Genomic DNA, 60,948 nt, shown 5'->3' with positions numbered 1-60,948 from the left:
AACCCTAGTAAGAGCCTAAAATTAAGATAAAAGGATAATATTGACTGCTTGAGTCATCATGGTCTTGAGGTTGTTAGTAGTGCCTGAAGTTAAAGAGTCATATGATCTTCACCTTCATTCTTGATGTTACCTCTTCTTGCCTCCTAGCACTTGGCCTTGGGGATAGTTCAATGACCTATATAAAGGAGGTAGGATATTTGCTGGAGGTAGGGCTTTGTGAAGCAGCCAAGCTGTGCCAAGACTCCTCAGAGATGCCACTGTCATTCTCTCAACCATGCTCCTGTAAGTAATTCTTTCCTCATTTTCTTATAAGTGAGCTTAAATGTTGCTTTCATTTACAATATCTTTTGGGCAATTTACATTTTGGGTGTTCTTTTTGCCCTATATGAAGTGATCAGACATTTATTCATGCCTGATCAGGACAAAAAGCTGAGAAGTACTTTCTAGTCATTGCTGTAGAAATAACTACACCATACATTCTTGGATCAGAGGTTCTTAAAAGGAGTCCTCATGCCAGAAGACATGTAGAAATGTCTAGAGACATTTTGCATTTTCTTAATTTACCTTGACAGAAAGAAGTTCATTAGTATCTAGTGGTAAGAGCAAGCATTTACACAGCGGCAGATGATCAGAACATGAAATAATAAATCTCAAAATGTCAAATTGTAGAAATTAGGAATGGAATAAAATAAGAAGAGATTGAGCATTAACTTTGTAATAACTGTAGAAGGAAGGATGCAATTTGTGCTATTTTCTCAATTTCTGCTACGAGATGTTTGAATTGAATGAACTTAATCATAGTTTCCAATGTGGGATTTACAAGGCTAGCATATAAGTAGCTATACAACTTTAAATTTTTCATTCAAGTAAAATACATTTAAAAAATTAAATGATGGTAATATTGACTTCTCTTCATGACAAAATATCTAAATAAATGATTGGTAACAAATATGAATTGGACTCTGTAAGATAAAAGGCACTATCATTCTCACCTTGCATCCTTTAAGTTGATATTAATCAACTTAACCTGTGACTACCTTTTATATGATATACATGTACAAAGCAAATATACATGTATTTACAGTGTATATATATATATATATATACAGTTCATAATATAAATTAGCAAAAGCATCTTGATTTTAAGTAATAATTTTATTCCTTCTCAAGTCTCTGATAGAGTTGAAGACAAGATAGTTATAGTTAGGCTTAAGTTGTTAAGGATTTAAGAAAGTGTTTTAAGGTCTAGAAAGATGTTTTTTAAGTTGGTAAATACAAGATATGACAGAGAATGATTTAGGTACAAAGCTTCAGACTCACCTCCATAGGATAGACAGTATTTTCTTCAAGGTTGCCAATTATAGATCAGCTATACATTTTGAATGTAACTTTTACATATGGTTTTCCCGATTGCTTCATGAAAAAAGAAAAAAAAAAGAAAATTTATTTGTACAAGAAGAAAATGTTTTTTCCCAGGGGAGAATGTACTTATAATTTATCCAATACCGTATGCTCACTAGTAAAACATACTGATTATACTGACTATAACGCATTCTACTGACTAAGCCCATTGTATACATACATATATATGTATGTATACATATACATACACATATCCATACATTTGTATGTATATGTGTGTATATTTAGCAAGATTTACATATATGCATGTAAAGTAACAACTAAAGAAAAAGTCATGAATTTAACATGTGAGGGGTTTTGAGTAAAGAGAGAAAAGGGCATAATGTAATTATCATAATCTCAAAAAATAAAATAATGCTTTAAAATGGATTTATATGAATTGTTTTTATATTCTTATAAACAGGTGATAGTTATATTCTTTGAAGATTTTTATCTATTTAATGAATCTTATAGTACCTTAATTTTAACTTAAACATTTTCAATTGCATTTAGAAAAGAGGCACTTTCAGATTTGTTCACTAAAAATAGCAAATAGACTTTTAATTTTGATAGTTACATGTTGGCTCATCTTCTTAAAATCATTAAATATCAATACATTAGGATTCTTTTTCATCTTACTACAAAATGTAATTTGATGATGACACTAACACTGTTTATTGTCAAGAAGACTCATCTCAGAGTTTTTGTGATTGAGCAAGACAAATGAATAAAATAAAGAGTTCTAAGACTTCTGTGGTTAAATTTTCAAAGGTAACGCTTGACGCCTACAAGTAACATTTCCTAACACTGAGCCCCAAGATTATGGATTTGTTTTAAGAAACCCAGTTAGAACTGATACAACCTGAGTATGTAAAATCACAATGCATAATGCAAAGTCCATAGTGTTGATAATCTTCCCTACATCAGCTGATAATAGGACAGAGGGGGAAAAGAACAATTAATTCTAACAGCCTTCTCTTTGCACAATACAGTTGATGACATTATGCAGAATAAATCTACCCAGAGTGTTCATCTTTATAGAACAATCAGTGTGACACTTTTTGTAATTTGGCAAATGCATAGAAATATTACTGTAAGACAATAAAGACAGCCCAGAGCTGCTTTGTTTTCAAAATGGGACTCTTGAATCTCAGTGTTACACCACAGGTGCTCATGTGTTTATTCTGTTCAGGCATAAAGATAAAATGAAAGGTGCCATGCTATCCTTGCAAAAATGCACATATTTCACACTGAATTTAGAAAACTAATGTTTCTCCTCCCTGTCTTCTGTAATGATCTTTGCACCTTAACAACTACTACTACTTCTTCTTCTTCTTCTTCCTCTTCTTCTTCCTCTTCTTCTTCTTCTTCTTCTTCTTCTTCTTCTTCCTCTTCCTCTTCCTCTTCTTCTTCTTCCTCTTCTTCTTCCTCTTCTTCTTCCTCTTCTTCTTCTTCTTCTTCTTCTTCTTCTTCTTCTTCTTCTTCTTCTTCTTCCTCTTCCTCTTCCTCTTCCTCTTCCTCTTCCTCTTCTTCTTCTTCTTCTTCTTCTTCTTCTTCTTCTTCTTCTCCTTTTATTTTTAATGAAGAAGACAAGGGAGTTTGCTCTGAGACTGTGTCTCCTAGGAGTATCAGAAGCTACACCTATGAAGTCTCACCAACATAATTGCTTAAACAAGAGCTGAATAAAGACAAAATAATAGACATGCTAACATGGATGCAGTAAATTCTAGGAGGCCTCAACTCTACATAAATAACTACAGGCAACTTAAGCATGATAAGAGTGGGAGAAACAATTTTCCTCTGGGGAAAGCACACCAACAGGTTACCTAATACCACGTGGTCCTCCCTGAAAATCTTACATACAAGTAACATTACACAGGTTGTGTGCATATATATATGAATACACATAGACATATATGTATGTATACATTTGTATGCATATATGTACATAGAAACAATCAATGAGAAAGAGGACAAATTTAAAATTAAACAAGAGCAAGGAGAGGTATATGGGAGTGTTTGGGAGGAGGAAAGTGGGTAAATATTGTGATCACGTTATACTCTCAGAAATTAAAGAAAAAAATGATATCTTGGTTGGTGCGTCAGTCTCTGGAAGACCACCTGAGCTCATATGTTTTTGGGCTTTGTTGGTCTCCTTTTGGAGCTCCCGTCCCCTCCTTGTCCTTCTCTCTCTCCTCTTTTTTCCATAAGACTTACCTGTGTTCTGCCCAAAGTTTGGCTGTGAGTCTCATCATCTGCTTTGATCCCCTGTTGGGTGGAGTTTCTATAGTAGGCTTCCATCCTATTACTTCTCTTCCATTGCTTCTGCTTTCCATCTTGTTTGCCATTCTGAATGAGATTTAAGCATCCTCCCTAGGGTCCTCTTTGTTGTTTACTTTCTTTAGGTCCATACATTTTAGTATGGTTTTCCTATATTATACAGTTAATACCCGTTTTTAAGTAAGTACAAGGACCATGCATGGAGAGGACCTAGACTCTCTGCTCAGATGCAACCCATAGGCAGCTCTGTCTCCATGTGAGATCCCAAGTAAGGGTATCAGGTGCTGTCTCTGTCATGAACTCAGTTGCCTGCTGTTTGATCACTTCCCCCTGGCAATGGATCTGAACGGCCCTTGTTTGTGTTAGCAGGGGCACTTCTGCTGCTGGTGGTGTCAAACTTCCTTTTATGGGAGAATGTGGCCTCTATGGCATTGGGCAGCAGTAATACTGAGGATGATCAACAATCACTCAAGGATCAGTTTCACAATACTTTGGCACTCTCTCAGAATATCAATGACCAGAACATGAAATTGCGCAAGATATTTGTAAGTACTTCACGTACATCTGTTTGTTTGTTTTTTCATACAGCAACCTCCTTGTCTAAGGTTGTCTTGTAGCACATCATTTATAGCTATTGTTAGCCAAATTTGTAATAATTTGCCTGTATAATAATAAATTAAAGCAGCAGTGATTGAAAAATGAAGTAAGGCAAATGGGATAAGCTTCATAAAAATCTCAACAATTTTTGAAGAGTTCTATTAGTTTGGGAATTCTTTTTGCACCTATTTTTAAATTTTCTTAAATTTCAATTTGTGGCCTAAAAATCTAATAGCCGCAGTAGAGGAAGAGATCTGACTTCTTTACCCCAGATGTTAAGTAAAGCGTCTTTACTTAACAGACAGCACCACAGCCACAGAGGAGAAATGTATTGCAGTCAGTCACACGGAGTGAATGAAACTGGTTTAAATTGTGGTGATATGGCAAGAGCAAAAGCCAAAAAAAAAAAAAAAAAAAAAAGAAAAAGAAAAAGAAAAAAGAAACAAACCAAAACAAATAAAAACAAATATATCCACCAGCTTCTCAAATGTTTAAACGCTGAAAGTTTTTGTTCAAAGAGCTACAAAAGAGGTACAATGTGTAAGTTTATTCACTTGGAATGCTGGATTTAGAAGTGAAAAGGGTACTCTGTTTCTGAAAGCTTCATGTTTTCTGCTTAAGGAAACTGCAGACCAGGTATCTATACAGATAAGGGGATCCAGAGTATGTCTGTTTTTTGGGAATAAATATGTATTTCTGTCACCATTTAACTCACTAGTTTTTGTTTGTTTGTTTGTATCATCATCCTGTATCAGACCATCAGTGAGTTATCTGCAAAAATTTTTGATAACTTTGTAAGTACCTCACTTACTTCCATCTTCTTTCTATCCCAAAACCTTCATGTTAATGACTTTGTTTGAACTTATCATGGGAAAGAATTAAATCCCAGTTTCAAATAATATATTTCCATTGATAAAAGAAAGTACCAGCCAGACAAAAGCAGAAAAAGAGTAGGAAAACTTCAGGAAATCTCAGGCATTTATGGAATCCAATGATTTTTGAGGTCCTTCTCCCCCTTTTAATTGTTGTTGCTTCATTTAAAAAGTATCTTTGCACTTGCAAAATAATGTTTTAATAGTTGAGTCCAGTGAATAATTCTGATTCCATGATTCTGCTTCTACGCCAGTCCCTGTTGGCATCTTTTGTTAGCACACTGGAGATATCCAATAAAGAAGAAGTATATTGCAGTAAGTCAAAGAGCATAAATAGAATGAATCTAAAAGAAGATCATTTAAGTAGGGGAAAGAGTGAGCAGAAACAACGTGTTAGCTTTTCATTGTATCCTAAATGCTGGAATCATTTAAATCGTATTTAAAGGTGTCTGATGTAGAAGTTTGTTCACCAGAATGGCTGATTTAGAAAAGAAACAGGTTCTGTGTTCCTGAGGACTGCATGTGATCTGTTCAAGGACAGTTAGTGTCAAGGAGGAGACATAAGACATGATTTTAGTACCAAGTGTGCACCCAGAGAATGTCTCCTTTTGCAATAAATATGCATTTATGTTGTCTGTTTACTCACTTTTTAAATCTTTCCCTCCATCCTGATACAGCTAAATTCATCACTAGTCTCATTTGACCAATTTGTAAGTACCTCATTTATTTTTATTTTTTTCTTCCCAAATGCCTTCATGCTAATAACATCACTTGAACAAAAGAGAGAACATCAAAGACCAAGTGTCAAGTAACACATCCTCAGGTGTATTATGATATTTCATTATTGTACTATCATACGAGACAGCCTCTGGCATAAAAAGAAAAATGAGAATCTTGAAGCTTGCCAAATTTGGCTTGGTTAATTTTCTATAAATTTATTTATTTTCTAATTAAAAATTGTAACTGTGAATTAAAAGTATACGTGCTGTTGTAGCTAGGGAAGAACTCTGATATCTGAATTTAGCTTTTAAGAAGCAAGAAAATATTAGCATTTTTCACTAACTTCACTGCAGATACCCAACAATTTGAACTGCACTGTAGTCAGTTAGGTATAGAAAACCGCAGCCATCCAAACGGAAACCACTTCAAGAAGGAAGAAACACACTAGTTTATTTTCATGAACCCCCAATGCTAGGATTCCTGTTGGAGCATTACAGTGCTGGAGTTCATTCGGTAGGGGGCTGATTGACAAGTGAAAAATAGGCTCCCTCCTCTGTTATCTATTCAAGGCCAGTCAACATAAAGGAGGAAAAAAAAGCATAAGGCTTCAAGGAAACAATGGACATAAAAACAAATGCGTCTTTGCATTTGGCATAGATATGTAATTAGGGTCTTTTTACATATAATTTCTCATTTCTTATTCTTTACTCACCCTCTTTGAAATTCTTTACATTCCTAGTAATACATTAAACATTTACACAGTAGATGATTATCAATTTTAAATAAGTTATTAATAGTGTATTTGAAGTATAATATTTAAAATATATCAATCAATACATAAACATTAATTAATATTTTGTTGAGTTTTATTTCATTGCTTATTATTCCCTTTTAAAAAAGTCTTTGTTATGTCTATTTTTGTCAAACTTGACACAATTCCAGTCAGAATTTATGATTAACATTGCATGGAAAAGGTTTATATATTCACTTTTAATAGGAAGAAAAGATATACTTAATAAAAGCGAGATAAAAGATCCACATCAAGTTGCATATACAGGAAGCAAGATATTAATGAATATAGGTACAATATACCATGACACTTGGCCCAGATTGTAAAGAGAGATGATCTTTAAGACACTTTGTAATATCTAGTTCTGTTGTTTTCAAGGCTTCACTTCAATATAGAAAAATATTGTGAAAATTAATAAAAATTAATAAAAGAGTAAATATGGAAAAAGGTTGGGTATTTGACATTTAGATAAAAAAGTAAACGAGATTACAAACCCAATTAAGAAGAAAATAATCAATGTATTCTTATTAAGTTCTCAATCTTACTTAGATTTTATATAGATTTCATTTGTAAAACACACATATCTATTGAGCACATTACTATTAAGGTTGTGGGTTCAGTGGCTTATTTTCCAGAGTTCGATTAACTGAATATTCATTTTGATATATGCAGATGTTTACATTTCTTGGGGAACAGAAATTACTGGCTAAGAATCTTACTTCCTGCCACAATTATTCCATCCAAACTCCAGAAACCATGGATGACGCTCAAAGTACCTCTGTGAGTCTTCAGTTGGTTTTTCACTTAAGCAGTTAAAGTAGTAGACTGTATTTGCTTTGTCATGATGCAGGTTTCTGTTAAGTACTACAACAGATGTGAAGATCACACCTACAGGAAAATGGAGTGAGAAAAAACAACAGAAAAGTCATATTAAAGACTTGATAAAAATAAGCAAATGTTCAGTAATATTTTAACAGGTCCTTAAACTACCCATTAAGAGGGTTTTAGTTTAATGATATCTCACTACTAGACTTAAATGCAAACACAACTGTGTTCCTTGTATGTTACCAGTGAATGGCAAATATCACATTGTTGATCATCATTCTCAGTCTCCTTGATTCTCAAGACTCTTCTGATTTTACTGCTATTTCTTACTTGCCTGTTCATTTCTTCATGACTTTTGTGTTTTCTTCTACTTTAACTGAAATCATCTGAATAAGGGCTTGCCATAAATACCATAATGCTCCTCGGAATGAGCCATGCTTTTGGTTGTAATGAGAAGGTCTATAAATCACTGCAGCTGTAATTCTAACTATTATGATATATCCTTAAGATTCCTTTCCGTAACTTATTCTCAAATGAACTGATTTAAGCATCTTGTGAAAGCAATAAGAGAAAAAAAAAAGAATAAAAATATTTCTAGAAATTTATTCCATGGCTAGGCACTTTCCAAAGTGCTTTACTGACATTGCTCCAATTACTACTCACAAAAACTAGCAGTGGTAAGGAGACTGAGGTATTGGAAGGTTTTATGAGACTTGTACCTTCAGCCTTCTCCATCAGAATTAGTATCTGGGCCCAATTCAACTCAAGTCCTCACTCTTGTTCATATGCAGCAATGAGTCAAGGAGGTCATATTGCCAACATGGTTGTATCTTGTTCTTTCCATCATTCATTTTCCCTATTTCTACAGCAATGTCTACTGGATTCCTCTCTAGGCTTTTCATTGTCTCTATAATAGATAAAGATATCAGCACATGAAGCATTTTAAATTAGGAATGCTGGAACACACACTAGAAATTTAAAATTCCGTTATTATTTCTATTCATTCTGTTATTAAAGATAATGGTATATTATTGTTCCATTTTTTGTCAATCATATGTTCCAACAAATGTGCTGCTCTGCTAGAGGAAAAAGAGAAGTACTCTAGACTGAGGAAACCACACTTAATAATGTCAGTTTATCTTCACAGAATATTGTTTTTACTGTCCTTAAAAAACTAAAAATAAGTATTAATGTGAACAATCTACTTTATTAGTGTTATGAGTCTGAGTTAAATATCTTGCCATTGGGGACATTGGATACATCTATTTTTCCTGAATAAGAACACCTACTAGTTCCCAGAAAAATCTTGGGTTCTCATGGTGAAGTAAAATAATGAAGTATGAAAGAGCTTACAGGAAAAGTATATGGTATAATTTAATATGAAAAAGATGATAAATAAAATAAATAGGATATTACAAATAATAGCTAACAACATACTTTATTTCATAATGATAAATTACTGATTGTTTATGTTTTATTAGTCTATATTATTTCACTTTCTCAAAAACTTCTACCTTCTCATAAAAGTAACAAATGTATATTTAATGCAGCCAGTCTCAGAGACAACCAAACTAACTAATCCTTCTTTATATTACTTATTTTAATATAATTGCTGAAACATGGTTGCTTAGCTTGAAGAATTTCCAATACTGATACTCAGCAGAGTGCTGGCATGGAAAGACACTCTTAAAAATCTACTGACAGTACTCGGAAGTATGCCAGGAACTGATGATGATGTAATATCTTTAGTCAAAGACATTGAGAGGAAAAATGCAAAGCTTCTTAAAGACACCAAGAGTATACTCAGCTCGGTGAGTATAGTTCTTACCTTTCACATTTCTTATTCATGAATGAGATGACTTTGCAATGGATATTACATTTTGAAAGACTCACTTTGCAAGAACAAAATTTGGCACTTAATCTTGTAGGCTTTAAAGTATCAGTTTTTCATAGAAATTTGAGAAGTTTCTATTTTTCTGGACAGAGTGAAATATTCCTGCCTACTTCATCAGGGACTCTTATCACAATTACACCAGCCAATTAGTATTCACTTTAAAGGACAGACACAGGCCTATGCTCAAGTACTAAATTCTGGTCCTCCATCTTCAGAGTCATAAAAAGACAAATTTTATCTGAAGTCAATTAAATATGGCTAAATAGTTAGGGGATAGGAGATTGTATTCACTTTCCCTTCCCAGTGCTGCGATTTTTGTCTGGGTTGAACCTGTGCAGCTCTTGTGTATGCTGTCAAGTCTCTGTTGGTTTATGTGTATATCAGTCTTATTATATCTTGAAGATGCTGTTTCCTTGGAGTCACCTACCACTTCTGCCTCTTATTTTTTTAACCCCCTCCTTCATATAGATACTAAATCCTTGATAAGATGAATTTAATAAAAGCATCCTATTTAGGTTGAGTGGTCCAGAGTTTCTTAGTCTCTGCATATTGCTTAATTGTATATCTCTTTGTTAATTACTATCTACTGTAAGAAGAAAGTCTCTGATGAAGCTTGAGAGATACTCTTACCTATGTGTATCACAGTATTTTATTGCAATGCTCATTTAGAAGAAGAGTAGTGGTAGGATTTGCCCTTAGATCCGTGTCCTCTCTAGTCTTAGGTTCTAGGCTTCATATGCAGGGGCAAGTACAGGTCCTATCTCATGAAGTGATTCTTAGATCCAATCAAAGTGTGGATGATAAAATCCCATAAAATTTTTGGAACTGTTTGATCAGTATATCTTGCAGCTCATCTTAAACCAGATACCTCTGATAAATAAGGTTTGTGGTTTTATCATTTCTTTAAGTGTTATTGAACATCTAGAAAGCAGAGAAAAAAGAAAATACAAGCTGTAAAGAATAACCAGTTATCATTTTGGTCCTTAGGTTTATGGAACTACAGAAAATGTGGATTATCCCCTCTGGTCTGGTTTTGAAGACTTTCAATCATCTGATGAATTATCTCAATTTATTGCTCTTTGTAAATTATCCTACTGCTTGCATGTTGATATACAAACAGTTGACCTTTATCTCAAGCTCTTGAGTTGTTTGGTAGTTGGTGATAGTGATATCTGCTCATCCTTAAGCAGAACCAAAGCTCCATGATGCTGTTTCATTTTAAATAGTCTTATTTTTATACATTGAAAAGGAATGCATGAATATAATGTGTGTCTTTTAAAAGAAAAATAAACATTGTATAAATAACAAAGTTAAAAAAATGTTGCTAACTTTTATTCATTTAATATTTAATGTATTAGTATCTTTAAGAAATTTGACTGGCAAATGGGGTAATCCACAACTCACCATATTGCTGTTGATATAAATTATCAGAACCAGAGAATAAACTCACAGTTGAAAATATTTACATGCCATTAAGTACAGGTGACTATTGGTATGCCTCCAGAAATTAATTCAGTTTGCAATTCAGATCCTATCCTGTTAACATATGGCCTAGTCACCCACTAGGTCCTGCCAAGCAGGCACACCATGAGCTCTGCTTTAGCTTTGTTATGTATTCTTTTATCCCTAAGTTACCTGCACTCACCACAGTCCCCAAAGAGAACCCCCATTTCATCACTCTTGGTGGTCCAATCTAGTCTTAGGAGCCTTACACAAGCCTTCCCAGGCTTCAGGTTTGGGTCAAGATTCCCGTCATGTGTGCATATCCAGCCTCTTCTGTCCTTGAAGTCTTTTCCTGTCACCCCTGCCAATATATTCTCTCCAGGTACAGCCAGGCTGGCACACAGTGTGCTCTGACCTAGCCTGGTGAATGTATACTCTTGTCCCTAAGCTTCCTCAGCTAATACAAATCTACCACTTTAATAGACCAGAATAGCTCCTCACTGCATCGTAAAACATAGCCATATACTCCCTGGGCTCTCTCCCCTTGTCAAAGAAACTGCCCAATCTCAAATTTGTCTCTACTCATAGATTACTGCAGCTCTCAAGCCTTATTAAAGCATTTTCTTTGTGCAGTGCATGGTGACAAGGGAAAGCATTCTCAAATAATAAAAGTCCAAAGAACAAGAATTACTGGGATGCCTTACCCACCAAGGGGAAATCTATATCACCCCAAACTCAGGTATGACTTTGGAAGAACAGGGCAGAAAAATTTTGATGAGGTAGAGGCTGAGCAGTACCAGAGCAAAATACTGACTTTTTGATATTGATATAGCCCATTAATTCAAGGCATATGTGCTTGTTTATACTAGAACTACACAACAGTATTAATAATAGTAGTGGTAGTAGTAGTAATTAATAATGTAAAATATCTTCTTTTGTTATAGTCAAATATCCCTAAGTTACCTGCACTCACTATTTTCCTAAAAAAAGGAATCCATTTTACCCTACTCAGTGGTCAGTCTAGTCTTAGGCACCTTACTCATGCCTTCCCAGCCTTCAGGTGTTGGACAGGATTCATGTCATGTGTGCATGATCAGCCCGTTCTGTCCATCAAAGCTTTTCCTGTCACACCATGCCATTTTCTTCTCTCCAGGTACAGCCATGCTTTCTTATAGATAGGTTAGGTCCTAAAGGTCTCCTGGCAATACCAGCCTTCTCTAGGATACATTCTTGAATAATTCATACCTCAGGAACCTCAGTGTCAAGGAACCACTCATATTAGTCCTGAAATCAAGTTCAGTCCTCACCAAGACTGACATTTTTGTTCCATATGTCATGTAGACAACAGATTTAATTAAAAAGTAGAAAAAGGCAGTGGTTCATTCCAGAATTATATAAATGAATATATATAGAGATACATCTACCCTCTTTTTGCTTCTCCATGTGACTTTTACTGAAATAAAACACTTAATCTTGTCACAACGCATGCAGAAAATATATCCAAGCATATCTCTTGTAGAACTGCAGTAGCTAACACGTTTAAATTACCTTGGCCCAGACAAATGGGAATCCACACCTCTGTCTGAAATCCTAACTTCCTCCCAAATATTCATTCAACATTCTAAATAAAAGATGACCAGAAAATACAAACAATTAATGAGTGATGGTCCTTTTGGTGGTTAGGTTCATGCCAGGTTTCAATAAAATAAGGAGGGTCCTGTTTTGAAGGGGCTGGTGTTTTTGCAATAGTCCAATGAGTCACATAATGAGTGAAGAATATGATATATTGGTAATAGAAATCCCTATTCTAGAATGTTAATTTAAAAGTATATAGAATAATCTGGTCTACGTATATAAATACATACATCATTGTTTATCAGGGAATTTACATATAATATAATTTAAGCAATATTGATGTTATAAGCACACAATTATATTTAAGTTTCATTATGTACATGCATAAACTTTGAAATAACAATGACTAATAAACAATATTCCTTATATTTCTTAATCAAAAATTCATACACTGATAAATTATAATAAAATCTCACAATAGGGCTCTTTTGGGAAAAGTATGAATCTCAAAATAATCTGAAAACAATCTGATGACTGAAATGTTGAACTAAACTTATTGTGGTTTTTCACTGTGCGACTCCTTTTGTGTACAAAATTGGTGAAGAGGTTAAAATTACCCAAATTTGGAGGAAACAATTATATTTGGTTAGGGTAAATATATGTTCAGGGGTATTTTCTCAGTATCCACAGAACAAGCATGGTCCTTGAGTGATCCCTTCCTTCAGCCTCCACAATGTCATTTTCCTTCGTATGCACATATTCATTTATTTGGAACACACTCTGTTCCTTGAGCCTATGTGGAAAAGTTAGAGCTGTTTGGTCTTCCTGTTAACCAAAAAAGATGCAAACAGGAATTAACAGATGGGATCACTGAAAAGAAAGTAAACTTTTCATCTAAAGCAGAATAACAACACCAACATGCCTAAAAGATGCCTAGGCGAAAGCCTAACAAAACAAACAAACAACCCTAAAATATCCTTATAATGAAAAATTTAAAACACCAGCAACAAAATTTTAAGTACTACATAATTGATGAACAGATTTTATATTCGGAAATGTCTGCAGTACCAAAATCAGCTTGTAGCTTCATTACCTACAATGTGATTACCTTCAAAATCCAATTACATTTTCAAGAAGTAATGAATAAGTGGAACTGAATAATCAAATGAAGAAGAGTCCAAAGTGAGAGAGGTAAGACAGGAATGTTTAGTGGATAAATGAATAGCAAATACTATTGTATAATAATAACTGTATATTTAAATGTTGTGGTAAAGAATATTATTAAATTGGATCATTTAAGTTGATTAACAGCTATTGCTGAAGGCACCATCTACTTGATTCATGTAACAGTAAAAAATTAAGCTTGTGCTGACCCTGAAGCTCATCTTCACTGTCTAGTTTTCATGGTGGTAGAAGGTACTATACACAGTACCAGAGGAGAAAGTAAACATCAGTGTTATTCAGCTGTGATTCATCGGTGCTACAGTAATGACTTTCCTGGCAAGACATTTCGTCTGGTGCAATTGTGGCCTGTACATCAATTTGAATTACCAACCACATTTACATTGGATTTAAATCTCAGTCTACAAATTGAAACACAAAATTGTTAACATTATTGGACCAAGACTCAATGGCTAGAGTCTTCATTACCCTGAGGGAGAAAGCAAACTATTGTCCCTCTAAATAATCGTAGTAATATACCAACTCTCAATGATTTTTCATTATGCTCATAGATAATCTCTCAAACCTCATCTGAGATACTTTTCTTTTCTGTAGATGACCAGGAAACAATGACTAAAACACTGTAGAATGCTCAGCACTATAAACCTCTTCCTCACAGTGCTCAAGGATCATAGGGAATTAGGTGAAAATGGAATGTTAGGATAATGGGAGATAAAGGATATGAAAAAAAATCTTCTTCAATAAGGCAGTTTCATTTATGAACTCATCATTGTTATGACAACATGCTTAAGAATGGTGAAAAATACCAACAGTGGAATATTAGGCAGGAAGTAAATAGCAATAAACTATTAGAAACTGTTAACTAATGGGAGATGTAGAGTTTGTTTACTGTAAGAGTACAAATGCTGGGAAGTTGAACATCCTGTAGTGGGAGGTCATACAAAAATATTTTGGCAGCTCAAATTAATCTTGATAGGTTTAACAACAGCAGCAACAACAACAACAACAGACACAAAATAATGTCTCTAGGTTTGGTGGGTTGACAAAAAATAAGACTTTGACAAAAATGAGCCTTTGACAAAGGTTCATGGTGAGAGGTACTGTTAGAAACTATGGCCTTATTGGAGTAGGTATGGTGTTTGGGGTGGGCTTTGAAGTCTCAGATGTTCAAGCTAGGCACAGGATGGTGATGGTGTTTTTTTTTGCTACCTAAGGATTCAAGAGTAGAATGCTTAACTCCCTTTTTCAGCATCATCTCTACATGCATGCCACCATGCTTCCTGCAATGACAAAATTGGACTAAACCTCTGAAACTGTATGCCAGCCCCAATTCATGTTTTTCTTTAAAAGCATTGCTGTGGTCACGGTCTCTCTTCAAGGAATAGAAACCCTAAGGAAGACAGTAGTGAAGAGGGTGGATCTGGGAAATGTTGGGGAGATGAGTGAATATGAATAAAGATATGCTATAAAAAATTCACAAAGGGCCATTAAAATATTTTGGGAAGGTATGGATGAAAGTCACAGTTATAGTTCTTCTAAATAAATTAAAAATGAAAACTTAAAAGTAGAAGGGAGTATAGTTATAAGTGGCCTAAATATATACTAAATCAAAGCTATACTGTAAAAGCAGAGTGCTTAGGACTTCAGACACAGAAATAAAAAGCACCTAATATGGTACAACATGCCCTGAGAGTGGACTAAGATCCCCTCATAAGAGAATATACTGGTATTAACCTGTTCTGAATATATATGCTGCAGGACGATATGCAGCAAGGTATCTGTTGACATTAATATTTTCAGTGTTTTTTCTTAAGCATGAGAGCAGTTAGGAAATTTTTGCTACCCTGGAAATTAGTTGTAAGGAAGAAATTACCTCCCTAGCCCCAAGCCTTTTCAGAAAGCACTCACTGCAGACAAATAACTTCTGGAGACAGGCCAGACAAAGGGCCCTTTGTAGAGATTTGCTTGCTACATGGGTTACTGCACCCTATGTTTCTTAGTTCCTGGGAAATCTACTTATCCACTTGACCTAAGTATACCAAGCCAGGTTGGTGAAGCCGTGGCTGAGCCTCAGTTACAGCAAATTCAACAGCTCATGAAGAATAATTGTGGGGTTACAGAAAAATAAAACAAGTAGGGCCTGCAAAGCATCCTACTATACCTAAGTGTGATCTCTATGAAAAGCAACTGATATGTGAGTGAATGAGACATGTTCATGTGTAACTAAACCCTCATGAAATTTATTTTTACCATCTATATAGATGAAAAAATTCAGAAGCCATTTCACAATTTCATGAGATAGAACATACAAGGACATCAGGGAGCCTGTAGACCCTCTTCAGAGTTATCATGTAAAATAAAAATCACCATTTTTTTCATTTAATAAGGCAATAGGTAAGAATTACTTGTGAAATATTATATACATGGGTGAGGACAAGTACTCTTGAAAGCAAGGTTATGGACTGAAATGCTACTGTTTGGCATTATCATTTAGTGAATAGCAACGTATCACAATTTCTCTATCTATTCCTCAGTTGAGGGGCATCTGAGTTATTTCCAGGCTCTGGCTGTTATTAATAAAGCTACTATGAACGTGGTTGAACAAATGCCCTTGTGTACTTGAGCATCTTTTGGATATATGCCTAGGAGTGGTATAGTGGGATCTTGAGGAGGCACTATTCCTAATTGTCTGAGAAAGTGCCAGATTGATTTCCAAAGTGGCAGTACAAGATTACATTCCCACCAGCAATGAAGGATGGTTCTCCTTTCTCCACATCCTCTCCAGCATGTATTATCACTTGAGTTTTTCATTTTAGCCATTCTGATGGGTGTAAGGTGAAATCACAGAGTCATTTTGATTTTCATTTTCCTGATGACTAAAGATGTCAAGCATTTCTTGAAGTGTTTTTCTGCCATTCAATATTCCTCTATTGAGAATTCTCTGTTTGGCTCTGTACCCCATTTTTTAATTGGATTACTCCTTTTAATTGGATTACACTGTTTAACTCCTTGAATTTTTTTTTATATATTCTGGATATTAGTCCTCTGTCAGATATAGGGTTGGTGAAGATCCTTTCCCAGTCAGTAGGCTGTAGTCTTGTTCTGATGACAGTGTCTTTTGCTTTACAGAAGCTTTTCAATTTAATGAGATCCCATTTATTGATTGTTGATTGTTGCAAGCAGTTATTAATATTTACTATTCATTTATTTTCTAGTAATGCTGCTGTTAATCCTCAGCAGCTATAAAACCAAATCACCACACAGAGACTGGGTTTTTAGTTAACCTAGAACAGAATGCTGGGCAATATTTACTCCCTCCTAAACCTCTAAGCCCTCAGTTTCCTAACATTTAGATTTCCCACATTATACTTGCTTTTTTGTGAAATCTTAGGTCTGGTTCATGCTCCACGTCCTCCAGGCTCTTTCCTCCAGCTCTGCTCTCCTCTCTGCTCTCTTGCTCTCCTCCAGCCCCTTCCTGTTCTCTAGCTCCTCCCCTCTTTCCTGTCCTCTGGCTCCTCCCATTGCACAACATTGTATCTAGTTGCTTTATTTTTGTCCTGTTTACACAAGAGTTGAGACAGGATGCTTATAATGAGTATCACAATGCAATATCCGGATTGAAACCAGAGAGTTGGAGGTGGGAAAATCAGCATTTGAATTAACAAGGGTAAGGCGTATACATTTTAAAAGAACATTATACTAACAGTTGCTCTTAGAGCCTGTGCTGTTGGTATTCTGTTCAGGAAGTTGTCTCCTTTGCCAATGAGTTCTAGGTTCTTCCCCAATTTTTTTTTCTAATAGATTTAGTGTGTATGGTTTTATGTTGAGGTCTTTGATCCGTGTGGACTTTAGTTTTGTTCAGGGGGTTAAATATGGATCTATTTATATATTTTTTACATGTAGACATGCAGTTAGACCTGCACTGTTTGTTGCAGATGCTATCTTTTTTCCATTGTATGGTTTTGGCATCTTTGTCAAAGATCAGCTGTCCATTAGTGTGTAGATTTATTTTTGGGTGTTTTCTTTGGTTCCATTGATTCACCATTTTGTTTCTATACCAGTACTATGCAGTTTTTATTACTATTGCTCTGTAGTACAGCTTGAGGTCAGGGATGGAGATTCCTTCAGATGATCTGTTGTTGTACTGGATTGTTTTGGCAGTTCTGTTTTTTTTTTTTTTGTTTTTCCATATGAAGTTGAGAATTGTTCTTTCCTGGTCTATAAAGAATTATGTTGGTATTTTGATGGGAATTACATTGAAGTTGCTTAGCAATGGTCTCTATGACGCTTTATAGCATTCAAGACTGTTGAGGCTACTGTTGTATACATGCCAGGACAAACAGATTGGGTTTGATTGCTAAATATACTTCATTATCTTGTTTCATGGAATTGAAAAATAATGTTATGGAACTAGAGAAAGAAATGGAATCTTCCTCCATGCTGATTGGCTTCCACAGTTCTAAAGACACTAAGAAATCTGCTTTAAAAAAACTGAACACTCATTTACGTACTAATGCCAGGAACAAGTACAGCAAAGGAATGTCTACAGATGTAATTCTGGTACAACAGTTCTTAAAACCAATAATTTTCTGTTTTATTTAGACCCACCCTAGATGAGGTAACATATATTTGGAATGATAATCCAAGCAAAAGCATATGTCTTATGAGATTCCAGACAACATAAATATATTATTGTTTTTTCCTTATTGAATTAGTGAGATTTGCCTGTCTGATGCCATGTCAAATTCTGTTTATGCCTAGTTTGTGGATAGACACTCTTTACAAACAGAGGAATGTCCAGTTAAACTTTTGAGAGTAATTGACTAATATTACAACATGGTGTGCAATGTTCAGAACAAAGTCACACACATATCCTAACCTCTCCAAGAGACAGGAAGGTACAAAAGGTTACAGACAAAAATACAAAACTCGGGGAAAGCAAGAATGTGGTAAATAATAGCAATTTTCACTTGACCTGACATATCTTCAAGGACCATGGGGTCAACTTTGTTTTATAGATATTTGAAATAACCTGGACGTGTTCTGGAAGTAGCAGAAACATGTAAATGCACAGGTCAGAGTGATGATGCTGTTAACATTACCTGAAGGAGGAGAGTCACTGGAAAAATACCTACGGTTGGTTTTATAACTTATTTCCTTCCTGTTACAGCAATGAGTCGCCTTGCAGCATTCTGCTAGAGCATGGAGGAGGTAAAAAGTCAGGACCCCAGTGCAGCAGCATTCTCCTTTGGCCCACATAGTGTAGTGGAATTTTTCTGAGAAGAAACTGTCTCTGAGTCAACCACACTTCTGAAAGTAACCCTCGATCATACTCTTCTGAGTAAATTTGAGACACGAATTGTATTTCACTCTCACTAGATGGGAGTTTTTGTTTTTGATTTTTCATTAGAGTTATGTCTTATGCATCTGGTATTACCAGACATTTTTACTTTTTCATGTAGTCTAACACAGGCTTAGGAGAAATCTGAAACAAATCTGCACAGCACATAACAGATATTTCACAGTGATTCTCAGTCATTGGAACCCTAACCTTGAGACCAGTTGCGAGAACTAAAATTGTTAATTATCTTCTTTAAATTTTTTTCTTATATATTATAACTCTTTCTTCCTTTCTTCCCAGTCTCTTCCTCTCATTTCCTTTCTCCCCAGATCCTCTTTTGTTTCCCTTCAGGAGAGGACAGGCTTCCAAGGAATATCAACCAAACATGGCATCTCAAGTTGCAAAGAGGAATTTTATTTCAGCAGCATGTCTCCTCTGGCAAGAGATTATAACTAAAACCTTCTAGCTCTGGCTGGAATGCAGATAGGCACTGGACTACAGTGTGTTCCGGCTGAAATACAGACATACCCTTATTACACACCTTCAATACCGAACAATGAAAGTAAGATTAGTTTATAAAAAGAAGCAAAGATGTATAAAAGTAACATGTAATTGAGGGTCAGACCAAGTAATGAATCTGAGAAAGAATGAGTTCTAGAGGGGATACTGCCAACTCTAAGGAGAACAGTACAGAAAAGAGAGGTTACTTAAGAGCAGTGCAGAGAGAAAACAGAGGTGCAGAAGTATGAGTAGTGTGTGGCAGTTTTACTGAAACGGTTTTATAGAGACAGGTTGCAGAGAGAATGAGCCAGATAATGAGAATGAGCCAGAATATTAGAATGTATTGCCCGAGTTATCTTCAGGCCAAGCAGAGCAATTCAGTCAGAAGCTGGGGGAAGCCTGGTTGAATCAATAAGCTTGGTGAGGAACTTGGGCGAGAATATCTGAGTTGAGCCAGCCAGCAAGAGTGAATTTATTCAGCACTAAGTTTTAGAGGCTGATACATTCTAGGCATCGGTTAGCAGATCAAAGCTGGAAGCAGAAACCTTCAAGGTTTAGCTTTACAGAATATTAGATTGTACAGATGCTAGATACTTTTGGGCCTATGCCTAGGTTAGCAAGAACAGAGTAAGACCATTCCAGGCTCAGCCCAAGCAGCATATTTGCACAGTTTGGGTTCAGCTCTCATCTTATCTCCCTTTTGGATGAAAAGGGGGAAAAATAAGCCTAACATATACAAAGTTGCAGTAAGACCTGGCACCTCGTCTCATATTAAGGCTGAAAGAGGAAACCCAGTGGGAGAAGATGTATCCTGAAAGCAGGCAAAAAACTCAGAGAATTCCCCCGATTCCACTGATCGAAGTATCTAATTTTAAGTAAGGAACAATGAAAGCTAATGTAGTGGCTTAGGCTTGAAATCTGCTTGCTTGCTAGAAAGGTGGGTTCTGGAGCCTGGCTGAACATCTAGTGTAATTTATTTAGCAAATTTCAGGCCAAGAAGAGATTCTTTATTTAAGAAAGAAGAGAGAGAGAGAGAGAGAGAGAGAGAGAGAGAGAGAGAGAGAGAGACAGAGAGAGAGACAGAGACAGAGACAGAGAAAAAGAAAGAAAGAAAGAAAGAAAGAAAGAAAGAAAGAAAGAAAGAAAGAACTTAAAATGCAGGAAATTACCCACTTCTCAAACTATGTGTCTTTGCAACTTTATAAGTAATCATTTTTCATTGTAAAATACAGTTGTTTACTATCACAAAAGTGCAGGGGTAAATCGTACAATGGAGGACATTGGGCAGAGATTACTGGTATTGATAACCTCGGATGAATGGATCTCTGCATCAGGGACACTGCTGATATTGTTGGCGTCAAACCTTCTTCTTCTTGGGCGAATGTGGCCTTTGCACCCATGTATGCCATTGGAGCTGGTTTTGGTGAGGTGGTCCACAAGGACCTTTTGATGATGCCATCGTACTGTCTCAGAACCCCAGTGGCCTCCCTATAGAAATGCACAGTATATTTGTAATGCCTCAGTTGCCTCTGGCATCTTTTCACAAGTTCCATCCCTGCCTGTGTTCGTTGTCCATTGCAGTTTAACAGGAAAGAACATGAACCAAATTTTATGTACCATGCATAGAACAAGACATCATCCCCTGGGCAGCAGAACAAGGCATATGGGTTATTTCCACTTGTTCTTGAAGATTTACCAACGGATAATATCATTGAAAGAAATAATACTTTTCCTAAAGGTACAATTTTTTCATAGCAGAGATGGAAGATTTCCTGATACTGCTTTCCAAAGGTCATTGTTTGCTAGCATCTTCACTAAGGCTTTGGGGTTTTTAATTAGAGAAGTCACAGTCAAATTGGGTAAATGGAACATAACTAAATTAAACTGTAGTAGATTCAAGATAGGAAAAGTGTCATAGATTTTTCAGAACCCCTCAAGTATGTGGAAACTTGGTTAAACGTTCCCAGCAATTGTTTGTAGATAATGTTTGAACTACAGGAGGGCTGAACAAAGAAGTTCTCTCTTCCTGATAATTATGTAATATGGTCAAGATCAACCAAGATCACAAAGGGGAAAAGAGATAAAGCATGAGCCAACTGTATGCATTCCATGTGATGTGTCTTTGCATTTGCATTAAATATGCATTCATGTTGATTTTTGCTCATGAGGTTTTTGTTTTTATCGTTGTTCCTTGTTTCTTATTTCAGCTATTCAATGCCTTCTAATCAGACAGAGTTATTAAGTTTATAAGTATCACCCTTACTTCCAGCACCTTCAAAGAAGGCCTGTGTGCCAAGGATTGCACTGCACTGCAACTCAGATGAGAAAGTACCACGAACCTAATTTCCAATAGGACATCTTCATAGGTAAAGGAAAAACCAGCTAAGAATCATGCAACCCAGTGAGTCAGTTCATGGAATCTCAGCTTTGTAATGCACTAAAAGACGAGTATTTAAGTCCACAGATGGAATAAGGCTAATCTAAACTGACACTGTGTCAGATATTGGGAACACAATATTGTAGCTTATCATATATCCCCAAATGGTAGCAGCCTTTACTTAAGATTTTTACTAGACCTTATTCAGCAGGGCTTGATTTAGAAGTGAAGATATGTTTTCTTTTAATGCTATCTGTCCTAGATCAGCAGATGTCAGAGAAAATAGAGAAGACCTCAGTCCAACAAAGAACAATAGGAAAATGTGTCTCTGCATTTTCAACAAGTTTGTATTCCTTTTTTTGTTCACGCTTTTCATTTATTTTTTTCATGATCCAACTTTTTTATTTTTAAAATATAGATCATATTAAGAAACATATTTAAAAAAGAAAAAATTCTGGAGGAGGAGGAAGGGAAGGATTGGGGAGGGGGAGGGAGGGAACTAAAGGGCGAATACAAAGTAAAAAAGGTGTGATTAATAAAAAAAAATTAAAAAAAAGAAAACATATTGACTAAAAGTCTTCAAATACCATAGAAATAATAGTTCTATTAAATTCAAAGTAAGCTCTCCCAAAATGGCCAATTTTTGTTATTAGTCCACTTAAAAATATTTTGTTATTTGTTTTCTATATTTTAAAAAATAAAATGATCATTAATGAAACAATACTCAAAGCAAATTATTTCATCATGTTCTATTCTAGATCAGTAATTTTTAACTTCCTAAACTTCCTAGTAATTCATTAAAACTTTCAAAATTATTTGATTATTAATTTTAAATAAGGGATATTTTAAATAATACAGTTATCCCCATCTTGCCCCTCACTGCCTGTGGCAGGTGGGAGGGCTGGTCCTGAGCTCCTGATAGAGCTGGTCCTTTGTACTACTACTGTAGCACTCAGAAGAGCAGGCCCTGAAACTTTCCTGAGCAGCACTGTAGAGTTGACTCTGGTGGCAAAGACAAGGGTGAGCTGGGCTGAGGACATGAGCACAAGAGAGCTGACCCTACGCCTTGCTTGCTGTGGCATTGGGTGAGCTAGCCAGAGCAGCGCCAAGAGAGAGTTTGCTCTTGTGATGTAGGAACAGGAAACCCTCTGGGCTGAGAAACTCAGTTACCTCCCAGGCCCAGATCCAGGGTTTTCAACTCGCCCATCTCAGCATCTATCCAATCGATGCACAGAGCTAATCCTGCATATCCAAAGCTGCAGGATCTCCATGATGCAGGGCAACAACAGGATATCTGAGAAGAGTCCCCACAAGGATCCAGCATAAATAGTGTAACAGAAGCTAGAGCCCTCAAAACAGACCAATGACACATTCACAAGAAAAAATGTGTAGAGAAAAGGGTATACTGTTTGACGTACTGTGACATCTTACAATTCCACAACAATATTTATTTATTCTATCTTATTTTGTTTTATTGTGGGAGAGAGGTTTCAAGGGCTGAGGGCAGACATGCAGGGATTGGGAAACTAGTGTGTTTGGGATTCATGATGTGAATTTCACAAAGAATCAATAAGAAGTTATAATAAATAAATTAATAAGTAATACAGTTAACTAAATGGTGCTTAAAATTATAATATTTTCCATTAATTATTTAGATTGTATGTTATTAAATCATGTATATTTTGTTATTAAAATAACATACATGTATATATTAATTTTTTTCCGTCTTTACTTTATCATTGTTTAGTAAATGCCCGTATTTGATAACTAATTTTATCATGATTAATATGATTCTGTTCAGGATTTATGACTAACTTTGAATGGCTCTAGCATCTTCAACATCTTGGAGTTTTTCTGGAAATCCATGTTTCTTTTTCACCACTATGACATGGGCTCTCAGGACTTCCATGCAGGGACTCCACTAGCACACAAAACTGGCCCCAGTGGCTCTCCTTAGCAGTAAGGAAGATTTCTCAATCTCTCCACTAGCATATTCTTTATGATTCTAAAGCAAAAACCATGTGGGTGACACCGCAAATCTCAGCTGGCTATTTAGAATGAGCCTGATCACCTTGAATCACATTTGAAAAATCTCTCCTTTGTTCTTGCTTTTGAGACATTCCTTTTTATTATTTGGACTATTAGCTGGGTGGGGTAGTGTCCAAAAATATGAGATTATCTGATGGCAAATGTTTTGAAGAAAACAAATACAACACATGGTTGCTGGCCTACCACCACATCCATGACAAAGCAACTGCCTACAGATTGGGAAAGAATCTTCACCAACCCTTTATCTGACAAAGGACTCATATCCAGTATACATAAAGAACTAAAGAAGCTGAAAAGCAGCAAACCAAGTAATCCAATTAAAAAATGGGGAACAGAGCTAAACAGAGAACTCTCTGTAGAGGAATATCGAATGGCAGAGAAGTATTTAAAGAAATGCTCAACCTCATTAGCCATTAGGGAAATGCAAATCAAAACAACCCTGAGATTTCACCTTACACTCATAAGAATGGCCAAGATCAAAAACTCAAGTTACAACACATACTGGAGAGGTTGTGGAGAAAGGGGAACCCTCCTCCACTGCTGGTGGGAATGTAAACTGGTACAACCACTCTGGAAATCAATCTTTTGAAAAATTTTAATGATTGATCTGAATAAATATCAGAGATGTAGCCTAATTTTCAGGCAGGGCATTATTGAAGATCAAAGAATTATTGCCTGGGTTGGTAATTATGTTTATCTTTTGGTAGCCTGCAGAGTACCTTCCTGTACCAAAGACCTTAGAACATAGGGGTAGAGGTTCTGTGTAGGTACTAGCTTGTCCTATGTCTGTTAATGAGTTGTGTGGGTATTGTTTTCGACAGTGGGGCCTTAAGGTCAATCCAAAATATGTTCAGGTACACAACAAGGACATTTTTGTTCAACCATGTTTGTAGCAGCTTTATTTGTAATATCTAGAACCTGGATACAACCCAGATGTCCCTCAATGAAGGAATGGATACAGAAATTGTGGTACATTTACACAATGAAATACTACTCAGCAATTAAAAACAAGGAAATCATGAAATTTGCAGGCAAATGATGGGAACTAGAAAAGGTCATCCTGAGTGAGGTATCCCAGGAGCAGAAAGAAACACATGGAATACTCATTTATAAGTGGATACTAGACCTATAATATAGAATAAGCATACTAAAATCTGTACACCTAAAGAAGCTAGGCAAGAAAGAGCACCCTGGGTAAGATGATCAATCCTCACTAAGAAAGACAAATGGGATGGACATTGGAAGAAGGATACAACAGCAAACAGGACAGGAGCCTACCACAGAGGGCCTCTGAAAGACTCTACCTAGCAGATATATGCTGAGACTCATAACCAAATATTGGGCAAAGTGCAGAAAATCTTATGAAAGAAGTGGGAGATAGTAAGACATGAAGTGGGCAGGAGCTCCACAAGGAGATCAACAGAACCAAAATATCTGGGCGCAGGGGTCTTTTCTCAGACTGATACTCCAACCAAGGACCATTAATGGATATTACCTAGAACTTCTGCTCAGATGTAGCCCATGGCAGTTCAGTAGCCAAGTGGGTACCCTAGTAAGCAGAACAAGGACTTTCTCTGACATGAACTCAGTGGCTGGCTCTTTGACCACCCTACTTTGATTTCCAAAGTAGTTGTACAAGTTTACATTCCCATAAGCTTTGGAGGAGGGTTCCCCTTTCACAATATCCTCTCCAGCATGTTTTGTCACTTGAGATTTTGATCTTAGCCATTGTGATGTGTGTAAAGTGGAATCTTAGAATCACTTTGATTTGCATTTCCCTGATGAGTAAGGATGTTGAGCATTTCTTTAAATGTTTCTCTGTCATTCTATTTTCCTTGGTTGAGAAGTCTCTGTTTAGCTCTGTACCCGTATTTAATTGCATTATTTGGTTTATTGGTATCTAATTTCTTGAGGTTATCTATCTATCTATCTATCTATCTATCTATCTATCTATCTATCTATCTATCTATCTATCTACTCAATATTAGGCCTCTGTTAGATATAGGGTTGTTGAAGATCTTTTCCCAGTCTGTAGGCTGTTGTTTGTTTTGTTGACAATGTCCTTTGCTTTACAGAATCTTGTTTCAGAAGGTCCCATTTATTGATTGCTGTTCTTAGAGACAGTGTTGTTGGTGTTCTTTTCAGGAAGTTGTCCATTGTGCCAATGAGGTCAAAGCTCTCTTCTTTTTTTTCATTGGACAAAGTTAGTGTTTCTGGTTTTATTTTGTGGTATTTAATCCATTTGGACTTTAGTTTTGTACAGGGTGATAAGCACGAATCTATTTTCATTTTTTACGTGGAGACATCCACTTAGACCAGCACCATTTGTTAAAGGTGCTATCTTTTTTTTCCCATTATATGGTTTTGGCTTCTTTGTGAAAAATCAAGTATCCATAGGTGTGTGGGTGTATTTCTGGGTCTTCTATCTGATTCCATTGATCCTCCATTTTGTTTCTATGCCAGTACCATTCAGTTTTTATTACTGTTGCTCTATAGTACAGCTTGAGTTCAGGGATTGAGATACCTCCAGAAGATCTTTTATTGTACAAGATTGTTTCAGGTGCTTTCCCAGACAATTAGAAAGAGCTACATTAAGATCCAGCTATAGCACTCCTAGGCATATATCCAAAATATGCTCAACTATACAACAAGGACATTTGCCCAGTAATGTTCATAGCAACTCTATTTGTAATAGCCAGAAGCTGGAAACAACCTATGTCCCTCAACGGAGAAATGTGTACAGAAGTTGTGGTACATTTACAGAATGGAATACTACTCAGCCAATAAAAACAAGGCAATCATAAAATTTGCAGGCAAATGGATGGAACTAAAAAAGATCATCCTGAGTGAGTTAACCCAGAAGCAGAAAGATACACATGATATATACTCATTTATACGTGGATATTAGCCATAAAACATAGGATTTCATATTAAAATATATAGTTCTGTTTTTTATATTAATCACAGGTTATTTACTTTGTATCCCAGCTGTAGTCCCCTCCTTTATTCCCTCCCAACCGCACCCTCCCTCCCTCATCTCTTCCTTACCCCTTTCTAAGTACACTGCTAGGGGAGGTCCTCCTTCCCTTCCATCTGACTCTAGCTTATCAGGTATCTTTAGGACTGGCTGCCATGACCTCCTCTGTGATCTAGCAAGGCTGTTCCTTCCTGAGAGCAGGGGAGGGAAGTAAAGGAGCCAGTCATTGAGTTCATGTCAGAAATAGTTAATAATAAAAAAGAAAAATTTAATTAAAAATAAAATAATTGATAATATATACATATAGAACTATATAGAGATATATTTAGTATATATATACTAAATATATCTCTATATATCTCCTTGTAGTTTATATATATATATATATATATATATACTCCTTATATATATATATATATAAACTCCTTATATATATATATATATATATATATATATATATAATCTCCTTGTAGTTTATATATATATACTAAATATATCTCTATATATCTCCTTGTAGTTTAGCTTCTCTATAATAGACTACCCTAGGGTAGATATGTAATCCTCATTCAGAACAAAAAATGGATAGACATTGGAAGTGGGAGAAGACAGGGAATAGGACAAGAGCCCACCACAGAAGGCCTCTGAAAGACTCTACCCAGCAGGGTATTGAGACTCATAGCTAAACTTTAAGCAGAGTGCAGAAAATCTTATGGAAGAAGGGGGAGATAGAAATACTTGGAAGGGACAGGAGCCTCACAGGGAGAACAAGAGAGCCAAAGATCTGAGCCCGGGGGGCTTTTAGAAATTGATGGATCATAATTTAAGAACCTTAAATGACTTTCAAAAGTGGAGGAAACATGGAGTTAGTCAATTTACATGGAGCACGTCTGGACCCTAGGAGCAATGGTCTCCTGAACCTACTCAGACCTTGGACACCACCACTACTAGTTCTAGAACTGATGCAGGATGTTCCAACAAGGGGGTTAAGGCTTCTCTTAATATTTCCTATAAGCCCACACCTGTTTGTTTATATCCCCCATTTTTATTCATTATTAGTCAGATAGAGCCAAGTAATTGTGGTAATGATACTTGCTTTTTTGCCCAATGCTGGAATGCTAGTGAATTTAGGTATGCCCTGGTTACTCGCATGCCTCGCTGGGTGCCTGTGCCCATTGCTGCCCCTCACACTATAACTCTCTTCAGACAGAAAAGGGATCTTGGAATTACAGCCGCCATTGTTACTGCCATCTCATTGGCGGCTGTTGGAGCTTCCACTGCGGCATTAGCCATGAGTCATACTGTGCAGACTGCTCAGACCCTGAATAATATTTTAGCCAATGTAGCTCATGCCTTAGATGTACAAAAAGGAATTAATGCTCAACTAAAAGGAGGCTTGATGGTGTTCAATCAGAGGATTGACCTCATGCAGGAGCAAATTGATACCCTATGGCAAATCGCTCAACTTGGCTGTCAATGAAAGTATGCTGGACTTTGTGTCACTAGTATACAACATGAGAATTTTTCCTGTGCTGCAAATCTGTCTTAACAATTGTCTAGCTATATTTTAGGTAATTGGACTGGAGAATTCGATACTACGATGGAGCAGCTGAGAGTGGCCATTGTCACGGTAAATTCTACCAGAGTGGACGCAGGACTAGCCACAGGATTATCATCATGGATTGCTGCAGCCATGAATCATCTGAAGGAATGGGCGGGCATGGGAGCGTTAGCAGGCCTTCTGGTGTTGGTCTCCTTGGTTTGCCTGTGGTATATATGCAAGATTAGAGTCTCACAACAGCGTAATGCAGCCATGACCATTCAGGCCTTTACAGCCATTGAAGCAGGACAGTCTCCCCAAGCATGGTAGCTAAAATGTTATGTTCAGGATGCAAGGCTAAGCACTGCACTCAAGGTCAGCCAATTTCGACCCAGAGAAGAGCATGTCTGATTGCATGCGGGTTGATGCCCCAGGTCCCGCCTCTGAGAAAAAGGTATCAGACGGGTCTGATGCTCTTTGGGTGAATGACACCTAAATGAACATCAGTACAAAGTCCCAATTTATTTCTAATATCAGAGATCAGACCTCTACTCTTTCCTGATTCGTTTAAAACAAAGAAGAGGAACTGTAGAGAGCTGTGTAATGCCGTGCCTTAAAGATGGAGCTGGTTTCTGCCTTCCACCTTCCCAATGGTGAGTGCTCTCTGTCACAAACAACTCCACATTTGGCTAAGGCCGAGGAGCTGGCTTGCTTCTGTGTATGTGGACCTATCTGCATTGTCCACGTGGCACCCTGGGGTTGGCTACCCAGAGGCTATTTAAGGTGTGGGCTGGCTTTCCCCAGGGTCAGATGATTGTTCAAGGTTCCTGAATAAACTGCATTGAAAAAAAAAAGAAAAAAGAAGAAAGAAAAATGTACAGAACATGGACTCAGAATAAAGTAGCTATTAAAAAAAAAAAGAAATTGATGGATCAAGCAAGGACCATGCATGGAGAGGACCTAGACCCCTGATTAAATGAAGCCCATGGGGGTGCCCTAATAGGGGAGCAGGGGCAGTCTCTGGGATGAACTCGGTTGATTGCTCTTTGATCACCTGCTCCTGGTGAGGTGGCCTTAGTAAGCCACAGACAAAGAGGCTCCAGAAAGTTTGATAACCTGATAGGCTAGGGTCAGATAGTAGGGGAGGAGGACCTCCCATATCAGAGGAGGGATCTAGGTCAGGGAGCGAGGGAAGGAGAGTGGTACCTGGAGGAAATGAGGGAGGGGACTAACGCTTGGATACAAAGTGATTAAATTGTAATTAATAATAATAATAATAATAAATGAAAGAGTAGTTTAAAAGAAATAGTAATTTATTGGAAAGACAATAGTCAATGTGTTTGAATTTTTACAATTCCAAAGAGAAGAGGGGGGAACATAGTTTTTGTTTCCTTGGTCTTGTGAATTTGCCTAGTAGAATCAACTTTCAAAAGATTTGGTGCTGAAGTTTAAAGGAGACAATGTGTGTATTACAGTCTTTGCCAATCTGGGGTAAACTGAATGATACTACAGTATTAACAGTCTTCTGTTACCTATGATCTATAGGTAACACTGGCAAGGAAACAGAATTAGTGACAGCTGTAAATTTTATAAAATAGATAGCAATGGTATTTCTAAAATTTTATTTAAATTTAAATTCTATGAAAATTCCTTAGACAAAAGGGACTAGTACACTTAAACAAACATACATACATATTTATGTACATACAGATACAACTCGCTCTTTTATACAAAATGAAGCCTGGGATCATCACATTTATGGAAAAAGAAAATTCTACAGCATGAATTATTTAAAAATTACTTAGGATACAGTATATACACTGATGGTAACTTTTAACAAAGGATACAACAACCACCTAAACTGTCCTAAGTGTCATCTAATCAGAGATACATTCTCAACGCAAAATCCTATGGACTACAAGCAACTGTGAATGGATAAGTACAGAGAAGTGAAATGAACAAAGCTGAGTTTTTCCTGTGTGTGGACAGTGATCCTTTCCTCAAAGAGTGCACTGCTTACAATTTTGTCCTGAACACAGATATTTCACAAGAGTGTTCAGCAGGACATCAGCTACACAGTGTTCAATGGAAGGCTTTTGCCTGAGGATAAAGAACTGTTAAACAGCCTTTGCCGTCCCAGAATTTTGTCTATGAAGAGGTTGCTCATCCAGTCCCAGGCCTTACCAGAGAATACTTACTTCAGATGTACAGCTACTTTAAAGAGGGACAGCTAAGAGCCAGAAGTAAAGAACTGTCTGTGGGAAATGTATGTGAACTACACCTAGCACACCTGGTGGGGCCATAGCAAGGCATGAGCTAAATAAAATACAAGCACTCATGAAGAATAATTGTTAACTATAGATACATTATAAAGTGTAGGCCCAGATTTTCTTTTTGGAAGAGTGGAAAGATATGAGAATTGGACCAGATCATACTCTATTTAGCACTTAGAAGGATTTTATTTAGCACTCACAGAAATCCAAAATCCAGATACCATTTTAGACATTCATGATGTAGGAAGTTCTAGGCCTTCAGGGACTATGCTGACAGTTTCCCAATATACTTGTAAATCTGACCTCTAAATGTCTTACTCACTTGATAGTGAATAATAAGACAACTGATGAGTTAATAAATGAAGGCAGTGGTTAAATAATTGATAAGATTTTATTCAATCATACATTAAAAGTCATTCCCAACAATTACAAGCTGTTTTTTTTAATAAAATGTTAATGCTTAGAGTAAATAGGGTGTAAGGTCCCCAAGGTTCGACATAGCATTCACCACTGTTAAGGCTAGTGTTAGATATATTGTGGAATCCATTGAATGGGAATGAGGGCATCTTCTTCTGCCCCACTGTTTCCAGGAGGAAAAGGCACTACGTGCTAATGCTAGGAACAACCATGGCAAGACATGTCTACCCACATCATTCTGGTACAATAGTTCTGGCAGTCAGCTTTAACTTTGTGATTTGATTAAAGGCCAACCTAACGGAGGGAACCAGCGATTTGCATTCTAATATGAGCAGAAGAAAAATCTACCTTTTAAGGGTTCCGACTAGACACACAAATTACTCTTCTTTCCTTGTGTAATTAATTGAATAATGCTGTGACATGGTGGTCCAGTGTTCAGGAAAAAGTCACGTATCTATCTTCACTGCCTCCCGAGGTGGGAAGGGTACAAAAGGTTATAGAATGATGCAAGAGTTGGGGGAAGCAGAGATGTGACAAAGATTAGCAATTTGCACGTGGTCTGACAGGACCATGGTGGACCATGAAGTCAACTTGGCTTTAGCATGATAATATCGATGATGCTGTTGACATTATCTGATGAAGGTCATCGGGCAAATATCTATGGTTTGATAACTTATTTCCTTCCTGCTACATCTGTGAGCGGCCGTAGGGCAATTTTCTAGAGTATATAGGGGGTAAAAAGTACAAAGAGATCAGGACTCCAGCGCAGCAGCATTCTCCAGTGGTCCACTTATTGTGGTGGAACTATTCTGAGATGCAGCTATCACTGACTCACAGATATTTCTGTAAGTACCTCTCCATGATGCTCTTCTGAGTATATCTGAACAACATGTTGTTTCTCTAAGGCTTTTAGAATTCTTCTGCTGGAACCCCGTCTCATATACCTTGTGTTAATGTATTTTTTCGAGTAATACAACATCAGATTAGAAAAAATGAAATCTAGGAAGAGTACTTACAAGGTAATTGTAGACAGTTCACAATGGTCTGCAAAAGCGAGAAACTTTTCTCTTTATGTTAAGTGACAGCAAGTAATTAGTATTTTTTCTCACTTGAATTAATGGAAGAAATGGAGAAATGGGAGTCAGATGTAGTAATTCAGGATCATAGTCTCCATGCAGGCATAGGAGAGGCAGGTGGGTCCTTGGGCTGGCCAGCCAAACTGAACTATTTAGCAAGTTTCATGCCAGTGAGAGTTTTCACCCCCAAAATATAAAATATAAATGAAGTTGGTATTTAACTAATGGCTCCTGATGTTGTTCTCTGACTTATACACATAAGAAAAAAACATACAAACACATACACTGTCACACTTAAGAGAAAGGAGATAGAATAATGTTATTTAATTGGTTAGAAAATACAGGTGTCTAAAAATATTCATTGGCCATGGCAGTTTTCAGAAGAATAAAGTGTAAAGCTTAGAGATCAATGTTGAAGAAATTAAGAAGTGGTAATTTACTGTGAACACAAGTGTCAATGTCTTCAAATTGTAGCAACTTCAGAATGAAGAAAGAAATGTTATTTTTTTTGAATTAATTCTTTTTTTAACTTTTATTAATTACATTTTATTCACTTTGTATCTCCCCATAAGTCCTTCCCTCTTCCCCTCCCAATCCCACTCTCCCTCCCCCTTCTTCATGCATGCCCCTCCCCAAGTCCACTGATAGGGGAGGTCCTCCTCTCCTTCCTTCTGATCTTAGTCTATCAGATCTCATTAGGAGTGGCTGCATTGTCATCTTCTGTGGCCTGGTAAGGCTGCTCCCCCCTCAGGAGGAGGTGATCAAAGAGCAGGTCAATCAGATTATGTCACAGGCAGTCCCTCTCCCCATTACTATGTAACCCACTTGGACACTAAACTGCCATGGGCTACATCTGTGCAGGTTGTTTGTTGTTTTTGTTGTTTCTTCAGGCATGTGCATGAGTTATCCTATTTGATTATTTGACTTCAAAACATTACTCTCGCTTTGAAAGAATCCTTTGGCCAATAGTTTTTAAATGAAGGAGGCTATGCTACATTTCTGGGCTTACTTCTTGGGTTTAGAATGTATTAGCACCGTTTCTCCACTGTCTCCCAGTGATATGTTCGTTAATGGAGAGCAGTAAGATCATGCTGCGTAAGCATCTTCACTGTCCTCCGTTACCATCTCTGCTATTTGATGATGCAGCCTTCGATAAGTGGCTAAGACATTTTACTGCTCTGGAAGGAGCCTCATCTCAGTTGTTCTTTATGCTCAGAAAGTCTGGTGTTTATAGATAAGTCTTTAAAACCTAATAGAAATATTTAATTTAGCCTTTTGGGTAAGATTTGTATAACTGTTTTGGAACAGGATTGTAGCAAATATGGAGTGAACACCTAAGAAATTTAATATATATTCTTACAGTTAATATAGGGGAGAACATGGGGGGAAAGGGAAGGAAGAGGACAGGGAGGAGATGAGGGAGGGGGCTACAGCTGAAATACAAAGTGAATAAATTGTAAATAATAACCATAAGAATAAAGAAAAATGTTTTTCATATACCATTTTCCCAACAGTTATTGTGAATCAAGGATTTTGCATGTTTTATTAAAACCATGTATAGTTGAAAATATAATCTAGGAACCTGCCACAGAGGGCCTCTGAAAGGCTCTGCCCTGCAGAATATCAAAACAGATATTGAGTCTTATAAACTGTTGGGCAACATGCAGGGAATCTTATGTAATAAGTGGGAAATGACAATGCAGCCATTCCTGATGGGATCTGATAGACTAAGATCAGAAGGAAGGAGAGGAGGACCTCCCTTATCAGTGGACTTGGGAGGGGCAATCGAAAAGAAGGGGGAGGGAGAGTGAGGCTCGGAGGGGAGGAGAGAGGGGATTATGGGGGGATACAAAGTGAATAAACTGTACATAATCAAAAATAAAAAAAGATAAAAAAAGAAGTGGGAAAGAGTAAGATCTGGAGAGGACAGGAACCCCATAAGGAGAGCAACAGAACCAAAAAATTTGAAAACAGGGGTCTTCCCAGAGACTCATACTCCAACCAAGTACCTGGTATGGAGATAACCTAGAACCCCTTCACAGATGTAGTCCATGGCAGCTTAGTGTCCAAGTGGGTTACATAGTAAAGGGAAGAGGGACTGCCTCTGACATAATCTGATTGGTCTGCTCTTTGATCACCTCCCCCTGGGGGGGGAGCAGCTTTACCAGGCCACAGAAGATGACAATGCAGCCACTCCTGATGTGATCTGATAGACTAAGATCAGAAGGAAGGAGAGGAGGACCTCCCTTATCAGTGAACTTGGGGAGGGGCATGTGTGAAGAAGGGGGAGGGAGGGTGGTATTGGGAGGGAAGGAGGGAAGACCTTATGGGGGAATACAAAGTGAATAAACTGTAATTAATAAAAATAAATACATTTTAAAAGAAGAAAATGTAAGTAATAGTGGCAGACCATAAATCATTCTAGTATACTTACATTCTAGTGTATGGTTTTTCAGTTAGTAGTAATTCTCTATATGTCTATTTATAAATAGCAAAACAATAGGTAACTAAAGAGAAAGTCTAAGTTAGACAATGATAGTGGATGTGTGTCTTATACTATTAACTAATCTGCAATAAACTGAATGACACTGCAATCATGGTGCAAAGCATAGTTGATTTTCTAAAGCTCTATAGGTGACACTGGTAAGAAAATATAATTAATGATATCCATAAATTTTATAAAAGGAAGAACAATGATATTTGTGTGCATTACTTACTACTCTTAGACTATGAAAATTCCTCAGATGAAATTCTACTAGCAAATATGTACATTCCTACGTATGCATATGTATGCATATATATATATGCATACACATTTTTATATCAGAAAAATAAAGTCAGAAATCATATTTGTTAAAAATAAGCATTTACATTATAAATTATATAATAATGGTTTGGTTTTGTGGTCAAATGTTCTTAGTTACATATTTTACTATGTTTTAAATCTGTTTAGCTTTTCTTTTTTTTAATTCTCTATTAATTACACTTTATTCACTTTGTATCCCTCCTATGGTTCTCTCCTCCCTCCCATCCCAATCCCTTCCTTCCTCCCCGCTCTGCACACATGCCCCTTCCTAAGTCCACTGATAGGGGAAGTCTGTTTAGCTTTTCTTATTTTAATTTTATTTTGTTCCTTTGTTAACTAAGGATTTTGTAGACAATTTATTTTGATTGTGTTTTGTCTTCTTCCCTGACTCTTCCTAGATAACCCTAAACTCTCTAGTCATTCAACTTCAGATTGTTTCTCTCCCAAAATGAAAATCCAAACAAATAAACAAGAGCCAATAAATACAATAAATACCCAAACAAAATAAAAAGGCCACGTACACAAAACAAAACATATCATTTGTTCAGTGTTCTTCAGATTTAAATTGCCAGGCTTTGCCTTGTGTTTTAGGCTAAGACACATGTCTGGTGTCATGAAAATTTACAGAGTACTTAGATTTCTGCAAATCTTTTTGTTGTTGTTGTTGTTGTGGGGTTTTTTTGTTGTTTTAATTTCAGAAGTTCTATTAGTGATAGAGCCAAGTAATTAAAACATTCTTTAAACATTTTTGTGTTTATTGCTTCATTTTTGTTGAGAGTGTGACTGTCTATATCTTATGACTACTGTTATTATCCATGTGTTGAATCAGTAAATTAATGAAGAATTCAACAAGGGCCATGCTTAAAAATTTAAAGATGGTTGTTTTCAGAGCAACAAATGGAGATAAAATGATTGCTAGGGCTTCTGTGCTTGTGTGCCCATGCTATCAAAGGTAAGGTTTGTGCTTTACAATCCGGGAATTTCAGTAGATACTGAATTCTGCATCATGGATATGGTCTGATATCCATATGCTCAAGATAGCTTGCTTGTATAGGACATGTTCATGTGGAATGAAAGTTTACAGTGATGCTGATTCACCCACCTCTCCTTAGGGAGAATCATCTAAACCTGGTCAGCTCTTTAATACAACAACTGCATGGTCTACACATACTGTTATTACAAAACTAAAATTTATTGAAAAATCAGTTTGAGGTCTTTGCATGAAACAGTGATGCATGGCTTTATTACTGTGAGCTATCAAAGCCAGCATATGCTACCCTTCTTATGACATTATTCTCCTCATTTTCACTACTAGGCACCAAGTAATCATTAGTTTAATCCTATGAATCATGAGGATACAAGTAACAGTTAAAGTGTGCTGTCATTGTCAAAATGTAAATATTTCACATTCTAAGCAAGGGCTACATCTGAACAAGGTGTCTAGGTCCTCTTCATGCATGGTCTTGGTTGGTGCATCAGTCTTTGCAGGCACACCTGGGACCAGATTTGATAGGTTTGCTGGCCTCCCTGTGTACCACTTTGGACTTCAATATGGCTCTTTTACAGAAAATTGGGAATAACACCACCCCAAGACCTAGCTATATCACCACTCATGGGCATATATTGGAAATATGCTATATAACGTACAACAAGGACATTTGCTCAACTATGTTCATTGCAGCTTTAGTTGTAAAAGCCAGAATCTGGAAACAACCTAGATGTACCTCAACAGTTAATGTGTGCTGTCATTGCCAAAATGCAAATATTGCACATTCAGTTAGAACCAATGTCTTGCAGAATCTGACCATTAGGAAACAAGACAAAATTTCAAAATATTAAATTTTCTATACTCAGTGACTTAAGAAGTACGCAAAAAAATATTTTAAACTGAAAATGTTTGAAATTTTTCAAAGTCTTTTCTGATAGCAAAATAAAATTTAGAAAATTTCCAATCTCTAAAACTATATATTCGTACAAATGTGTACAAGGAATTAATTTATCACCATCCAATACAGTTATTTCCTACCCTGGAAACACAAAATCAAACAGTACAGTGGAAAAAACTGGGCAGAGATAGTGTTGATTACCTCAGATGGATGGATCGATCCTAACATAGTTTTGTCTTTCGTTACCAGGGGCACTGCACATGTTGTTGGTGTCAAACCTCTTCCTGTGGGAGAATGTGGCCTCTGCACCCACGAAAAGCACCGGATGTAGCTTTAGTGAAATGGTCACCGTAGACCTTTTTGATGATGTCATCATACTGTCTGAACACATCAATGCCATGTCTAAAGATACATTCAGGAAATTTGTAAGTACCTCTGTGGCTTCAGGCATCTTTCAACAATGAATGTGGATGAGTTCTGGTAGCGCCTTATAGTTTAATAGACATCATCATGAGTCAGATTTTAGGTAAGACAACTTCACATATCAAATAAGGCACCAACCTTTGTAAAGCAGAGCAAGCGGGACAGGGCACTAATTAATTAAGTCATTTACAACAAATGACTTATTTAATAAAGATGTGCACAGTGAATGGAATAGAACTAAATTAAACTGCAGTAGACTCACTACAGTAAAAAAAAAAATAACGGATTTTCAGAAACCATTAATGTTTGAAAACATTGTTTAAGCAATTCCAGTGCTACCTGTATATAATGCTTAGACAATAGGAGGGCTGGACAAACAAGTTCTCTCTTCCTGATAATTACATGTTTTGTGGTCAAGATAAATCAGAATCAAGGAGGAGAAAAGAGATAAAACTTGAGTGCCACAATGGCATCCTGTAAGGAGTATGTCTACAACAGCATTAAGTGTGTATTTACTCTATCTCCTTCTCCTAGTCTGCACAAAGGGGGTGTTCTTCACTATTGCCATCTGCCCATAGCTTATCAAGTCTCATCACGACTGTCTGAACCCTCTTCCTCTGTAGGCTGGCAAAGTCTCATCTCCAGGGGCAAGTGATCAAAGAGCAGGCAACTGAGTTCATGCCAGAACTTGCTCCCCTTACTCACCTTGCTCCCCTTACGCAGGGACCCACATGGAGACTGAGTTGCCAATCTGCTACATCTGAGCAGGAGGTGTAAGTTCTCTCCATGCATAGTCCTTCGTTGGTGCATCAGTCTATGCAGGACCCCTTGGGCTTGTTGGACTCTTTATGGGCTACTGTCCTCTCCATATCATTCTATCCCCCTTCTTCCATAAGACTCCTTGTGCTCTGCCCAAAGGTTGGCTGTCAGTTTTAGTATCTGCTTCAATTCCCTGTTAGGCAGAGCCTTTCTACTTAGATATTAAAAACAGGAAACCAATAAGTATGCAGGCAAATTGATGGAACTAGAAAAGATAACCCCCTGAATGACTCAGAAACAGAAAGGCACCCATGGCATACACTCACGTATAAGCAGATATTAGCCCTATACTATAGAATAGTTGTACTAAAAGCTACAGACTTAAAGAAGCTAAACAATAAGGAGGACCTTAGGAAGAAAGCTTAAATCTCACTCAGAATGGCAAGCAGGATAGACACCAGAAGCAGTGGAAGAGAGGAAACATGATGGGAGCCTACTACAACGGGTCCTCTAAAAGGCTCATGCTTATTTTTTTTCTTTATTAATTACACTTTACTCACTTTGTATCCACCCCATGGTTCCCCCCCTCCCATCCCAATCCCTCCCTTCCTCTACCCTCTGCCTGCATTCCCCTCCCCAAGTCCACTAATAGGGGGGATCTTCTTTTCCTTCCTTCTGATCCTAGTCAATTAGGTCTCATCAGGAGTGGCTGCAGTGTCTTCTTCTGTGGCCTGGTAATGCTGCTTCCACCTCAGGGGGAGGAAATTAAATAGCAGGCCAATCAGTTCATGTCAGAGACAGTCCCTGTTCCTATTGCAATGGAACCCACTTGGATACTGAACTGCCATGGGCTTCATCTGTGCAGGGATCTTAGCTTATCTCCATGCATAGTCCTTGGTTGGAACAGCAGTCTCAGGAAAAACCCCTGTGCTCAGATTTTTTTGGTCTGTTGCTCTCATTATGGAGTTCCTGTCCTCTCCAGATCTTACTATTTCCCACTTCTTTCCTAAGATTCCCTGCACTCTACAGTTGCCCATAAGTCTCAGTATCTACATTGACAGTCTGCTGGGCAGATATTTTTTCAGAGGTCCTCTGTGTCAGGCTCCTGACTTGTGCCCTCTTTTTCTCCTTCTCCCTCTTTGTCTTTCTGGATACGAATTGAGCATTTTAGCAAGAGTCCTCCCTCTTGATTAGTTTCTTTGGGTGTGCAGATTTTAGTAGGTTTATCCTATATTATACGTTTATATGAGTGAGTATATACCTTGCGCATCTTTCTGCTTCTGGGATAGCTCACTCAGGATGATCTTTTCCAGATCCCACCATTTACGTGCAAATTTCATGATTTCCTTGTTTTTTTTTTTTTTTTATTGCTGAGTAATATTCCATTGTGTAGATATACCACAATTTGTGCATCCATTTCTCCACTGAGGGGCATCTGGGCTATTTCCAGTTACTGGCTATTACAAATGAGGCTGCTACTAACATGGTTGAGCAAATGTCTTATTGTGTACTTGAGACTCTTTTGGGTATATGCCTAGGAGTGGTATATCTGGATCTTGAGGAACTGCTATTCCTAGTTGTCTGAGAAAGCCCCAGATTGCTTTCCAGAGTGGTTGTACAAGTTTACATTCCCACCAGCAGTGGAGGAGGATTCCCCTTTCCCCACAACCTCTCCAGCATGTTGTCACTTGAGTTTTTGATCTTAGCCATTCTGATGGGTGTAAGGTGAAATCTTAGGGTTGTTTTGATTGGCATTTCCCTGATGGCTAATGAGGTTGAGCATTTCTTTAAATGTTTCTCTGCTATTCGATATTCCTCTACAGAGACTTCTCTGTTTAGCTCTGTACCCCAGTTTTTAATTGGATTACTTGATTTTTTTGCTGTTTAACTTCTTTAGTTCTTTGTATATACTGGATATTAGCCCTCTGTCAGATATAGGATTGGTGAAGATCTTTCCCAGTCTGTAGGCTGTCATTTTGTTCTGAGTACAGTGTCCTTTGCTTTACAGAAGCTTTTCAGTTTCATGAGGTCCCATTTATTGATTGTTGCTCTTAGAGCCTGTGCTGTTGGTGTTCTGTTCAGGAAGTTGTCTTCTGTGCCAATGAGTTCAAGGCTCTTCCCCACTTTTTTTTCTAACCGATTTAATGTGTCCAGTTTTATATTGAGGTCTTTGATCCACTTCGACTTCAGTTTTGTGCAGGGTGATAAGTATGGATCTATTTTCAATTTTTTACATGTAGACATCTAGTTAGACCAGCACCATTTGTTGAAGATGCTGTCTTTTTTCCATTGAATGGATTTGGCATCTTTGTCAAAAATCAGGTGTCCATAAGTGTGTGGGTTTATGTCAGGGTCTTTTATTCAATTCCATTGATCCACCATTCTGTTTCTATGCCAGTACCATGCAGTTTTTAGTATTATTGCTCTATAGTACAGCTTGAGATCAGGGATGGAGATACCTCCTGAAGATCTTTTATTGTAGAGGATTGTTTTAGCAATTCTGGGTTTCTTGTTATTCCATATGAAGTTGAGAATTTTTCTTTCCAGGTCTGTAAAGAATTGTGTTGGTAATTTGATGGGCATTGCATTGAATCTGTAGATTGCTTTTGGTAAGATGGCCATTTTTACTATGTTAATCCTGCCAAGCCATGAGCATGGGAGATCTTTCCATTTTCTGATATCTTCTAATTCTTTCTTCAGAGACTGGAAATTTTTTTCATACAAGTCTTTGACTTGCTTGGTTAGGTTCACACCAAGGTACTCACCAAGGTACTTTATGTCCTTTGTGGCTATTGTGAAGAGTGTTGTTTCCCTAATTTCTTTCTCAGCCCTTTTGTCCTTTGTATACAGGAAGGCTACTGCTTTTTTTGTTTTGTTTTGTTTTGTTTTGTTTTGTTTTTAGTTAATTTTGTATCCAGCCACTTTGCTGTAGGTGTTAATTAGCTGTTGGAGTTCCCTGATAGAGTTTTTGGGGTCACTCAGGTATATTATCATATCATCTGCAAATAGTGATACTTTGACTTCTTCTTTTCCAATTTGTATCCATTTGATCTCCTTCAATTGTTTTATTGCTCTAGCTAGGACTTCAAGAATGATGTTGAAAAGATATGGAGAGTGTGGATTGCCTTGCCTTGTCCCTGATTTCAGTGGGAATGATTTAAGTTTCTCTCCATTGAGTTTGATGTTGGCTATAGGCTTGCTGTATATCGTCTTTACTATGTTCAGGTATGTGCCTTGTATCCCTGATCTCTCCAATACTTTAAATATGAATGGATGTTGGATTTTGTCAAATGCCTTTTCAGCATCTAGGGAGATTATCATGTGGTTTTTCTCCTTCAGTTTGTTTATGTGGTGGATCACATTGATGGATTTCTGTATATTGAACCACCCCTGCATGCCTGGGATGAAGCCTACTTGGTCGTAGTGGATGATGTCTAGGATGTGTTCTTGGATTGGGTTTGCAAGTATTTTGTTGAGTATTTTAGCATCAATGTTCATGAGGGAGATTGGCCTGAAATTCTCTTTCTTTGTTGGGTCTTTATGAGGTTTAGGTACCAAGGTGACTGTGGCTTCATACAATGAGTTTGGTAGTGTTCCTTCTGTTTCCATCTTGTGGAATAGTTTGAAGAGTATTGGTATTAGCTCTTCTTTCAAGGTCTGGTAGAATTCGTCACTGAAACCATCTGGCCCTGGGTTTTTTTTTTTTTTTTTTTTGCATGGTAGACTTATGATGACAGCTTCTATTTCCTTAGGGGATATAGGACTATTTAATTGGTTTACCTGGTCTTGATCCCGCTTTGGCATGTAGAATCAGTCAAGAAAATTGTCCATTTCATTTAGATTTTCAAATTTTGTGGCATATATACTTTGAAAGTAAGTCCTAATTATTGTTTGGATTTCTTCAGTGTCTGTGGTTATGTCCCCCTTTTTGTTTCGGATTTTGTTGATTTGGATAGTTTCTCTCTGCCTTTTAGTTAGTTTGGCTAAGGGTTTGTCTATCTTGTTGATTTTCGCAAAGACCCAGCTCTTGGTTTCATTGATTCTTTGAATTGTTTTATTTGTTTCTTATTCATTGATTTCAGCCCTGAGTTTGATTATTTCCAGCCGTCTATTCCTCTTTGGTGTGTCTGCTTCTTTTTTTCCTAGGGCTCTTAAGTGAGCCATTAAGTTGCTTGCATGAGATGTTTCAAATTTCTTTTTGAAGGCACTTAGTGCTATGAACTTTCCTCTTAGCATTGCTTTCTTTGTGTCCCATAAGTTTGGGTATGTTGTGCCTTCATTTTCATTGAATTCTAGGAAGTCTTTAATTTCTTTCTTTTTCTTCTCTGACCCAGCTGTCATTTACAAGCAAGTTGTTCAGTTCCCATGTGTGTATAGGCCTTTTGCTATTTTTGCCATTGAGGTCCAGTTTTAGTCCATGGTGATCAGAGAAGATACAAGGGATTATTTCAGTCTTCTTTTATCTGTTGAGGCTTGATTTATGACCAATTATATGGTCTATTTTGGAGAAGGTTCCATGAGGTACTGAGAATAAGATAAATTCTTCTGAGTTTGGGTGAAAGGTTCTGTAGATGTCTGTGAGGTCCATTTGATTCATGACCTCTGTCAGAGTTATTGTTTCCTTGTTTAATTTCTGTTTTGTTGACCTGTCCTTTGTTGAGAGTGGGGTATTGAAGTCTCCTACTATTATTGTGTGGGGGTCTATGTGTGATTTAAGTTTTATTAAAGTTTCTGTTACAAATGTGGGTGCCCTTGCATTTGGGGCATAGATGTTCAGGATTGTGATATATTCTTGGTGGATTTTTCCCTTGATGATCATGAAGTGTCCTTCTCTATCTCTGGTTGTAAATCTACTTTATTAGATATTAGGATGGCGACTCCTGCTTGCTTCTTGTGTCCATTTGCTTGGAAAACGGTCTTCCAGCCTTTACTCTCAGGTAATGTCTATCTTTGTGATTTAAGTGTGTTTCTTATATGCAACAAATTGTTGGGTCTTGTTTATGCATGCATTCTGTTAGTCTGTGTCTTTTTATTGGAGAATTGAGTCCACTGATGTTGAGGGAGATTAATGACCAGTGGCTGTTAGATCCTTTGATATTGATGTTGGGCATGGTAGTGTGTTTGTGTGTTTGGATATTTTTGTTTTGCTGTAGTGAGGTTATTTATTTCCTATGATTTCTTGAAAGTAGTTATTTTTTCTTGGGTTGTATTTTTCCTTCTAGTATCTTCTGTAACACTGGATTTGTGTGTAGGTATTGTTGCAATTTGTTTTTGTCATTGAATATCTTGTTTTCTACGTCTATGAGGACTGAGAATTTTGCTGGGTACAGTAGCCTAGGCTGACATCTGTGTTCTCTTAGGCTCTGCATGATATCCATCCAGGCTCTTCTGGCTTTCATAGTTTCTGTTGAGAAGTCAGGTGTGATTCTGATGGGTTTGGCATTATACATTACTTGGCCTTTTTCCCTTGCAGCTTTTAGTATTTTTTCTTTGTTCTGTATACTTACTATTTTGATTATTATGTGACGGGAGGATTTTCTTTTCTGGTCTAATTTATTAGGTGTTCTGTAGGCCTCTTGTATTCTTATAGGCTTCCCCTTTAAGTTGGGGAAATTTTCTTCAATGATTTTGTTGAAAATATTTTCTAGGCCTTGGTGCAGGGAATCTTCTTTTTCCTCTATCCCTATTATTCTTAGGTTTTGTCTTTTTATGTTGTCTTGGATTTCTTGGATTGTTTCTGTCAGGAATCTTTTAGATTTATTATTTTCTTTGATGGACACATCGATTTCTTCCATTGTATCTTCCACACCTGAGATTCTTTCTTCCATCTCTTGTAGTCTGTTGGTTATGCTTACCTACCTCTGTAGTTCCTGTTTTCTTTCCTAGGTTTTCCCTCTCCGTGATTTCCTCCATTTATGTTTTCTTTAATTCTTCCAATTCTATCTTCAGATCTTGAACCGTTTTGCTGATTTCCTTTACCTATCTGACTGTATTTTCCTTAAATTCCTTCAGCTGTTTATTTGAGCGTTCCCCTGTTTCTTTTATTTCTTTGAGTAACACAGACTTTTTGGCTGCATCTTCCTGTATTTCTATATGGATGACCATAATCTGTTATTATATCTTCCCCTAATTCTTTACACATTTTATTTACTTCCTCCATTAACCTCTTCATTAGCATGGATGTTAGGTCATCTTCTTGAATTTCACTTATGTTAGGGTATCCAGGGCTACTTGCCCCTGGATAACTGGGTTCTGGGGATGCCATGTTGTTTTGCCTGTTGTTGGTTGTGCTTTTTTGCTGGCCTCTACCCATCTCTCTGTCTCAGGTGTTGTCTGTTAATATCTGGTGCCTGCTGAGTCCTGGGGTGGGGAGAATCCACTTGGAGGGGTTCTGAAGTTCTCCCCTGCTTTTGGGGTATGGTCAACTGAATAGTGGTGCTTTTCAGAAATTGTAACAGTTCACTTCAGGTGTATATACCTGTATGGTAACTTTGGTATTCAGGAAGCCTCTCCTCTCCTCAGGAGAGGTCCTGGTGCTGGCTGTCCTGCTGCTGGGTTTCTTGCTCTGAATTTATTGAGCAGCAGCAGCTGTTGCTCTTAAGGTGTAATTTTTGGGTGCAGCCCTCTTGAAGGACCACGGATTCCCACAGTTTTGTCAGTCTAGCTAGGGATAATTGGTTGATCCTTGGCACAGTATCTGAGGGCTGGTGTAATGGCTCTCTGGCTTTTGTAAGTCTGAGGATGCAGCTGTGTGCCCCAGTGCCCTAGGGGTATTCAATAATGGCAGCTGAGCACAGCGCTCCTGCCTGCAGTAGAAGGCTAGAGCCTGAGTCTGCGTGAATCCAGAAAGTATTTTGATGCTGGGTGTCCTGAACGTTAGTCTTGATGATCCCCCTGCTGTGGGGTTTCCTCCTGACAGGGACCCCAGGCTTTGCTTTGGGGACTGCTGTTCTGTCTGGGATGGTGAGTAGAACCCACAGGCACAGATGCATTTGGCTCTGCCTTTCAGGCCTTTGGGAGTCTGGGCGTCTGCCTAAACTGGGTAATTTTCCCAAGACCTTTTCTGGGTGGGGGTGTCTGCTGAGTGCTCTGAGATCAGACCAGCCGATTCCCTCCCTGTGGGTTTACACCTGACAGTGAAACTCCGTCTCTTGTGCCCTGGGGCCCACAGTTCTATCTGGTGCAGCCAATCAGGTGCACAGGCAGGGCTCTGTGCCAGAGCCTGGCTCCTGGCTCTGGCTCTGGGCTGGCTCTTGGGGCGCCCGCAGAACCCAAATCTTTTCCAGGGGATGTCTGGGTGACCTAAGGTCTGTCCCAATTGTTTCCTGCACCATGGGGTTATCTCTCGATTGGAAATTTTAGTCTCTGATGTTGTGGTGCTCACAGTTCAGTCTGGGACCATGACCAGAACACACTGGCGTGTGGCTCTGCACTGGTGACCAAGCATCTGGTGGAACTAGGATCTCTTCTGTGGTTTAGCTGGGTGTGTTAAAAGCTGATTGAATCCCCCACCATGGGATATCCTCTCACCTGGGAAACACAATCACTTGTGTTTTATGGCTGTGAGTTCTGATTGCTGGTCACTGTGCTGATCCTGCTGTGATGCTGGTCAGAAGGAGAGTCTTCCCGGCGCTGCCATCTTGCTCCCTCATGCTTATTTTTATTGATGAGTTTTTCATTTGTTCACTTTCTCTTCTTCCAGGTGTCCGGTGCCTCCTCATCGGAAGCTTTTGCTCAATTTGTAAGTACCTCCTTTACTTCCAGCTTTTTACAAAAGAAGCCTTTCTGCTAGTGATTTCACTGTCCAGCTGCTTAGATGAGACAGCATTGTGAGCTTAATTTCCAATAGGACACTTCCACAGGTAAAATAGAGATCAGCCAGGAATTGTGCAAATGAGTAAGTCAGTTTAGGGAACCTCAGCTTTGTAATGAATGCAGAGATATCTCAAATTTTTCTATTAATTTATTTTACTAAAAATGTATGTGTAAGTATACACAAGCCTTCCACAGAGGTCCTATGAAAGACTCTAACCAGCAGGGTATTGAAGCAAGTGCTGAGACTCATAGCCAAACTTTGTGCAGAGTGTGCAGAATCTTATGACAGAAAGGGGAGAGAGAAAAAAAAAACTGTAGATGACAGGATCTCCACAAGGACAGCAACAGAACCAAAAATATCTGGGCCCACGGGTCTTTTCTGAGACGGATACTCCAGCCAACGACAATGCATGAAGAGGGCATAGACTCCCTGCACAGATGTAGCCCATGGCAGCTCAATGTCCAAGTGGGTTCCCTAATAAGGGTAACAAGAGTTGTCTCTGGTAAGAACTCAGTGGTTAGCTCTTTGATCACCTACCCCTGAGGAAAGAGCAGTCTTACCAGCCCACAGAGGAAGACAGTGCAGCCAGTCCCAATGAGATCTGACAGGCTAGCATCAGATGAAAAGGGAGGAAGACCTCCCCTATCTGTGGACTTGGGAAGGGGAATGGGAGATGATGAAGGAGGGAGGCTGGTATTGGGAAGGAAGGATGGAGGGGGTTGCAGCTGGGATAAAAAGTGAATAGATTGTGATAAATAAAAATAAATAAAAATGAAAAAATAAGTATAAATGTAAATATTCTGTGACTTAAACTTTTAAAAGTTGCCATAGGGGAAAAACTTTGCTGTCCTGATCATGCTCATTGGAAAACATTTTCTTTGGCATTCTTCATTGAGCATGCTCTTTGGATATATCAAAGAGGAAAGAATTTTATTGTAATGAAGTCCACAGATTGACTAGGGCTAACCTAAACTGTCTCTGTGTCAGGTATTAGAGTGGGAGACAAATTGTGTCTTTCAGCGCTCCCGAATGCTAGGAAATACATAAGGTTTCTTTTACTTGATTTTGTTTAATAAAGGAACAGGTTTAGCAGTTGGAGTAGATTCTCTCTGCTTGATAGTTGTATGTTATCAATTCTAAGTGAATCACTGTGAAAGAAGAAAACAATTAAGTAATGTTTCAATCTAACAAAGTGCAGCTGTAAAATGTGTTCCCGAATTTTCAGTAAATCTGTACTCATGTTTTCCTTTTGACTCATGTGCTTCTTTTCCTTCTTTATTTAGGTTGATAAGTTTTAAAATTCCCAATATTCCTAGTGATCTATTGAAGTTTCACAAAATATCTATTAATTTTAAATAATAGACATATTAAATAACATAGTTACACAAATATGTTTAAAAATTATGTTTGTAAATAAACACATTAATATTTTGTATTTTAAAATTTTCATTGCTTGTTCCTTTTGTAAGATGCCCAGATTTGATGATTAATTTTGTCATGTGTAATTCAATTTCATTGAAAATTTATGATTAACTTAGGTGGTATATTTGTATACATTCAGAGTTACTAGAAAGAAGGCTCAACTTTTACAATGCCCAGTTAAAGTAAATATATCAGCTTTGAGCCACAAGAAACAAGAGAACTTAAAGATAGATGGACATGTACTATGACTTTGGTTCAAATCTTAGAAGAAGATGATTTTTTAAAACCCTACTGTTTTTTTTCAAATTTATTTATTTATTTATTTATTTATTTAGTTATTAGTTACATTTTATTAACTGTATCTCAGCTGTATCCTGCTCCCTCATTCCCTCCCAATCCCACCCTCCCTCCCTATCTCCTCCCTGCCCCTTTCCAAGTCCACTGATTGTGGAGGATTTCCTCCCCTTTTATCTGACCCTGTTTTATCAGGAATCTTCAGGACTGGCTGTAAAGTCCTCCTCTGTAGCCTATGAGGACTGCTCCTCCCTTGGGGGTTGGGGAGGTCAAAGAGCCTGACATTGAGTTCCTGTCAGAAATAGTTCCTGTTCCCCTTACTATGGGAAACCAATTTGTTACTGAGCTACCATGGGCTACATCCGAGCAGAGGCTCTAGGTTATATCCATACATGGTCCTTGGTGTAGTGTCAGTCTCAGAAAAGACCCCTGTGTCCAGATATATTTGGTCCTTGTGGAGGTCCTATTCTTTCCACATCATACTAACTCCCCCTTCTTTCATATGATTTCCTGCACTCTGCCGAATGTTTGGTTATGAGTCTCAGTGTTTGTTTGTTTGTTTGTTTGTTTGTTTTGTGTGTGTGTTTTAAGATTTTACTTCAAAACATTAAATTTGGTGTCGGTACACAGACAAGATAAGTAGTAAGAGAGGAAATTGTTCACAAGCAAAAACTTATATGGAAAACAAAATGAGATTATAGATCTCATGAGAAAAAGTAGATTAAAATTATGTCACTCCTTACATTTGAGTTTCTACATCACTTTAAAATTACATATCTATTAAAGCATTCATATTCTGGTCATGGGATTCTTTTGCTATATTATTATTTACAACTAACTTTATTTCTATTTCAACTTCTACAGGCAATAGAACTTACCAGAAATAAAGAATTAGTTCTCAGGAATTTCACCAGCTGCCACACTTCTTCCCTCAATCCACCAAAAACAAAAGAGGAAGCCAAGAAAATCACAGTGAGTCTTTAACGTATGGTTTTATCCTAAACAACTAAATCAGTACATAGGTTTGTCATTTTGTAGCTTATTATAAGCATTATAATACATGTGGTACTCATTCCTTCTGCAAAGTCTAAAAAAAGCAAGTAATGAAAAAATCATCTTCTATAGTTGATGAACAATGAAAACTATTTTATTTAATTACCCAGCATAGCTATAAATTATCCATTTAGAAGTCAAATACAATTTTGTTTACTACATATGACCAATGGGCTCAGAAATACCATATAACGTCCCTTGGGCTGAAACTATGCTCTTAAGTGTGAAGGTAGGATCAACTTACAATGGCACCTATAATTTATAATTCTTACAATGTCTACTATCTGATTCCCTGCCATAACTTATTTTGAACTGATTTGATCTAAAAGTCATATTGAAGTAACAATGAGAAGTGAAGAAGAGGAAGCCATGGAATTTGTTGAAACATCAGCAGACACTTCACAAATTACTGTATTAACTTCACTCCACTGTCAGGACAGAATGTAATATTATTGCACTGAATAAAAAAAGTAAATTGAAGATTCTTTTAGGTTAATGCAGAACTCTTACCAGAGGCATGCACAGTAAATGGTGGAATCTTCTCTTCTTCCAACTCAAGCACTCACTATTCACGATATGCCAAAATGCTCCCAGGATCCATCACCATTTTTACTATTTCTTCCCTTCATATCTTTATAAGTTTTCCTTTGCAACAGCCACTGGACTTCTCCACTATTTATTTTTGTTGCCACTGGAGTAGCTAAAGGGTATCAAACATATCAAATATTTTAAATTAAATATGAACTATATGTATGATCCTTGCATTGAACACATACAGGGAGGCCAAACTACAGTGAGATTCCCATGATGCTCACAATGAAGGCCACATCTTCCATTAGTCTTCTCCTGCTCCTGATGAAAGATGGCTGCAAGGGCATGGAGAGAAGCAGAAGGAGGATTGCTCATTTCTAAATGCCATGTTTTCTTTATGAAATCTTTGTTCTTATATTCCAAAATAACCTAAGAACTTTAAATAAGTAAAACTGTGAATAATCAAAGTGGAGTGATGAATCTAAGTCAAAATGCTTGCACCACTTAACCTTAACAGTGAGAACTGATTTTCTGAATCATATCCCATTGGCATCTACTGAATAGCAGCAAAGTTTTTTTTTTAACAGCAAAGTTTTTAATTCTCATCAACAAGTGATAAAACCATATAGACAAGGCCTTACATAGGAATATCAAATGGTACAATTTCCAAATTAAAATACGATAAAAGCAGCATGATGGTTCATTAGAAAAAGTAGTCACTATTTAACACATTGAATCACTTAGGAAAATGTAGGAGAATGGTTGAAATTCAATGACTGTGCATAATTACATCTTCAGAAATATTCTACATCCCATAAGAATAATGAATAAATATTTTAGTTCTACTTCACTGACTTAAACCAAATCTTGCTCCTGCTTACCTTATTTCTTACTGTTTCAAAGTTGCCAAACTTTGTGAGAATGCTACTAAGTATACTGCATGCATGGAAAGACCCTCTGATCTACATGGAGACGGAACTCCAGAATATGACATCAGCCCAATTTCCTACCCTTTTAAGAGTCGACTACATTAAGATAAAAAGCCAAATCCTTTTGGATCGCATCGTGGGGATTGCCAAGAGGGTGAGACATATTCTTACATTTCTTTCTTTCTTTCTTTCTTTCTTTCTTTCTTTCTTTCTTTCTTTCTTTCTTTCTTTCTTTCTTTCTTTCTTTGTTTTTCTTTGTGAATGATGTGGCAACTGTGGTGAATCATAGATTTTGACACAACTCACTGCAAGAACAAAATTGTATGTGTTCAGTCTTGTATGCAGTCTGGCCATTAAGGGACATAGCTGTTCCTCACAACCACTGGGGATAGTGCCTTTCCTGAAGAAGTGAATTATTCCCAACTATGTTATAACTACCATTCCTGGCCTCTGTGCATCTCAAGTGAAAAAAGTGTTAATATCTGACCTTTTCCAAGCACAAGCCAGTGCTTTAGTGTCAGTTTCCTGGTCCTCTGTGTGACTTGTCACAAAATAATATACTTTATCCAGATTCAATTTCATCTATGAAAATGTATACTTGAATCTTGTCTGTAGTTTGTAGGTGAGCACCTGCGCTTAGGTGCAAGAAAATTCATGACTATGGAAGAAGAAAATATTGTTGACATTTTATTAATATAAATCATACAAGTAAAAAGAACAATCAAATAAAACAGTAATAATACAACTAATCACCCATTTCTCATTAGGTTAAACATGGACTTGAAGAAATTGGAGAGTACCCTGTTTATACAGAGCTTGCAATGTTACAGTCAGGCAACAAAGGTTCAAGATTCTTTGCTCTTTATAAATTGATCTTCTGCCTATCTGTTGACATTGAAAAGGTTGAAAATTATCTCAAACACTTGAGATGTGTGTATTTTGGTGGTTTCATGTGTGAAGAATATGAACGTGGTCTCCCATGATTGATATCTTCAAAGTTTCTTTTAATTTTCTGCCTTTGAAGCTCTTTGTGTAACACAACCATCATCAAAAATAAAAAAATAATAAAAAATAAATAAAAATTAAAATAAAGCTTCAGACGTTTGAAAGTATAATAGTGCAATTGTCATTACCTTGGTTCATTCAGTATTAATTGAATTACTATCAGGAACACTTCGAACACAAAGAAGAGATGCTTGATGGTAAGAGAGAGAACTGATGTAAGAATCACTGCATGTCAATATGGATCAAGTTATTAAAATCAAAGAGTAAGAACACTACTAAAAGTATAGTATTAGTGGCTTCCTTCTTCTCACAAAGGCTCCCTCCAATTGTGTGGCTTGGTTCTGGCATTTGTTTGTCCTCAGTAATTAAAAACAAGGAAATCATGAAATTTTCAGGCAAATGGTGGGAAATAGAAAAGGTTATCCTGAGCGAAGTATCCCAGAAGTAGAAAGACACACAATATATACTCACTTATAAGTAGATATCAGACATATAATATAGAATAAACATACTAAAATCTGTACATCTAAAGAAGCTAAGCAAGAAGGAGGACCCTGGGTGAGATGATCAATCCTCATTCAGAAAGGCAAACAGGATGGACATCAGAACAGGGAGAAAACAGGGAACAGGACAGGACCTTACCAGAGAGCTCCTTTGAAACACTCTACCCTGCAGGGTATTAAAGCAGATGCTGAGACTCATAGCCAAACTTTGGGCAGAGTGCAGGGAATCTTATGGAAGAAGAGGAAGATGAAAGACATGGAGGGGACAGGAGCTCCACAAGGAGACCAATAGAACCAAAAAAATCTGGGCTCAGGGTTCTTTTCTGAGACTGATACTCCAACCAAGGACCACACATGCAGAGGACATAGAACCCCTGCACAGAGGTAGCCCATGGCAGCTCAGTGTCCAAGTGGGTTCTCTTGTAAGGGTAACAGGGGCTGTCTCTGACATGAAATCAGTGGCTGGCTCTCCCCCTGAGGGAGAGCAGCCTTACTAGGCCACCAAGTAAGACAATGCATCCAGTCCTGATGAGACTAGGGTCAGATGGAAGGGGAGGAAGACCTCCCTTATCAGTGGACTTAGGGAGGGTAATGGGAGGAGATGAGGGATGAGGGATGGAAGGTGAGACTAAGGGGAGAAGATGGAGCGGTCTACAACCAGGATTCCCTGTCAGTGGCAAGTGACTCTCTCATGAAGCACATTGGTGTTTTTCCAAGATATCTACTGGAAAGATGACTCAAACTATTGTTCCTTAATAAAGATATATTACGTTGATGGATTCTTCTATCCAGTACACAGGCCATACATCTGCATTATCCTTTTGATGCCCTGTCATGAAGGTTCCTTTATCCAAAATCCACAGTACTAGAGAAGAGTGATCAAAGTGCCCTGCCTGATAAACTGGCACAAGAATTTTCTGCAGCAAGACAACTACAAAAGTGGAATGGCAACAGCATAGGATTACTGTTAAATCCTTACTGGGGTCTCTACCAACTTTTTGCTTCCTGTTCCTGTGGATACAGACAAGCTCAGCAACCCATATTCATTAGCACTTTTCACCCAAGAAATAAGATGCTTTTGGTCCTTTCTTTTAAATCCCATGTGTACTTTTGTCTGAGAACAATCTCCTTAGAGTCATTCAGTCAGACATTAGTAGGACACTAGTTCTAATAAGACCCAAAGGAAAATTAATATATTAAATATTTTTCAGTCTGGGAGAGTTGTGGTTTGATTAATGAGGGCTCAGCTTTTCAAATGTTTCTTAAGCATCTTAGGATGTGGGCTCACATCATTGTCAGATCTCCCAAAAGGAAATTGGGTAACAGCAGTTGATTTCCAATAATGTCAGGGATTTAGAAGGATTTCCAGTCAGTGAGGGACAGTCCAGACAGCATCCTGACAGAGGAAAAACTCAAAAACTGGGTTGAAATGAAGAAAATAAAACTAAGCAGCAAAAAGCAAATAAAGAAAGGACTAAAGGGAAGAAACCAGTAAAAAGACATGGTATAAAGGATACTGTTCTGGTTAGATTTGGTACTAAATTGACACAAGTCAGAACAATCTGAGATGAACATAAACTGAGAAATGCCTCAGTAATACTGGATTTTGGGCAAGTTTTTATAGTATTTTCTTGATTAATTATTGGTGATGCCACCTTTGAGCATGTGATCAGGGATTCTATACAAAGACATGCTGGGCAATCCAGTAAGCATTGTCCCTCCTTGCCTTCTTCTTCAAGTCTTAACTTAAGGTTTGTGACATGAGTTCTTGCCATAACTTCCCTTCATGATGAAGTGTAAACTGTAACCACAAATAATTTCTTTCCTCACTGAATTACTTTTAATCACAGTGTTTTGCAAAAGCAATAGAGACACTAACTACAAAAGATAACATGCTCTTATGATACCAAATTTCATTAACACCTGATACTACATAAAATTTTAAGCCCTCATAATAAATTTTTTTTTTCAATGCAGTTTATTCAGGAACATTGAACAATCCTCGGACTCCGGGGAAAGCCAGCCCACAGCTTAAATAGCCTCTGGGTAGCCAACCCAGGCGTGCCACGGGGGCAATGCAGATAGGTCCACATACATGGAAGCAAGCCAGATCCTCGGCCTTAGCCAAATGTGGATTTGTTCGTGAAAGAGAGCACTCACCATCGGGAAGGTGGAAGGCGGAAACCAGCTCCATCTTTAAGGCATAGCATTCCGCAGCTCTCTACAGTTCCCCCTTTTTGTTTTAGACGCATCAGGCAAGAGTAGAGGTCTGATCTCTGATATTAGAAATAAATTGGGACTTTGTACAGATGTTCATTTAGGTGTCATCCACCCAAAGAGCATCAGACCAGTCCAATACCTTTTTCTCAGAGGCGGGACCTGGGGCATCAACCCGCATGCAATCAGACATGCTCTTCTCTGGGTCCAAAGCGGCTGACCCTGAGTGCAGTGCTTAGCCTCGCATCCTGAGCGTATCATTTTAGCTTTTTATGGTATCCAACCATGCTTGGGGAGAATGTCCTGCTTCAATGGCTGTAAAGGCCTGAATGATCATGGCTGCATCACACTGTTGTGAGACTCTAATCTTGCATATATACCACAGGCAAACCAGGGAGACCAACACCAGAAGGCCTGCTAACACTCCCATGCCCGGCCATTCCATCAGATGATTCATAGCTGCAGCAATCATTCTCCTTTCAAAATTTCTTTTTCTTCTTTCACTTGCTTCATGACACTTTCACTGCATTAAAAGTAGTTTTTCTTGTGAGCTCCTGTTCCATCTTGGTCCTTCCATTCTCCAACTCTTCCATAAGACCTAGAGTGCTCTGCCCAGAGTTTGGCTATGAGTCTCAGCATCTGCTTTGAGCCCCTGCTGGGTGGAGTCTTTTCGAGGACATCTATGGTAGGCTCCTATTCTGTTCCTTTTTTTCAGCCAAATCCAGTGTCTTTTCTGTTTGCCCTTCTGAATGAGAATTAAGCATCCTCCCCAGGGTCCTCCTTTTTATTTAGGTTCCTTAGATCTATTTTTTATTATTTTATTTTAGTATGGTGGTCCTATATTATATGCCTAATATCCACTCATAAGTTTTCTGGTTCTGCATGTCTTTCTGGCTCTGGATTACCTCACTCAAAATACTCTTCTCTAGTTCTATCCATTTGCCTGCAATTTTAATAATTTCCTTGTTTTTAATAGCTGAGTGGTATTCTATTGTGTAAACATACTACAATTTCTTTATCCATTCTTCAGTTGAAGTACATCTAGGTTGTTCCCAGATTCTGGCTATTACAGCTAAAGCTGTAATGAACATAGTTGAGCAAATGTCCTCGTGTATGGTAGAACATATTTCCAGTATATGCCCATGAGTGGTATAGCTAGGTATTGGAGTAGTGTTATTCCCAATTTTCTGAAAAAAAGCCATATTGATGTCCAAAGTTGTACACAGGGAGGCCAGCAAAGCCAACAAATCTGGTCCCAGGTGTGCCTGCAGAGAATGATGCACCAACCAAAACTATGCATGAAGAGGACATAGACACCTTGCTCAGATGTAGCCCATAGGTATCTCTGTCTCCATGTGGGTCCCCTAGTAAGGAAAGAAGGGACTGTCTCTAACATGGACTACATTGCCCACTCTTTGATCACTTTGCCGCAGCGGGGAGGCCTTGGCAGGCCATAGAGGAAGAGGATCCAGGCAGTCCTGATGAGATTTCACAGGCTAGGTCAGATGGTAGGGGAGGAGGGCTCCACCTTTCTATGATCTAAGGGAGGAAGATAGGGAGAAGAGGGAGGAATGGTGAGACCAGGAGGAGACAGCAGAGGGGGCTACAATTGGGCTATAAAGTGAAAAAATATAAATTACAGCAGTTCTTTATCCATTTAGTTACTAGAGCTCCAGAAAAAAATCAAAAGTATACAAGTCTCCACATCAGAAGTCAAGAAAAAATCATACTGCATAGTAGAAATTCATGATATTTAGTAGACAACAGCTTAAGTCAATCAGTGCTTTCCTCGGAGACACATATTTGTCCCATCTAAATTGGCCTTCTCCCCTGACTGTGATTATCACCATCTGAATACCACCAATGACCATGCTCTGAACTAACCTACCAGCCCCTCTATTTTTACCTTGAATGCATCCAAAATAATTATTCTTTCATATGTTTCAGCCTTTTTCCTTCAAAAGGCATGTGTGTATGATGAAATCTATCTATCTATCTATCTATCTATCTATCTATCTATCTATCTATCTATCACATATCTAAATTGCTGTTTGTCAAAAGAACCTAACTCCGTGGCTTTTCATTTAGCCATCTTTCTGTCAACATTCATATTTCCAGGACAGAAGACGGCTACTCAGGGAGGAAGTTTGACAATGAATCACAGCTCAATTTTAGAAAATGTAAATTTTCAGTTTTTGCATAAAGCATGAGATTTAAACTTGCAGTTAATCACTCATATACGATGGAGAAAGACCCGTGCTTAAAAATGACACATAATTCAAATTGAAGTTTTCATGGAAGAGTGATGACAGTCTTAAGCACTACATAGATTTAGCAAAGAGTTGTGAGAAAGGGTATTTCAGAAGGACAAAACAAACATTCTCTCTCCAATGAGGGTGTGTATAGTTTCTTTGATTAACTTCGATATAGAGTAACTTTTGAAGAAATGGTCCTGGTATTATAGAAGTATTAGCTATAGCATCAAAAGAGAAAGAATGGAACACTACACATCAATTGATCTAATACTACAAGAAATTGTACATAACGAGCACTAAACAGACCAAACAACAGGTTCAAAATATCCAGCTAATGAGAGTTTATCTGGCCATGTTGGAAAACTTACAAAATATGCAAATTGCTGCAGCAATGTCAAGGTAGTAAATACTGTTAAGTAAAGAATAAATCAGATGATTCATGGCTGATTCAGCTGCAGCCATGAATCATCTGAAGGAATGGGCGGGCATGGGAGCGTTAGCAGGCCTTCTGGTGTTGGTCTCCTTGGATTGCCTGTGGTATATATGCAAGATTAGAGTCTCACAACAGTGTGATGCAGCCATGACCATTCAGGCCTTTACAGCCATTGAAGCAGGACAGTCTCCCCAAGCATGGTTGGCTACCATAAAAAGCTAAAATGTTACGCTCAGGATGCGAGGCTAAGCACTGCACTCAGGGTCAGCTGCTTTGGACCCAGAGAAGAGCATGTCTGATTGCATGCAGGTTGATGCCCCAGGTCCCGCCTCTGAGAAAAAGGTATCGGACGAGTCTGATGCTCTTTGGGTGGATGACACCTAAATGAACATCTGTACAAAGTCCCAATTTATTTCTAATATCAGAGATCAGACCTCTACTCTTGCCTGATGCGTCTAAAACAAAAAGGGGGAACTGTAGAGAGCTGCGGAATGCTATGCCTTAAAGAGGGAGCTGGTTTCCGCCTTCCACCTTCCCGATGGTGAGTGCTCTCTGTTACGAACAACTCCACATTTGGCTAAGGCTGAGGATCTGGCTTGTTTCCATGTATGTGGACCTATCTGCATTGCCCACGTGGCACGCTGGGGTTGGCAACCCAGAGGCTATTTAAGCTGTGGGCTGGCTTTCCCCAGGGTCAGATGATTGTTCAAGGTTCCTGAATAAACTGCATTGAAAAAAAAAAGAATAAAAAAAAACAGTAAGGAAATAACTATATTACTATTTTTTTTTCAAATTTGAAAATTTGTCAAAATAGGAAGACGTATTGACAAATCTACAAATGTGTTGCCTTCTTTCTACTAGATAGGCATACACAAACCTTGATTAAGGAGAGGTGAGCTATACTGTCAGGCATGAAGGAGCAATCAAGAGATAATTTTATTCTTTTATTTTAATTTAAAGCTGCTTTATTAATATTTTGCCTTCATATAAGTACATGTGAAGTCATCAGAATAAAGAAACCAATGTTCTGTAACTGGAGCCACCATGTGGGTACGAATATTGAACCCAGACCTTCTGTAAGAGTAACAAGTATTCTTAACTGCTGGGCCATCTCTGCAGCTCTGAAAATATTCATTTTTAAAGGAAAATAGATTTTTTTCATACAATATATACTGAGTAAAGTTCCCTCTCCCTCCAATCCTTCCAATTCCTTTACACATCTCCTTCCACCTGGATCTACCCCCCTCCCCATAGAAAATGAGCAAGGTTTTAAGCAAGGAAAATAAAATAAAATGTAATAAGATGAAATTAAAACAAAGACATCAGAATAGAACCAAACAAACCAATAGAAGGAAAAATGGCCAAAGAAAAGGCATACAATCTAGATATAGACACAGAGACCCACTGATTCAAAAATAATCATTTTAAGTTTTCTTTTTTAAAAAACAGTATGACGATAGAGTAGTACCAGGGAACATTTGTTGATTAAAACTTTTGAATACAAGATGATTTATGTAAATTTGGTAGTTATAGTCATTTTATTAAATAAGGGAAAATTTGCACACTTTAATTAGGGAGATAAATAGAATTTGAAATGGACACTTTTACCTTGCTAAGAGTGTTATGTTAGTGCAGAAGTAATAGAAAAAAAGGGGGGACAGGATGAAGTAAAAACACAATGCAGACACTCTGAAAAACAACTTATTAAAATGAGGAAGGAATGAAAACAGCATACAGCAGCCCATGTCTCAACAGAGGAAGATGGCACATAGAAATGACAAAGAATCTTCAGAGAATGAGAGTAGGTGACATAATAAATGGAGAAAACCCAAGCGACAAGAAGATGAAGCCAGTTAACTTTATGACCAGTTGGTCATGAACTGTATGCCCTGTATATCACCAACTGTGAAACAAAACTGACCAAAAATGTTGTAACTTAAAACAAGACTAAATTTAGCGGAGTGAAACGGTGTTACATAGTATGTAGTATGACATAAGGCAAACACTTCCATTTAATTTTCAGCAATGACAAGGCTGAAGTCACTTGTGTTCATCATTGAATTTGAATAAGACACAAGAAGTGTCTATTCCTTTTCAACTTCTGTTCAGCTCTCTAAGATTCTGTAACTCTTTGGGTAATACTTTGTATCTACAGGAATCTCCAGACACTTTTGTTCTGAAGCTGTAGTCTTCAGCCTGCAGCACTGAAGTGAGGTGATAAACAGTAGGAAATAGAAACCAGTTGAGTAATTTATGTCACTGGATGTGTTCAAAGGAACAGTGAGATTATCCCTTCTTCCCCCACCCCCCGCTCTGTCTCTTTCCTTTCTGATCATGAATGTGTGAATTAGTCCTACTTCTATTACACTTGCTACACTTGCTAAAATGCCATACTGTGCTGCCACAAGCTGCAGCATAATTTACTAATTCCTTGGAAATTATGAGCTAAAATAAACCTTTCTTTTTTTGAGATAACTTTTTTCAGGTGTTTTATCAAAACAATGGAAACCTAACCAACTCAGTGCTTTCAGAAGTCAACGCTGATTGTATTGTCCCTTCATATGTTACACCTATGAAAAGGTCAATAAATGGTACATGATTTTAGACATCTATTTCTAAAATTCTATTCATCCTAAATGATTTCTGAGTGGAGTCTTTATATCTAATCTCTTGAAAAACAAAGTTCAGTGGCAGAATGCTTTCAAAAATGCTTAGTAAGCAGCCTATTGTGTGTGAAAATTATTTGCCTCAGTCACCATTCACTGGATAGCAGGGGCAGAAATAGAGAACAAAAATGGCAGACATATTTTTAAACTCCTAAAGATTTCCTCAACATTTTTTATCTGTTTTTGAGATTACAATGTAATTATATAGTTTGTTCTTTCTTTTTCCTACCTCTAAAACCTTTTATATATCACTCATGCTCTTTTACAAATTTATGGCTTTTTCACTTATTGTTTATACATATATAAAGAAAATTATGTATGTTACAACCTATATATGCATACCCACATGTACTTTATATGCATATAAATGTATAGATACATGCATACACACATATATATATACATATATATATATATACATGCAAACACACACATACATACATAATACTACCCCTCGAATAGCTCTCAGGTTCAGCTGTCTCGCCCCACATTGTATCCTTTGTCCTTCTCACTGTCCTCCCCACATGATTCTTCTATTACAGCCTTCCTCCATCCATAATTATGTACTTTTGATTTTTCCATTTCTTTTACCTAAAGAGATCTAGTCACTTACTCTATACCTTCCCTCTGTGGTTTCAAGCATTGTAGTTTATGTGTGAAGAGAGAAAAAAACTGCCCATAGTGTATCCTAATCATATGAATATGATGGAAAATATTTTCTCCTTGACTAGATAAACAAAAATCTAGGAGACACACGTTTGAGCATGGCAGGAATAAACCCCTTTCCATTTGTAGGTTAAATTTAGCTCTGAATTATTGCATTCATGAAAATCCCATTAAATTGTGAGAAGAGATGATAATGTCCTTCTCATTACTGTGGTCTACAGTTTCCCTGCACTATCTCCTCTCTAGCTATTGGTCAGCATAAGATGATGATTACAGTAGAAGAGACTCTTCAGAATCTAAGTGACTAGAACATAATTGTAAACATGTTTTGTAAACTGCTAATATTGTATGCTAGTGACACAAAGTCCAGCATACTTCCATTGACAGCCAAGTTGAGCGATTTGCCATAGGGTATCAATTTGCTCCTTCACGAGGTCAATCCTCTGATTGAACACCATCAAGTCTCCTTTTAGTTGAGCATTAATTCCTTTTTGTACATCTAAAGCATGAGCTACATTGGCTAAAAGATTATTTAGGGTCTGAGCAGTCTGCATAGTATGACTCATGGCTAATGCTGCGGTGTAGCTCCAACAGCCGCCAATGAGATGGCAGTAACAATGGCGGCTGTAATTCCAAGATCCCTTTTCTGTCTGAAGAGAGTCATAGTGTGAGGGGCATCAATGGGCACAGGCACCCAGCGAGGCATGTGAGTAACCAGGGCATACCTAAATTCACTAGCATTCCAGCATTGGGCAAAAAAGCAAGTATCATTACCACAATTACTTGGCTCTAACTGGCTAACAATAAATAAAAATGGGGGATATAAACAAACAGGTATGAACTTATAGGAAATATTATGAGAAGCCTTAAGCCCCTCATTGGAACATCCTGCATCAGTTCTACAACTAGCAGTGGTGGTGTCTGAGGTCTTAGTAGGTTCAGGAGACCATTGCCCCCAGGGGCAAGACGTGCTCCATGTAAATTGACTAACTCCATGTTTTCCTCCACTTTTGAAAGTCATTTAAGGTTCTTAAATTATCTTTTCTTTTTTTTTCTTTTTTTTAAATTTTTCATCAATTACACTTTATTCATTCTGCATCCCCCCATAAGCCCCTCCTTCCTCCCCTCCTGATCCCACCCTCCCTCTCCTTTCTGCA

At 37.6% G+C, this 60,948-nt stretch overlaps 2 protein-coding genes across 2 annotated transcripts; both read left to right on the top strand.

Annotated features, from left to right (window-relative positions):
- Positions 1 to 251: 251 nt before the first annotated feature.
- LOC110541617 (prolactin-7A1-like) lies at positions 252 to 10,585 on the top strand. Its single transcript, XM_021628337.1, has 7 exons — positions 252 to 282; positions 4,051 to 4,226; positions 5,034 to 5,072; positions 5,828 to 5,860; positions 7,333 to 7,440; positions 9,117 to 9,296; positions 10,367 to 10,585. Exons 1-7 carry the CDS (start codon positions 252 to 254, stop codon positions 10,583 to 10,585), a joined length of 786 nt encoding a protein of 261 aa, XP_021484012.1.
- A 10,153-nt stretch (positions 10,586 to 20,738) lies between these two features.
- On the top strand, positions 20,739 to 51,029 carry LOC110541396 (prolactin-7B1-like). Its single transcript, XM_060372523.1, has 6 exons — positions 20,739 to 20,844; positions 37,069 to 37,244; positions 45,704 to 45,742; positions 48,398 to 48,505; positions 50,021 to 50,200; positions 50,814 to 51,029. The coding sequence occupies exons 1-6, from the start codon at positions 20,739 to 20,741 to the stop codon at positions 51,027 to 51,029; spliced, it is 825 nt and encodes a 274-aa protein (XP_060228506.1).
- The last annotated feature ends 9,919 nt before the right edge of the window (positions 51,030 to 60,948 follow it).

The sequence above is a fragment of the Meriones unguiculatus genome, chromosome 19, assembly GCF_030254825.1.
Source record: "Meriones unguiculatus strain TT.TT164.6M chromosome 19, Bangor_MerUng_6.1, whole genome shotgun sequence".
NCBI lineage: Eukaryota > Metazoa > Chordata > Mammalia > Rodentia > Muridae > Meriones > Meriones unguiculatus.
Note: the sequence above shows the minus strand (reverse complement) of the source record. Positions and strands in the feature narration are given on the sequence as shown.

Bases quoted from the DNA above. Each gene is read 5' to 3' on its own strand.
- LOC110541617 (XM_021628337.1), top strand. From the start codon at position 252: ATGCCACTGTCATTCTCTCAACCATGCTCCT. The intron at 7,441-9,116 runs GTGAGTCTTCAG...ATGGTTGCTTAG, and splicing joins ATGACGCTCAAAGTACCTCT to CTTGAAGAATTTCCAATACT. The intron at 9,297-10,366 runs GTGAGTATAGTT...TTTGGTCCTTAG, and splicing joins CCAAGAGTATACTCAGCTCG to GTTTATGGAACTACAGAAAA.
- LOC110541396 (XM_060372523.1), top strand. From the start codon at position 20,739: ATGGATCTCTGCATCAGGGACACTGCTGATATTGTTGGCGTCAAACCT. The intron at 37,245-45,703 runs GTAAGTACCTCT...CTCTTCTTCCAG, and splicing joins AAGATACATTCAGGAAATTT to GTGTCCGGTGCCTCCTCATC. The intron at 48,506-50,020 runs GTGAGTCTTTAA...ACTGTTTCAAAG, and splicing joins AGGAAGCCAAGAAAATCACA to TTGCCAAACTTTGTGAGAAT.